General features: G+C 38.8%; 9 protein-coding genes and 1 long non-coding RNA gene across 18 annotated transcripts; 6 read left to right on the top strand and 4 right to left on the bottom strand.

Annotated features, from left to right (window-relative positions):
* The first annotated feature begins 228 nt into the window (after positions 1-228).
* Positions 229-3,050, top strand: LOC112187403 (receptor-like protein kinase FERONIA). Its single transcript, XM_024326170.2, has one exon. The coding sequence runs from the start codon at positions 456-458 to the stop codon at positions 3,030-3,032; it is 2,577 nt and encodes an 858-aa protein (XP_024181938.1). The 5' UTR covers positions 229-455; the 3' UTR covers positions 3,033-3,050.
* Positions 3,051-3,201: 151 nt separating this feature from the next.
* LOC112187404 (receptor-like protein kinase FERONIA) lies at positions 3,202-6,666 on the top strand. Its single transcript, XM_024326171.2, has one exon. It carries the CDS (start codon positions 3,836-3,838, stop codon positions 6,371-6,373), a length of 2,538 nt encoding a protein of 845 aa, XP_024181939.1. The 5' UTR covers positions 3,202-3,835; the 3' UTR covers positions 6,374-6,666.
* A 6,620-nt stretch (positions 6,667-13,286) lies between these two features.
* Positions 13,287-16,917, top strand: LOC112187405 (receptor-like protein kinase FERONIA). The gene has a single exon (XM_040514671.1). It carries the CDS (start codon positions 13,512-13,514, stop codon positions 16,005-16,007), a length of 2,496 nt encoding a protein of 831 aa, XP_040370605.1. The 5' UTR covers positions 13,287-13,511; the 3' UTR covers positions 16,008-16,917.
* Positions 16,918-17,084: 167 nt separating this feature from the next.
* LOC112187406 (eukaryotic translation initiation factor 3 subunit M) lies at positions 17,085-20,561 on the bottom strand. The gene is made up of 10 exons (XM_024326173.2): positions 20,352-20,561; positions 19,800-19,929; positions 19,246-19,384; positions 18,956-19,168; positions 18,715-18,853; positions 18,116-18,266; positions 17,900-18,009; positions 17,722-17,819; positions 17,549-17,618; positions 17,085-17,443 (listed from the first exon to the last, which is right to left on the bottom strand). The coding sequence occupies exons 1-10, from the start codon at positions 20,442-20,444 to the stop codon at positions 17,357-17,359; spliced, it is 1,230 nt and encodes a 409-aa protein (XP_024181941.1). The 5' UTR covers positions 20,445-20,561; the 3' UTR covers positions 17,085-17,356.
* A 997-nt stretch (positions 20,562-21,558) lies between these two features.
* Positions 21,559-23,018, bottom strand: LOC112189660 (protein SPIRAL1-like 2). Its single transcript, XM_024329008.2, has 3 exons — positions 22,845-23,018; positions 22,023-22,393; positions 21,559-21,904 (listed from the first exon to the last, which is right to left on the bottom strand). The coding sequence occupies exons 2-3, from the start codon at positions 22,365-22,367 to the stop codon at positions 21,821-21,823; spliced, it is 429 nt and encodes a 142-aa protein (XP_024184776.1). The 5' UTR covers positions 22,368-22,393; positions 22,845-23,018; the 3' UTR covers positions 21,559-21,820.
* A 311-nt stretch (positions 23,019-23,329) lies between these two features.
* On the bottom strand, positions 23,330-26,861 carry LOC112189659 (putative methylesterase 11, chloroplastic). The gene is made up of 5 exons (XM_024329007.2): positions 26,282-26,861; positions 25,245-25,481; positions 24,531-24,674; positions 24,126-24,257; positions 23,330-23,980 (listed from the first exon to the last, which is right to left on the bottom strand). The coding sequence occupies exons 1-5, from the start codon at positions 26,648-26,650 to the stop codon at positions 23,702-23,704; spliced, it is 1,161 nt and encodes a 386-aa protein (XP_024184775.1). The 5' UTR covers positions 26,651-26,861; the 3' UTR covers positions 23,330-23,701.
* A 6,621-nt stretch (positions 26,862-33,482) lies between these two features.
* Positions 33,483-36,969, top strand: LOC112189359. The gene is made up of 7 exons (XM_024328675.2): positions 33,483-33,647; positions 34,235-34,848; positions 34,942-35,023; positions 35,189-35,255; positions 35,879-36,064; positions 36,159-36,219; positions 36,466-36,969. Exons 2-7 carry the CDS (start codon positions 34,341-34,343, stop codon positions 36,663-36,665), a joined length of 1,104 nt encoding a protein of 367 aa, XP_024184443.1. The 5' UTR covers positions 33,483-33,647; positions 34,235-34,340; the 3' UTR covers positions 36,666-36,969.
* Positions 36,970-43,843: 6,874 nt separating this feature from the next.
* LOC112189872 (protein LONGIFOLIA 2) lies at positions 43,844-48,650 on the top strand. 4 transcript variants are annotated; one of them, XM_040515190.1, is made up of 7 exons: positions 43,844-44,168; positions 44,387-44,581; positions 44,678-44,871; positions 45,159-45,214; positions 45,297-47,264; positions 47,351-47,501; positions 47,584-48,650. In XM_040515190.1, the coding sequence occupies exons 3-7, from the start codon at positions 44,718-44,720 to the stop codon at positions 48,414-48,416; spliced, it is 3,162 nt and encodes a 1,053-aa protein (XP_040371124.1). In that variant the 5' UTR covers positions 43,844-44,168; positions 44,387-44,581; positions 44,678-44,717; the 3' UTR covers positions 48,417-48,650. The 4 variants fall into 4 exon arrangements, with proteins under 4 accessions (XP_040371124.1, XP_024185014.1, XP_024185012.1 ...); XM_024329246.2 differs by having other exon boundaries at positions 43,844-44,581; XM_024329244.2 differs by having other exon boundaries at positions 44,387-44,871.
* A 33-nt stretch (positions 48,651-48,683) lies between these two features.
* Positions 48,684-51,846, bottom strand: LOC112189873 (transcription initiation factor TFIID subunit 8). The gene is made up of 2 exons (XM_024329250.2): positions 51,591-51,846; positions 48,684-51,345 (listed from the first exon to the last, which is right to left on the bottom strand). The coding sequence occupies exon 2, from the start codon at positions 51,219-51,221 to the stop codon at positions 50,082-50,084; it is 1,140 nt and encodes a 379-aa protein (XP_024185018.1). The 5' UTR covers positions 51,222-51,345; positions 51,591-51,846; the 3' UTR covers positions 48,684-50,081.
* A 6,981-nt stretch (positions 51,847-58,827) lies between these two features.
* Positions 58,828-62,583, top strand: LOC112189234. 6 transcript variants are annotated; one of them, XR_002931791.2, is made up of 6 exons: positions 58,828-59,590; positions 60,113-60,231; positions 60,412-61,808; positions 61,894-61,986; positions 62,093-62,170; positions 62,348-62,583. It is a non-coding gene; the product is annotated as an uncharacterized LOC112189234 (long non-coding RNA). The 6 variants fall into 6 exon arrangements; XR_005805563.1 differs by lacking the exon at positions 58,828-59,590 and adding an exon at positions 59,597-59,742; XR_005805562.1 differs by having other exon boundaries at positions 60,113-61,808.
* Positions 62,584-69,642: the final 7,059 nt, after the last annotated feature.

Here is a 69,642-nt window from a genome sequence, read left to right on the forward strand (position 1 = left end):
TTGGCTATCCAATTGTGACTTGCAAGTCTTCCAATCAACAAGTATGCAATAACGTGCCTGTAAACTGTTACCAACAAACCAACTATCACTCCCACTCCTCTTTACCTTTCTTTCCTTCTTCATATTGTCACCCTACTCGTGTCCGGTGATTCGCGGCCTTCCTACCATTTATGTTTGATAATGACTCTGGTCGTTTTCTAAATGAAAGACTTTACAAGTCATCGGCTCCAGTATGTGTAGAGAATTTGCTCAATTTGCAGACCTCACACGAAAAACATCAATTTGCAGAGAATAGTCTAGCAAGCTCGATCAACACGCATAAAGTAAGGGAGGACAGATTCGTCAACCCCATTGCTTTCATAGTCTAGCAAGTCTTTGATGATCATGCCCCACTTTCGACTCAAGAATTACAATCAGTGGAATCAGAGAAACCCAACCATACACAGATTTTTAGCATGAAGAACCTAACCAACAAATACCTTTGTACAGTAAATTCCATGAAACCAGTTCTTGGTCCTCTCTACCTTTCCTTGTTTCTGCACATCGTCGCCCAATTCGTGGCTGGTAATTCTCAACATATCTACACTCCGGTTGAAGATATCACCATTGCCTGTGGCAATTCCGGCACCCAAATCAATAAGTTTGATAACCGAACTTGGAGCGGAGATATCAACTCAGAATTTTGCCCCTTTGAACAAGACCAAGTTGGTAACAATACATCCCAAGTCAGAAAAGCACCATCATCGTCCTTCACAGGCAGAGTGCCGTACACCACCGCGAGGGTTTCTCACTCAACATTCACCTACAGATTTTCGTTAACTACGGGCCAGAAGTTCATACGCTTGTATTTCTACCATGCATCATATGCTGACTTTGACCGCTCCAAAGCCCTGTTTTCCGTTGAAGCAGGTGATTATACCCTTCTCCAAGATTTCAATGCTTCAGCCACTGTGGATGCTGCTGGGGTGGAGACGATATACAGAGAGTTCTGTTTGAACATTTATGATGGAGATCAGATTCTGAGCATTACATTCACTCCAAGCAAAGCCAAGCAGGCATATGCCTTTATCAATGGAATCGAAATTGTGTCCATGCCGACCTATCTTTACTACACTGCAGCTCAGAGCAATGCGGCTCATTATATAGGCGGGGGAGACAGATTTCCTATTCAGGAGAACACTGCTATGGAGATGGTTTACCGAATCAACATCGGTGGCAGCTCAGTCTCATCCAGTCAAGACACTGGAATGTACCGCAATTGGAATGGTGATGATGTGACCTACTTGGATGAATTAAGTAGAAGTCTAACCGTTTCACCGTCCAACCCAAGCATTCAACTCAAGTTTGCCAAAATACCTGAATACAGTGCGCCAAAAGAAGTTTATCAAACAGGCCGGTCAATTGACTCCAACAAGACAAACAACAAGAGCTACAATCTCACCTGGGAATTTCCTGTAGATTCTAACCGTCCCCACCTGGTTAGGCTACATTTCTGTGAGCTTGAGCCCGAAATTACCAAGATAGGAGAGCGGACTTTTCTAATTTACATAGGGAATCAAGCCGCGGATACAGCAGACATAGTCGAATGGAGTGGTGGAAATGGGATACCAGTATACAGAGACTACGTGGTGGTCTTGTCTAACCCAGTAAGGCAGAAGAATGTAAGTCTTTCTATCACACTGCAAGCATTCCAAATGGATTGGATGATTAAATACAAGAATGCAATGTTGAATGGGCTCGAAATCCTGAAATTGATCGACTCAAAAGGCCCTCAAGCCGGAAGCAGCACCAACCCGAAGCTGACACCGCTAAGCCCAAGAACTTCAAAGAGTTCAAGTTCTGCGCTTGCCATCGTTGCTGGTGTAGTTTCTAGCACAGTAGTATTTTCTGCCCTTGGATTCTTGATTTTCAGGCAAAGATGGAAAGTCAAGGACTCCGGCTCCAGCCACAGGACAATGAAGTTAACAATGACCCCCAGCTCATCTTCACCGTCATATTTGTGTCGCTACTTTTCACTGGCAGAGATCAAAGCCGCCACCAAGAACTTCAACCATACTTTCATTATTGGTGTTGGAGGATTCGGCAATGTGTACAAAGGATGCATCGATAGTGGAGCCACTCTCGTTGCAATTAAACGACTGAAACCTGAGTCATCCCAGGGTGCCCATGAGTTCAAGACAGAAATTGAGTTGCTCTCCCAACTTCGTCATCGCCATTTGGTTTCACTTATTGGATACTGTACTGATAAAGGTGAGATGATCTTGGTATATGATTACATGGCCCGTGGATCCCTCCGTGATCATCTCTACCACACCAATAACTCCACTCTTTCTTGGGAACAACGGCTTCAGATTTGTATTGGCACGGCTCAAGGGCTGCAGTACCTTCATGGAGGTGCCAAGGGAACCATCATTCACCGTGACGTGAAGAGCACAAACATCTTATTGGATGAGAAATGGGTGGCCAAGGTTTCAGATTTTGGGTTGTCAAAAATGGGGAACCCCAACATGTCCAAGACCCACATAAGCACGGTAGTGAAGGGCAGTTTCGGATATCTAGACCCAGAATACTACCGACGACAAAGATTAACTGAGAAGTCCGATGTGTACTCATTTGGTGTGGTTTTGTTTGAGGTACTATGTGCAAAGCCAGCTGTGATAAATACAGAGGAGATGAGGCAAATGAACTTATCTGAGTGGGCCAAAAGCTGTCATCACAAGGGGGAACTTGATCGAATCATCGACCCAAGCTTAACGGGTAACATTGCAACCGAGAGCTTGAATAAATTTGTTGATATTGCAATGAGCTGTGTGCATGAAAATGGTGTTGAGAGGCCGTCAATGGATGATGTTCTTAGGGGGCTTGAGCTTGCGTTGCAGATTCATCATAGCCAAGAGAGTGATATCAACTCCATTGAAAGGAAGGTAGAAACTGAAACAAGTAGTGGAGAACCAAGTTGTGCGACCAAAGATTCCATTACATGTATATCTGGGACAATCTTCTCTGAGATCAACCATCCAAGTGGGAGATGATGAGCATCTTTTTGAACAATGAGATGAATCTGAATAGAATTATGATATCAGTGTTGGGAAAATATGTTGCATCTTCAACTCAATCTGTAGTAAAACCCAATTGAATGTAAACTTGATTGCAATGACTTTCAAATCATATTAGAGATATCTTAATCCTTGTAGTACCCGGACCATTTACTTATCACCAATGTAGTAGAACTTTCAGGTGGATTTTTTTACTGCGATACAGCACAAGAATTTCTGAAATACAAGGCATTCATCATTTGAAGAGCCAAGAATCACAAACATCTTTGTTCCTATTGCTGGATGTCTTGTTCGTACACATATTCCGTTTGTTTGTTGATGCTATAGTGAGGTAGAGACAGAGGTGATTCAAATTCGAAATAATGGCGAAAAATGCTTGAACAACCACCCATCAGCAATTTAAATTAAGATAAAGACTTAAAAGTGTGGTCCAAGCTACATACCAGTGCAAAGGAAAATGGGAACTTCCTAACGAGGTTCCCTTACCCCGTCTTCGAGCCATGTTTCGATCAACGGTCAGAGGCGGAGAGACTTTTCTAATTGGCTGTTACCCATTAATCAATTTGTCAATCCCATCCCCTACTCCAAAAGAAAATAAGCACTACAGGTCGAAGTCATTTTGTTGACGGATGGGTGCATCTTTAATTTAGAGGACTTGAGGCCTTGAGCTGCTGAGCAAACTTTGGCCTGCAATTATTTGTTCAACATGCCATACATATCCAGAAGTACCTTTCCTCCGAAATCCTAAACCCTAACCCTCTTTTTTCTTGGTATTTACGATGAAACCAATTCTCACTCTGCTTTACCTTTTCCTGTTTGTGTATGTTGTCACCCTGTTGGTGGCCGGAGATTTGGCATCTACGTACACTCCGGTGGAAAATATCACCATTGCTTGTGGCACTAATGGGACTTTTGACCCTTATAGAGATTGGAGTGGAGATATCAATTCGAAATTCTCGCCCATTGGCAGCACCACCCAAGTCAATACTTCGACCTCCGATTACTCCTATTACTATAGTGATGACGTGCCATACTACACAGCGCGGCTTTCTCACTCGGAGTTTACTTACAGTTTCAATCTCACGGCCGGCCAAAAGTTCATACGGTTGTACTTCTACCCAGCATCCTACACCAACTTCAGCCGCTCCAAAGCTCTCTTCTCCGTCAAAGCCGGTGACTTTACCCTTCTTGACAATTTCAATGCTTCTGCCACTGCTGATGCTTCTGGGGAGAGTAGGTTATACAGAGAATTCTGTTTGAACGTTGACGAAGAACAGAGTCTAAAGACTTTCAACATCACATTCAGTCCAAGCAAAGATGCCTACGCATTTATCAACGGTATTGAAATCGTGTCGATGCCAACCAGTCTTTACTACTCTGCAGCCAAAAGCGAGGGGTTTCGGTACGTCGGAGACAGCCAACTTCATCGCATCGAAAACAGCACTGCTCTGCAGACGCTCTACCGACTAGACATCGCTGGTGGAGGCCCAACCTTATCCTTTCAATACCCCTCATCCTATGAATACATGTACCGTTCCGATGACGTGTACCGCTGGTGGAATATTTCCGATGACGTGTACTTGGATAGTTTAAGCAAAACAATCAGCGAGCTACCATACAACGATACAATCCAGCTCAAATTTGTTAAAATTCCTGAGTACTCGGCACCAGAATATGTTTACCTTACAGGCCGGTCCCTAGGGATGGAGAAATACATCAACAAGAGCTACAATCTCACCTGGAGATTTCCCGTAGATTCTTCATTCCATTACCTTGTGAGGCTGCATTTCTGTGAGCTTGAACCAAGTTTTACCCAGTCCGGGGACAGAAAGTTTCAAATCAATATAAACAGCCAGACAGTTGAAGAAGGAGCAGACATAATCCAATGGAGTGGTGGAAATGGGATTCCAGTTTACAGAGACTACGTAGTGTACATGTCTGGCCCTGAAAATGAAAAGAACGTAGATCTCTCTCTCACTCTTGCAGCAGATGAGAAGAGCTCATATAATGAGGCAATCCTGAATGGGCTTGAAATCTTTAAACTACTTGACTCAAATGTCTCATATGACGCCCGACGCAATCCTGATTCACTGCAATTGAAAAGACCAAAAAAGTCGAGTGAGTCAACTCCTACGGTTGCCATTGTTGCTGGTGTCATTTCCAGCATAATTGTGTTCTCGGTGATCGGATTCTTGGTCTTCAGGCGAGGATGGAAAGCTAAGGACTCAAGATCCAGCCACAGGACGAAGAAGTCAATGAAGGTCTATAAGTCATCTTTACCGACTAATTGTCGTCATTTTTCACTGCCAGAGATCAAAGTCGCCACTGAAAACTTCAATGCTACTTCTATTATTGGAGTTGGAGGATTTGGCAATGTCTACAAAGGACGGATTGATGGCCAGGCAACCCTTGTTGCAATCAAGAGGCTAAAACCGGATTCATCACAGGGTGCCCATGAGTTTAAAACAGAAATTGAATTGCTCACCCAAATCTGTCATCGCCATTTGGTGTCTTTGATTGGATATCGTAATGGTAAAGGTGAGATGATCTTAGTGTATGATTACATGGCACGTGGGACACTCAGGGACCATCTCTACAACACTGAGAACCCACCTCTTCCTTGGAAAGAACGGCTACAGATTTGTATTGGCGCAGCACAAGGGTTGCAGTACCTTCATAGTGGTGCCATGGGCACCATCATCCACCGTGACGTGAAGAGCACTAACATCTTATTGGATGAAAACTGGGTGGCCAAGGTTTCAGATTTTGGGCTGTCGAAAGGCACGAATCACATGTCCAAAACCCACATCAGCACTCTGGTGAAAGGCAGTTTCGGGTATCTGGACCCAGAATATTTCCGAACACAACATCTGACTCCTCAATCAGACGTCTACTCATTCGGTGTAGTGTTGTGTGAAGTATTGTGTGCGAGGCCTGCTGTGATACATACGGAGGAAATTAGGCAAGCAAACCTGGCTGAGTGGGCCAAGAGCTGTCATCAGAATGGGGAACTTGATCAAATCATCGATCCAATTTTGAGAGGTAACATCACAGCCGAGTGCCTGAATAAGTTTACTGAGGTAGCTATCAGTTGTATGCATGATAATGGAACAGAACGGCCGTCCATGACTGATGTTGTTAGGGGGCTTGAGCTTGCCTTGCAGCTTCAGCAGAGTGCAGAAGGGAATATCAACTGCATTGAAAGAAATGTCGAAACTGAAACAAGCAGCAGTGAGAAAAGTTGTGCCACCAACGATTCCATTAAATGCATATCTGCGACAATCTTCTCTGAGATTAACAACCCAATTGGGAGATGATGAGCATCAATTCAAAGCAATGAGAGCAATCTGGACAGAATCATACCGGGTAAGTATTATCACATTAAGTATTTCAACTGGATTTGCTAGGAAAAACAATAGAATGCAAAATTACTTGCAGTCCCAGCACATTACACTTCATTCTATATCCCTATGGTAGTCCTAGCATTACTTTTCATCAATGTACTATATAGTTTACGAAGCTTATTACTGCTGAATGCAACAGAAGAGTTGCTCATGATAAAAGAAAGTCATCATTTGGAAAGCAAAGAATGATAATACATTTGTAATGACAAAGACTCTTTTCATGTCAAAAATTTCCTACAAATTTCATTCAAAAGTCCAAATGGGAAATAATGAGTCATTATTACTGGTACAACCTCCCATCTATAATTCATAATAAAGAGAGTGGTCTAAACTAACACACCTGTGATCGCCGAAAATCGGAAGTTCCCAACCAACGACCAAATCTTCCCAATTCCAATTCCAATTCAAATTATAACAAAAGCAAAGAGGAATAATTTTCTGCTTTTCCAAAATTTGAATTCAAATCGAAATTACATGGATTGACCTGCATATCCCAGAAGTGATGATACCCAGAAAAGCTACAAACTTTGAGTTCCTGAGAGCACAAAAGTACTCCTCCCAGATTACCCATTTGCCAATTTCTGTTAACTCTCGTCTCGGCGAGCAAACGTCGGAGTGGGAAACGGTGCCGTTTCGATGTGATGCTGTGAATTGGGGGTTTTGATTTGGCCAAGGATGAGCATCTTAGGGAGGGTTATTTTGGTAATGTGGCTCTGCGAATACGAGAGAACGACATTTTTACTCTATTTCAATTTTCGCGCCTAACCAGCGAGGAAACAACACCATTAACGCTACTATTTTCGCGCTGGATTTGGGTGCCAAGTAAACCAACCTGAATTTTTGCCCGGATATTCAAAATCAACGATTTTATTCTATTTTGATCCAAATAATCGACCGTGTTTATATAATTTACATTATCATTTATCAAGACTTCATTTTACCAATTAAAATAAAACAATTAAATATTTTAAATTAAGGATCCTTGACCCAAAGTACTAAAATTGACCAAACTTAACACATTTAGCCTAACAACAAATTTTTATTTCCAGTTACCCCCATTTTAAGCAAAATAACAATTTTTCCCTTAATATAATTAATAAACTACATTTTATGCCACTCTTCTAATGTAGGACAAGAATGGACCCAGTTTAGCCGAAAAACTATAAAAGTAAAGAAGCGGTGTAGAATCAAGAAGAGTGATTGGAAAATAGGTAACTCACGCGTAATCAGGTTACTAGCCGCTGGAATATTCAAGAAGATTTGGTTTTGGACTTTTCAGGTTTCTCGTGCGAAAAGTTAGGTTTTGATTTTGAATCAGATTTGACTAACTTTTGGCCAGAATGTCCGTTTGAAACGCATGATACCTTTCCAGAATGGGAACGACGAGATCTTCAAGACTCAATTTAGTGAGCCCTATCAGATTTAAGCCAAAATGTATCGTCTTAATTATCCGATTCGTTATTTAATATTTTTATGTTAGTTTTACATTCTTTTTATTTTAGGTTTTCTAGTTTATTTTGGATTTGTTTTGTTTTAATCCGTGGGCTTTGAAACATTCTTAGTCGCCCTAGGGTTTCTTTTCCCATATATAAGCAACCTTAAACGGCTGCAGAACTATCTTTTATCATATTATCAATCAAAATTGAGAGTTTTCTCTTTTATCTCTGGTGGACTCCATAATCTTTGTTTTAGGTTTATTGCTTGTAAACCTAGGGTTACTTCCGCCTGCATCATTTGGTATCAAAGCGGGTATCGCCCGCTCCTTAGCAGACGACGATTCAAGGGAGAAGTTCACTACCACCAACCTCAACGACGCTGGTCGTAGAGTATCTATCAAAAAAAGTTTCGTTCAAGAGGAATATGCCATGGGATTAGCCCTAGGACAACCTCATCAATCCAAAAAAAAAAAAAAAGAAGAAACATGGAACATTGGATATTCACAACGCCGGATTACGACGACTTCCGAACTACATGTGTCATCAAAGACAAGGTATACTCTGTAATAATTGACAGTGGTCTACGAGAGAACTTTGTAGCAAACAAAGTTGTGGATTATTTTCAATTACCGACAGTGAAGCTGAGTGATCCATACTAGATTCCATTTGGAGAGGATGAATATGCAGAAGTAACAGAGGTTTGTAAAGTTCCTGTCTCTATGGGAAAATTTTATAAAGAAGAGATTACTTGTCATCTGATTGACATGGACGACACTAATGTGCTTTTTGGAAGACCATGGCATGAAAGCGTCAAAGGTGGTTATTGTAAAGACAACACATATTTATTTAGGTGGGAGTCATACAAAATTAAAATCAAGCCTGGAATGAAGAACATCAAGAATTATCCTTCTAAGGTTTTCTAGAAGAAGTTAGAGTCCAAGTTTTCTTTGCCGGTTGAGATTAATAGTTTAATTGAAGAAAAGCCAGAAGAATTTCTAATGGAAGAACCTCCACAAGAATTCATGGATGAAGACCAAGAAGAGGTTAAAGATGAAATTGCTCATGAAGACATGGTTATTTGTACTGATGAAGTCTTGAAGCCTAAAATAAATCATTCAGAGCCAGATGTTATGCAAGAGTACAACCTTGAGAGCTGTGAAGAATCTACTAAGGTTGCCTATAACAGACTCATCTATGGTGTTGGGTTCATGATTGTGTCATCAGAATATACAGAAGATCCAGCCAATAATCCACATGTCCAATTGTCTAATTTTTTCTCAGGTCTTTTGTCTACCTATTCTTGTCCTTTATTCAAGAGGAACTCAAGGGCGAGTTCTTTCATAGTGGAGGAGAATGATGTAGGACAAGAATGGACCCAGTTTAGCCGAAAAAACCATAAAAGTAAAGAAGCGGTGTAGAATCAAGAAGAATGATTGGAAAATAGGTAACTCACGCGTAATCAGGTTACTAGCCGCTGGAATATTCAAGAAGATTTGGTTTTGGACTTTTCGGGTTTCTCGTGCGAAAAGTCAGGTTTTGATTTTGAATCAGATTTGACTAACTTTTGGCCAGAATGTCCGTTTGAAAAGCATGATACCTTTCCAGAATGGGAACGACGAGATCTTCAAGACTCACTTTAGTGAGCCCTATCAGATTTAAGCCAAAATGTATCGTCTTAATTATCCGATTCGTGATTTAATATTTTTATGTTAGTTTTACATTCTTTTTATTTTAGGTTTTCTAGTTTATTTTGGATTTGTTTTGTTTTAATCCGTGGGCTTTAGGGTTTCATTGTTAGTCGCCCTAGGGTTTCTTTTCCCATATATAAGCAACCTTAAACGGTTGCAGAACTATCTTTTATCATATTATCAATCAAAATTGAGAGTTTTCTCTTTTATCTTTGGTGGACTCCAGAATCTTTGTTTTAGGTTTATTGCTTGTAAACCTAGGGTTACTTCCGCCCGCGTCATCTTTTCTCTCCCCCAGCATGTCACACACACACACACTCTCTCTCTCTCTCCTCGTCGGAGTTGATGTCAACCGGCCAGCTTCCTCCCGTCATTCGTTCCCCGCACCAACAAGCCAGACCTCTTGAATCTCCGGCTTATCACCACGATGATCTCATGCTGCTCTTAATCTAATTCCAGCAAGCTCCATTCGTTTCAGCAGGTGAAAGAATTGTAGCCAGATCCGAAGACGTGCTTTATAGAATCAACACTGAAGATTCCAGTGCGACTCAAAGTCCGACTTATTCTCTACCACCGGTGATAGGAGCATTTTAATGTGATATTTTAATAGTTAATTCCTCACATTTTGCTTAGTTAATTCCTTAACTGAATCGATTTTTAATTCAATTTCTATTTTTAGGTACATTGGAGTAGATGAAGGTGAAATGAGCGTTAGGTCCATAATTACCTGGAAATGATGGAGAAAAATGGAAATGTACTAAAAGATCAATTTTACACATATTCCTACTCCGGCTAGGAGAAACCAAGCCAAGCAAAGAAGAAGGAGCGGCCTCCTGACCAAATGAACTTCAAATGAGCTGAAACCTTCCAGATCCATTCTAGACACCCAAAGGAACATTTCTTATGAAGAGTGCCAGAGCAAACTATGAGTGGAAGGCCTTCAAACAATCAGCCCAATTTTCTACAGAAGCAAAACCGGAAAACTGGACCTGTAAGAGGTCCAGCAGCATTTCCGGCCCAACCACATGGCAATACATTCTGAAATTTTACCACAATGATCTACACTCATAGTGGAACATTTCATATGAAGAAGTCAAAGGCTAAAACTGAGTTCTTAGTGGAGATAAAAATTAAAGGAATAAAGGAAGAGAAAGTGATCTCACCTAACAAATCCACTAAGTGTTTAAGTGCTCTCACCTAACAAATCCACCAAGTGTTTAAGTGCTCAAACCTAACCCATTATGATTTGTTTAAAGGCCAAATAGTGTTGCTTGGAAGCCTATAAATAGAGACCAATTCACCATTTCATAGCACCAATTCCTTCATCCATCTCATCTTCTTTGTCTCTCCATTTCCTTTCCATTTTTCTCTCAATTCTCTAGTTTTAAGTTTCTGCATTTTTATGCAAAGAGAAGAAGAGAAGAAGAAGCCATGAAGCCTACTAGCCGTCATCATCCACCTTGTGCCGTGATAGTGAAGTCTTGCTTTAAAGATTCAAGATCAACGTCTCAAGCTCTTCATCATCCACTCCCTTCATGGTGTAATTCTATCTTTTTCCTTGTAATTTCTTTTGGTTTTCTTTGTTTAGATTTGTAGAACTATGAATTCTAGTTAACAAATAATGTTAAGGGCAAAGTTTAAAGCCCGTTTATATGTTTTGAGATAAAGTTGTGATTTCTATATGTTGATTTTTATGTTGCTTATGTGGGTTTGTTTAATTAAATTTGCATGATAGAAAACTTTTGTATTTTAATCTTATGTGGTTGCAAACACTTAGGGTTTTGATATAATTGGTGCTAGGTTTAAGAACATGAAATCGACTTTTCGTTTTGTGTAAACTTGAATCAAAGTAGTAAAGGTTTTGTGCAAAGACCGAATTTAATTAAAGAGGATTGCAATTAGGTGGACTTTTCCATACTAAGTTGTACACTTGAGTTGATAGCCTTTCTCTATGTCTAATGCGTTGAACATGTCATGATTGACTAGCTTTCTAGGGCTTGATTGCATGTTTGATAGGATTAATCTAGGTGCTTTCGCTTAGGTTAATTAGCATTGAAAAGTAAAATATGGGAAATCATTTGCTTTCGAATGTTTCACATGATCAACTCCTCTCTCATGACATTTAAAATCAACTATAGGAATTGTAATTGGATTTCTTGCATATGGATGTGGTTTTGATCTTTGTTCTCTCACTCCATTTGTATTTTTATGTTTTTGCATTTTAATTATTTTGTTAACTTAGTTTTATTTTCGAAAAAAAAAACCAAAAACAAAATCCCCCCTTTTTCGTAAATAATGTTTATACTTGTGAATATTATACTTTGTTTTAATTTTAATTGTTTAATTGTTTGACAATGACAGGTGTACCCTCAATCCCCGGATAGAACGATCCCTACTTACTTATATTACTAACGACATTTCAGGGTTAAATTGTGCGCTTCCCAAAAGCGACATCAACCGGCCTCGTCAAGCTCGACTCTGGAGTGAGATTTCCAGATATGTGCAACGCTGATTTCTGGGTTTCCTGCGATTTGGTGCCAAGAGTTATTTCTGGGTGCCCAAATCAGATTTTTTTTTTTTTTTAAGTAATGTTGCAGACGGGAAAAAAAAATTTGAATGTCTATTGGGGGGCAATAGACGTTTTGAATTGATATAATCTTTTTTTTGTCTTTAATCAAAGTTTTATCTGTCTAAATTTAGGGAGATTAGTTCTCATTCTAGCAACTGAAAGTCCTATTGAAGGGCAATAGACGTCTATTGGAGGGCAATACATGGCTGATAGACATCTACTGGGGGGCAATAGACGTCTATTTGGGGAAATAGACCTTTATTGCCCCTCTATTGGGGCAATAAACCTTTCCGATGAGGTTTTCGTAAAAGTCCGGTGAGCGGCGGCCGGTGACCGGAATCCGGCGAAAGTTGGCCGGATTCCCGCTGCCGGCAACCTGTGACGGGGCTCCGGCGAAGTCTCCTATAGTTTCTCTCTCTTTCATTTGTTTTTCTCTCTCTAAGTAACAAAAGGGTGAGGATAAAATGGTATTAAAAAAAATATAAAAAACAAAAAAAAAATCTTAATGGGGTATTAAGAAAGATCTTCTTAGAGTGTTTTGGGTAAGAGAGAGTTAAAAAAACTTAATGGGGTAAGTGGGAAAAAATCTCTAAAAATTGTGTAAATAGACAAAAACCCTTAAATTAAAGGTAAATGATTATATAGTCTCAAATCAGTACATGTCTTGTGAACGGAATTAATGTGATGCATCCACATAATAGACTTGTTGATTAGTCAATTTTTCTGCTATGTATTCAAAATGAACGATTTTATTCTATTTTGGCCCAAATAATTGACCGTGTTTATATAATTTACATTATTATTTATCAAGACTTTATTTTGTCAAATAAAATAAAACAACTAAATATTTTAAATTAAAGATAAATGATAATATAGTCTCGAATCAGTACATGTCTTGTGAACAAAATAATGTGATGCATTGACATAATAGACTTGTTGATTAGTCTACTTAAAATAATTATTTTTCTACTATGTATTCAAAATGAACGATTTTATTCTATTTTGGCCCAAACAATTGACCATGTTTATATAATTTACATTATCATTTATCAAGACTTCATTTTATCAATTAAAATAAAACAACTAAATATTTTAAATTAAAGATAAACGATTATATTCGAAAGAAATCCTACTCTTAACAGAGAGTCTTCAAATGTGATATAAGACCTTTTCCAATTGCAAAAAAAGTCGAATCGTCAAGTCCACTACCCGTTAGATTCAATGATCATGCCCCCCTTCTCCTCCAGAAATTTCAATCAGAGAACCTTCACCTACCTATGTTTCAGTTGCTGTATATCATGAAAATCGTCCAACTCCCAATTAAGCAACAACAAAAACACAGTTATTAGTTTATTACCATGGAACCGATTCTCATTTCTCTCTACCTCTCCTTGTTTCTCCACATCCTCACTCTCCTAGAGGCCGGTCAGTCGCCACCTATATACACTCCGCCGGATGATATCACCCTCGACTGTGGCAATTTGGGGCAACACTCGAATAGCTATGACCCCAGGATTTGGAGTGGAGACATCAACTCAACATTTTCCCCCAAACAAGATGGTGACAGTAACGCCACATCCCAATTCAGAAAAGCACCTCCGTCGTTATCACAATCCGCCAGCCAAGTCCCTTACACCACTGCCCGCCTTTCTTACTCGGAATTCACTTACAGAATTCCTCTTTCTCCCGGGAAAAAGTTCATCCGCTTGCATTTCAACCCGGCTTCATACCCAGACTTCCACATCTCCAACTCCCTCTTCTCTGTCACAGCTAGCCACTCCATCCGCGGCTACATCCTCCTCAAAGACTTCAGAGCTTACATCACTGCCGACGATGCTTACAGGGAGATGCCGCTCATGAGAGAATTCTGCGTCAACATAGAGACACAACATAGTTTGAACATCACATTCAGTCCCAGCAAAGATGCATACGCTTTCATCAATGGGATTGAAATCGTGTCTATGCCGTCCAAAATTTACACCACTTCAGTTCTTTCCATCGGCAGTGATAGCCCTTATTCATTCGAAAGCAGAATAGCTCTGGACATGGTGTACCGAATCAACATAGGCGGAAAGCCAATCAACACTACTGAAGACACCGGAATGTACCGGAAATGGGACGCTGCCGACGACATGTATTTGGATGGTTTTAGTAAAAAATACAGCGTGCTAGCACAGAACAATACAGTTGAGCTCAATTTTGTCGAAACTCCAGAGTACTCTGCTCCAAAAGAAGTTTACAATACAGGTCGGTCCCTGTGGATGAACAACACTATCAACAAGAGTTACAATCTCACTTGGTCATTTCCTGTAGACTCTAGCTTCTCCTACCTGGTTAGATTGCATTTTTGTGAGTTTGAGTCTGACGTTACCAAGAGCGGAGAGAGGACATTTGTAATTTACTTAGCCAATCAAACTGCTGAACAAGGAGCAGACGTAATTCTATGGAGTGGTGGAAATGGGATACCAACACTCAGAGACTACACCTTGCTCATGTTGGGCCCTGGAAGCCAGAAAAAAGTTAATCTCTCTATTGCATTGCAAGCATCACGAGTAGATGGGTCAACCGAATACAAGGATGCAATGTTGAATGGACTCGAAATCTTCAAGCTAATTTACCCAAAAGGTGATCTCAAAACCAACCCAGACCCAACAATGACACCGCATGGTAAATCGTTTCCTGTGCTTGCCCTCGTTGCTGGTGTAGTTTCCAGCATACTTGTGTTCTCTGTCCTCGGATACTTTGTTTTCAGGAAAAGATGGAAAGTCAAGGACCCTGACTACAGGATAAGGAAGTTCACGACGACCCCTGGGTCATCATATCCGTGTCGCTACTTTTCACTGGCAGAGATCAAAGCCGCCACCAAAAACTTCAGTGATGCTTTTATCATTGGAGGTGGAGGTTTTGGTAATGTATATAAAGGATGCATTGATGGTGGTGCCACTCCAGTTGCAATCAAACGGCTGAAACCAGAATCATCCCAAGGTGTCCATGAGTTTGAGACTGAAATTGAGATGCTCTCCCAACTCCGTCATCGCCATTTGGTTCCACTCATTGGATGTTGTACTGATAAAGGAGAGATGATCTTAGTGTATGATTACATGGCACAAGGGACCCTCCGTGACCATCTCTACCACACTAATACTCCACCTCTTCTTTGGGAACAACGGCTTCAGATTTGTATTGGTGCAGCTAGAGGATTGCAGTACCTCCATAGTGGTGTGAAGGGCACCATCATTCACCGAGATGTGAAGAGCACAAACATCTTATTGGATGACAACTGGGTGGCCAAAGTTTCAGATTTTGGGCTGTCCAAAGGCACAACAAACATGGCCAAAACCCACATCAGCACGATTGTGAAAGGCAGTTTCGGGTATCTGGATCCAGAATACTACCGACGACAACATCTGACTGAGAAGTCAGACGTCTACTCATTTGGTGTAGTTCTGTGCGAAGTATTATGTGCAAGGCCAGCAGTGATACATACAGAAGAGCTGAGGCAAGCCAGCCTGGCTGAGTGGGCCAAGAGCTGTCATCAGAACGGAGAACTTGATCAAATCATTGATCCAAGTTTGAGAGGTAAGATTGCAGCCGGCTGCTTGAATATATTCTCTGATGTAGCCATCAGTTGCATGCATGATGATGGGACCGAACGGCCATCCATGAATGATGTTGTAAGAGGGCTTGAGCTTGCTTTGGACCTTCAACCGAGCGCAGAGGGGAACATCAACTGCACTGAAAGGACTGGTAAAACTGAAACAAACAGTAGTGAGCAAAGTTGTGCAAACAACAATTCCATTATATGCATATCTGGGACAATCTTTTCTGAGATCAACAACCCAAGTGGGAGGTGAGACTGTTACCTACAATTTTCTCCGGAATACAACCAGTTGTAAGGTAAGAAATATGCTACGTCTAATACTTCAATGAATGTAAACCCAGCAATGCAATATCAGTTGAAGTGAGTATTCAAATCAGATAACAGTGCATTCTAAATTATCATCCTTTGCAAAATTCCCACAAGTATCACCAATGTATAGAATTTCAGAAGCGACTATTTCCAGTCAAGTGAAACAGAAATGTCTGATGATATGAGCACTCAAATAATCATATAGAAAGGATAAAATGGTAATGCCTTTGTAATTGCACAAAATTTCAGTATAAATATCAAAATGAACATTATGGGAAGCATAAGAACCAGAACCCGAAGAACATTGCATGATACTAAATTAACATCACTTGCAAAAGATGTAGTAAATCGCCCGAAATCTCAATTCCTATTCTAAAACGAGCAAAAAAAACATTAACTTCTGCTTTTGGAAGTGAAAAAGAATACAAGGAGTATAACCTGCACATCTCTGAAGTGATACAGAACAAAGCTAGAGACTTCGAATTCCTAGAGATCACCCATGTTACCATAAACTGTATCTGGGTAGGACTTGGGGCTTCCATGCGGACCATGCGGTGGCGTTTTGATGGGAATTGGGAATTGGAGTATTAAGTCAATCGAGATTTGGGGTTTTAAACTGAGCAATTTGGGAGCCAACCAGGTTGGCTTCGGGTTCGAGTTCCAAGCAGTTCTTATCAACTCCGAATTTCAGATGGGCCGTCATAATAAGTATTTTCTGAAAAGCTTATTACAAGGAAATTGATGATAAGGGACATTGAACTATATTTTTTTAGTTACACGAGAGAAGATCAACTCGATCTAACATAGTCCCAACTCCCAACTCCCATGAATCATTTTCAGTTTCAGTCTTTATTGTTCAGTCAAATTTTGTAAATGATTGTAAATAAGAAAAATTGCATTGTGTTTTCTGTCAAATAAAAAAAAAATTGCATTGCATATGATCCTCCTGCATCAATCCGCTCCTCATCATAAATGAACAAAATTATGAAGTAAACTGAGACAGAATGACAGCTTAGCTCAGTTGCATGAATAATGAACAAAAGAGTTGATTTCACTTTTCGATACCAGATGTGTTTGCAGACTCATCAATATTCTCTGCAAAGGACATCCTAGTGTTGTCCACGCTTCGGTCTATAAGCCCAGCAGTCATTCACCATTAGAAAAGTGTAGAGTGATAACAGATTTATAGATATAACAAAACACTATCCGTCAAAAATTCCAAGACATTTGGATTGTCACATCATATGGTCCAAACTAACTAATAAAGGGAAAAGAGAAGAAAAAAGGAGCATCCTAACGAACCAAGCCTTGAGCTGCCTGGGCACCATCTTCAGCGGGCCTGTGAGCTTGAACAGTGCTGATCACATGTGCAATATTGCCCTGAAATGAGAATTTTGTCACTGATTGATACACAGTAGAACAAATTTCAACAAAAGACTGCAAAATGACAACTAAAAGATTAAGCACTGAAGGCAGGCTATTTACCCTCCAAGATGCTAGCTTTGTCTTAAGGGTATGCCATTGCTCCTTGCCAAACACACGCTGAGTAGAGCGGCTGCATACCGAGCATTAAAACAGATTACTCAAATGCGAACTCAGATATGCCAAAAACAATGAACCAGTAAAACATACATTTATTACAAGAAACACAAACTTACGTTACAATTACAACTTCATTCATCTGGTCCATCTTACAGTCCAATAACTTGGCTGTTATAGCCTTAACCACCCATGGTTCCACTTCATCATCAGTAATCTGTCAGAAGAGTGCATAAATATTATTAACAAGATGAGAAAGGAAACCCAGCAGGACCAGAAAAGGTAATCCAAACCAACCTGAAGTGTATCTCTGATGAGACTATAAGGAATTTGCCCCGATTCGTCAGAGCCAAGATCCATCAATGAAATCAACCTCATCTTAGTAATACAATCTTCATGGACCAGACCTGCAAAATGTCAACAAACACCCTCTGTAAGCAATTAGAATACATCTACTGTTGAAGAACACAGCCATAGCCCAGATTTATAAATGATGTGGAACTAAAATTTTACCGTAGCTTTGTAGCAGAGAAGAATTTGCTGCCTGAAACTCCAAGTATGCATCCAGCCTCTGGGTCAAAAATACCTTCAAAAGCTGATATGCCAATGCATGTTTAGCATCCTTCTCCAACTGCACTACAGCAGGCATATCTAGCAAATCACACTGCAATGTAACGATGCACACAAAAATTAATTTTCTGAACAACCAAGCCATGTGGAATTTCTTTCCCAAAGAAAGAAAAATAAGAAACTGGACTAAGGTCCAATAAAAACCAGAAAAACTACCGCAAAAGACAATCCTACTAGAAAGATGCTGAACATCTGAACCATGTACCAATTATCTAGAGGTTTGAAAGGGCTACCTTAAGCCAGCACTTACTCTTGCTTATGACCAATGTCTAAAATCTAAACAAAGACTTATATGTAACTGCAGATGACATTATATAACTAATATGAGGTAACCTGAGTCTACCTCATAAAATTGGAATATATTGAAACAAAAAAACAAAAGAAAAAAAATACAAGTAACTCGGATGAACATGCACAAAGTAGAAATAGGACTAAGAAAGTGCCATGCAACATCTTAGCAATTCCACAAGACATTACAATACCTGAAACATGTCTGGTGTCTTCACAAATTCCACAATTGTGCGAACAGCCTCATCCTTGGCTTGGCTCAAAACATGTGCATCTTCGCCAGAAAATGTTGCCAAGTATTTAGTTAGGAACTTGAAAGACTCCTTTGCCAAGCTGAAAATACAATAAAGAAATAATCAAATATTTTATAACTAATTTAGAAAAGGCGTTTACATAAACATAAAACTTCATAGAAAAGGGATATGCATAGGATACCTTTTATGTTCTTTTAAAACATTAGATATGGTAAGAAATAGCTGCCTCTGGTCTGAGACCCCAATATTCCACTCTTTCAAGAAACTATCTATCTGTTTGAATGAAGGGAGGACATGCTCAGTGACCTTTCCATTGATGGCCAAATTTAGAGCGCTCAAGTAAACAGCAAACCGACTATATGGGTCCTCCAGTAGGTTGTAGAGATTGAACAAACTGTAATAAAAATGATAAACATCAGAAGTACATTCAAAATCATATACGCAAATGTCACAATCACAATGGTGTATTACATCTTTAAGCGTGATGCAGGTTTGTCACTTGGTTGCTGTGTAACCTTTCCAGATATAAGTTCTGCCATCTGACGTATTTCATCTAGACTTTCAGAATTTGTAACAACATTGCAGATAACAGTGAAGATGCACTCAAGATCTGCAAACAAAACAACATGAATTCTTGTATGTTAAACCAAAGATAGATGAATATTGACGATAAAAACAAAACGCTTGTCACCGTTCAACTATCATTTCCTTATTGTTAAGGTTGCAGGAGGTGATCAGTAGTGATCATATGGTCCAATCCTATTACAATTCCCACTGTTGTAAAGACATTAGCAATCTTTGTAACCATAAGGGCTAGGTCACTAACCAAAAAACAGTGGCTAAGCTTGAAGCAAGGATTATTACTATATTGATGCAACAAGGGTAGAAATAAAAACTCCAGACCATCAACCGCATGCAGTTCACATCACTAGCTAAATAGTAGATATGTCATTGTCTCATGCAGTCATGCAACACTGAGCCTCCAACTGCTAAAAGGGCATTAGAAAAACAATAGCTTACAGTACCTTTGTCTGAGACCTTTGATAGTATCACATCAGCTGAAGTTAGCATAAGTGACACCAAATCGAACCACCTGGCATTTTTCACACATTGTATGGCTTCGTCACAGAGTCTTTTAACATGCTCGTCCGCAACCTGCAGATAATTACGACATAGATAAATAACCGACTCCAATCGGAATTTACATTCTTCTATCAGGCACATGAGTGACATGCATACTGCTGTAAAAAGTCCAAATTGGTTCATTTGTTTTCTTCTTTTGTTCTAAAAAAAAAAAAAATCTAGCTTAAACCATACTTTCACCACGAAACAAAGGAATGCCTATTACGAATCCCTCGAATTCTTTGCAGCTATTTCACTGTCTCTAAGATTCTTACCACACAATCATATCAATCAATACTCACTACATCTGCTAAGATTGCTCTTTTTAATCGATGCGTATACAATTCTACTTCTTTTCAACGTTTTTTCAGGTCAGGATTTAACGAAGAAGATGAAATCCATGAAATTTGAAAGACAGAGAGGGCTTTTGAAGGAGGAAAGAAAGGAGGAGGTACCTCAGCGCCGGCGTCGGCCCAGGCTTGCTCGGAGGCGTATCGGACGACGGCGAGAGCTGGATCTTCCTCGGAGGTCGGGACTATCGTCGTCATTGTTGAAGCTCTCTGCAGCTGCGATTGGGTTTTTCTCTTTCTTTCGCAGCAGCTTCAAAACCCTAGATAACGCTACCTCAAGAGAGTCGTTTATTGACGGCTGTTATCGTCTATAATTTTACGGGGAATCATATTCTGTGGTTTAGGGCTTTACTTTTCTAATCTTCGGCCCATATTATTTAACTTTCAATTAGGCCCATGATGTGCTCATTGCTAGTTCTAGCCTAGAACGGTGGTCTGGGTTCGTTCGGTTTGAAATTTTTTGGCCGGAACTGGCCACCTTGATTTCAATCTTATCAAGAATCAGAAAATGGTGGTATTGAATGACTCATTGCTACCCAAATTGACGAAAACTGAATCAAATCTATCGGTGCTATTCATGACCATTTCAGTTTTTAGGTGCTGAAAAAGTGAAATGTTCAATCCTTGCTAGTCGTCCTACATTGTTATAAAAACTTGATCGTTAATTCATTACACTTTCCGTTACCTAAATATTCAGGAAATAAAAACTACTTAACATATCATAACCGTGAATCATTATACTGACAATAGCATTACTATTGTAAGTTAAATCTACGCTAACAAACTTTCGGACTTCGATTCACTCAGTGGTCAAATACAATTTTTATTTTACTACAAAATTGTGTTTCCCTGTTGGACATTTCTTTGTTGATCTTGATCAACAAGAAAAGACGATCTCATTTGCTCTGCGATTGTACAATAGTGCAATGCAGTCGTTTTAAAGTACAACTAGTTCATATAATCATATTTAGAGTGCATGCAATTAGCACGGTTAAACCTAACAAAATGTTAAATACATTTTTGAACTTTGCTTCCATTAAATACTCGGAATTTGTAGAATACTTCATATACTACAAGATTTGGTTGTCATTTTATCAACACAGCTCAATTTTTTATGTTTGCTCCTAATCCACCATAGTGACCATACTGGCCGGACTCAACAATAAATATTCACAATTCTAGATATCCAGATGTGTTCATATATAATGCATCACTTGAATCACGATGAAGTTTCAATCAACAAAACCAGTACTGGTAGCAAACTGAATGAGCTATCATCGAGTTGGTGCGTTATGATTCATTAAGACCGAAAGACAAAGAAGAACTACAGAACTAGTGCATTTTGCAGTTGCTTTAAGTAATGAAAATCCAGGGACCAGGGTGAAGCAAATATGTCCAAACACAAGAATCCCATTGTACACGTACACTTACATCATGTATTTGTCATTAAGATTTAGTTCACAGTTTCATTGTATAAAACTATAAACTTCGATTTTTCTGGGATATATAATGTTACACATTATCCGCTCTAAAACTCAGCTGCTGAGTGCTGATGCATTATTCAGAAGCAAGAATCATTTCCCATCACTACCGCCAAACAAGTATCCGAGGGACGATCCACCTCCCGGGGCTGAATGAACCTTCCTAGATGGTCGATCCTGCATTAACATAAAGATCCAATTTTCATTCAAAAGTACTAACATTCATGAAACAAGATGATTAAAAATGTTGATACCAAACCAAACTAAGGAAAAACACTTGACTAAGATTATATACCGTGATGAAGTTGCCACAGTTCTGGCCATCCAAACGCAAGTAATTATTTGTGGGATTGCTCTGAATGCCTGCTGGAACATTCTTGTCAATTGGATTTGTAGCAGGAGCACTAGTCTTTTTCGGAGACGGTATTGTGTTTGTGGGATTGCTTGCAGCTGGGATTTGCTTATCAACTGCATCCCTTTTTGTGGGAATGCCTGCTGGAGGTTGCATTTCAATTGGTATCGAGCTAGCAGAAGAAGTCCTATTCAGAGAACGAGTGTTGTTTCGAACAGGCTCTGCTCCACCTCCAAACAAGTATCCCAATGAACTTTGTCCACCACCACAGCTGACTCCGCGGCCCATTGTTTGGTTATGTTCAGCAAGAAATCCTAAACAAATATGTCATTTCATCAATGAGAACGTAATGAAGATTTCGTATATGATTGAAATTTCATCAAGAACTTGTCGGAGGGATCACAAGAAAGACTCAAAGAGAATTTAAAATTTACAGTAAGTTGAAACCATTAATTGCTGGTCCAATTTTCTTCATAAACAAGGTCTGGCAACAAATCACATGGAAAATAATTGCAGTATTCCATAGGTAATCAATAATTGTTACCAGCAGAACATTGAATGATAAACAGGTATTGAAAAAGGAGTCATAATCAAGAATCCAGAGGAAGACAGATCAAAATATTAGATTACAGAAGTACAAGCATTACATTTATAGGGACTAATAAGATCCCTAATTTTCCTTGAGAAAGAAACAACAGATTTAACATGAAAAATAAGTCGAAATTCGAAACTCAAAAGGATGTGATTTTTGTTCAGATTGCATACTTTGTTCTTGCTTTTTCTGGGACCAAACTTTTGGAGCCAATTGTCAGGAGAAACAGACTCTTCTGAAACTAATGATTCAGAATTTGTATACTCGGTATTTAAATTATGGTTTGTAGACGTGGTCAATTTCTGAGATGGCAAAATCAGTTCGGCTAAGATAAGCGCCAATGCAGTTGGGCTTTGTCCGTCACGTGGGCCCATAGCCCCATGATACTTGTTGTTTGTTTGTTTTTTTTTTTTTTTTTTTTTTGGTACTAATAATTGGCGGTGATGGGAAACTTTTTTACTCACACCACGGAAAAAAAGATTTCAACCGCAGAGCGAGGAGTTAATGAGTTATATATTCTTAACCACTAAAGTTACATTTCTCCAACAGAACGCGGGAACTTTCTTGTTAATGAAGCTAAGCGATAACTTCACATGTAAAAATGGTAAACATCCAAGTTTGCAACGTGGAACTGGGGAACTTTGGCGTAGAGATGATGTGAGAAACCAATTTGGCATTCTGGATGTTAACAACAATACTCTAAATTGATATGTGCATTAGTTTGATATACAATCGCCCTCCATGATACATGCTTCTGTGCACTTCTTGAAATGAAAATTTTCAGCAGCATAAATATGAACACTCCGGTATGTCACGTCATTCCCAGTCCCCAGGGAGAAAAAACACCTCAAAGAACATGTGAAGATATCTCGTGTTATCAAATGAACACTCGCACAACAATTTCACTCCTATGTGCATTTACATGCTTTGCAATCCTCTCTAATGCAATTGCATAAATTACTGATGATTTCAGTGGCTTTTTCTATTGTGTCAGCAGAACTTCATTAGCCATCTACCATAAAAAGCATTTCTACGGTGAAGAAATCTTTGAGATCTCTACCAATAACTTGTGCAGTGCTTGAGGCTTTGAGAAGAAAGGTGAGTGATCAGCGCCTTTTAACCGCAGAACCTGTTCAGGGGGGCTTGCATTTATCATGCTCTCTTGGACTGTGACGGGTATGGCATTGTCTTCTAATGTTTCTATATAAAACCGCCTAACTGATCCATATTTCGAATCAGAAAGTGAAACTTTCTCCAGGACTGGGGCAAATGGAATCGGTCTCATTGAAACAGATGCCAATGCAACATCCTAGATTGGAAGAAGCAAAACATAAGTGAGTGGAACTGATTAGGGAAATGGAGCAACCAGCATACATGCACGCATGCGTAGTCCAAAATGGATTAGAAGGACCTCGAACTTTTATTTGTATGTTGCAAAACAAAATTGTGCATACCTTGGAAGGACTTTGGTTGAATAACAAATCCTTCAACATTGATTTATCTAGATCAATAGCAGTTGGAGGCTGATTATTCCCATTTGCATACAAAAATATCTGAGCCTGTCGCATAAGATCATCTGAAGTTGCCTGCAATAATGCTAAGCATTAGTCATTCAATCAATCTATATAGAAACATTCCGGGATTATTATGATAAGCACCCATAAAATCCCATCCCTTAATTCCCTCAGTCTTGGAAATGCAAGGATTAAGGTACCCTTATCAGCTCTACAAATAATTGAGCTGCACTTTCAATCCCAACAAAGGTTTTTCAACATTGCAACATTGCGCTTTCAATCCCAAAAAAAACAACAACAAAACTAAACAAAACAAATTTGAAGAGAAAAAGGCCGAGAGAAAACCTGTTGGGAGAACGTATCAAGGGTGCTCTGTCCATTTTTCAACATTGCAGCAGCAAGAAAAATGGCTTTCGCAACTTTAGATGGAAACAACTCCATTGCATACGATATGCACGCGCCACCAAAATCATGGCCCACCAAGATCACCTACATAATATAAAAACGAAGTTCAAAACAGAGAGGAAGTTATAAACTCAAGAATTACAGTAGCTTCTGTACCAAATATAGCTCATATGTAAACCCAACATACTTGGACAGATGATTCTGAAATGCTACGTGCAACAATAAGCTAACAGTTATCTGACCATTATCTGTTGACAAAATATACACTCTGATGCAGAGACAGCTCTGGTAAGTAGGTCTACAAAACAGCAGGACCCCTTTCAAATATAGCTTAGATACCCCTGTGCTTCAGTTTCATCATATCAGTTTGTCCCATTATCATTTTTTTTTTCTATTTTCTTTTATGTGTGACTCGAGCAACCCAAAAGAGAGGATCTCAAATTCATAAACTTGACTCATGATAGGCATGCTTTAATTATCAACAATTTGAACACATGGTCAAAGATAGCAATGAATATTAAGCAGTACAACATCTTGATTTCACCAAAACTCTCGAGAGGCCAAGGTAAGAAAACCAAGCTAAAACAGCAGCACATATACATATTGAAATGCGATTAGGGACGAGAAAGTTGATCGGAAGACAATTCAATTTACCTTTTTTCCATCAGGAAGCTTTTCAAGAAAATCAGTAAGAGGCTTCACATATTCTGAAAGACTTGCAATGGTGTTTGTATCAGATGAATGAATTCCAGAACCAGTTAAGTCTATGGCATTAACTTTATAACCACTCTCTTCTAGAAGTGCAATGGTTTTATACCAACACCAAGCACCAAACCCGCCTCCATGTACAAGAACAAAGTGGTTGGTCTCAAGATCATCAATCTTTACATCCTATCAAAACACAAACAAAAAAATATTAGGAGCCAGTTAAACACATTCCTCCAAATGTTAGTGAAACGGACCACAGTTAAACAATCTCAACAGAGGAATTGAACACAACAACAAAAGGTGCACCACCCTGATTGGCAAATCAAATTGATCCTTTTTGGATTTCTAATTCTCTTTAATAAGTCCATGTTCATGTTAAAAGATATACTCTCTAATAATTTTAAGCCAAATTTATGACTGGACCCTGTCATAGTAACAATAAGCTTAAAACCACGAGTTCCTCACATCAAAATAAAAATCAGCACGCCTAACTAAATGATAAGTAATGCAAAAATTTAGTTAAAGCAAAATTCCATTTTCCTTTGCATATACAAATGCATACACACAAATCGAGGACTACACAGAAACAGACATCCATGTGTCTGTACACGTGTATGAAGAGATAGCACAATCTAATCACAAATGAAAATTACCGTCCTGGTTATAGATAACTACTCTGAAAGCAAAGTTTCAACCTTTTAAGCCATCATTTATTTCTTCCCAACAACAAAAGAACCCAAATTTTTCAAAAACCATAATGACCCAACTAGATTACAAACCTCATTACAAAACTCCATAACCACTCAAAATCCCTCAATCACGAAAATGACGTACTACAATACAAACTCATCAATTCCATAATCAAAAGCTACATCCCAAAAAACCCAAAAATAGAGCCCAACAAAACTACATACACAACGACACAAAATCCAAATGTTAAGTTGGTGTTACCCAAAATTAGCTAAAACCCTATAAACCCTCACCTGGTTCACAAGCTGGTGCGGCTGGAGCAGCGGGTCGGTTAAGGACCGAGCCCGAGTGCTGGAGCTACGTGGCAAGACGTTGCTGTTGCCCTTCTTGGAGCTGGAGTTGTTATTATTGGGGTAGCGCAGGGATGTGGAGCGATCAAACGGCAAAGAACCGCCGCCGTTTTGCTGGTGCTGCTGGAAGAGGATCGCGGCGGCGAGAGCCTGTTCTTGGAGGAGAGCGTCATCCGGGTTTTGTTTGCGGGAGGATCGGATCCGGGTCCAGCGGGTGCTGGAGTTGGGTACGGGCGGCGGGTTCGGGAGGCGCTTAATGGGCTTTTTCTTGAGGGGGGGTTTGGGGGCAAGGATGGCGCAGAGGTTGCCCATTTGGGTTTAGTGGTGGTGGTGCATGGAGAGAGAGAGAGGGAGTGAAAGGTTGAGACTTTGGAGAGAGGAGGGGTAAAAAGTGAAGGTGGTGAAGTGTTGAAGAGGAAAAGAGAGAGAGAGGTGGTGGCAAGTTGGAAGAGCAGGGTGGAGAAGGTGGAGAAAGAAAAAGAGGGAGGTGTGAGTGAGTTGGGTGAATGGGGGCGTTGAGACTTGAGACTTTGAAAAGTTGAAACTTTGAAACGTATATATAGAGTTAGAGAAGGGTGGTGTGGAAAATGGTAACTACTTTTTCTTTTGGTCAGAAAATGGAAACTACCATGGGCTTTCTACTTTGGAGTTTGGGTAAACATTCTTTGTTTTTTTATTAACTCAAAAAAAAAATTTATTTCTAAATATTTCAAACTTGATATATATATAAAATGTTCAGCTCATCAGTTATTGACTAAGAAAATAATGTTCAACCACCCTTGGATGTAAATCCAATGACAGAAAGAATTATTATTAAGTTGAGGTGTTTTGTTTTCCACCCTTGGATGTAAATCTAAGAGTTATTGAGCATAAATTCTTGGGTCAGCAACTGACCAGGTGAACACTACTATGATATATATATATATATATATATATCATATATTTATGTCTATCTTAGTCGATTTACTACCCCTATGGTGACTCGAACTCAGGACTTGGATCTTAGGTAGTGGGTGCTCTAACTACTGAGCTAACACCACTTCGTCCAGCTCTAGTCATCGTGAAAAGTTGGAATCTACCGGTTTATAACAAAAGTAAAAGCTATTAAATATAATTTTAACTATATTTCTTTATTCTAATACTAGTCTCTTAACATGTGCTCCGCACATGTCAATTGGCTTTTATTTGTTTTTTTTTTTAATTAAAAAAGTTACTGTATTTCTCTCCTAATTTTAGGGAAGTTTCTCCTTTTTTCATGGGAGGTATTGCAATTTTTTTCAAATGTGATATAGTTGATTGACTATCTTATGCTCATATAAAAATAATTTGTTTATTAATATTTATAGTATGTGAGGGCATTTACGGTAGTTCAAAAATTTAACCATTCTCTTAAGAATTGGCTTAATTATATAAGATGTATGTCTTTTTAAGTTATTTATTCGAAAAATCTAATTTTAAATGCAGAAAAAATGGGTGTGCATTTAGGGATGTGTGGATAAAAAATTTCTTAACTAAACTACAACAACAATAAAAAAGAAATACAAGGGATCGAAGTAAACTTGGAGAGACCGTACAACATTAGTGAAAATAAATGTGGGAAGACTCGTTTGGTCTCAATCAATACGACATGAGCGAAAGTGAAAATTAAAATAATTCATTGGGTATCGATTACAGAAATCAAAAATAAATTGTGAAACTAAATCCATCCAAACTAAAATTGAGAAGTAGTTTTTGGTTCACTCACATAATAAATGGGTGGAACAAAATTGCAAGCAATATTAACTACTCAAGAACATGTATTTATAACCACGTGGTGTGGTGTGTTGGTCGAATGGCCTAGTCTGGAACCCCCAGGTCTAGCGTTCGAATCCCAGCTCCATCCCGTGGCTAGCAGATTTGAGGGACCCTTTGGGTTCGTGCGTCTGCGGTGCAGTGGATTACTCTGGCTTTGCCAGGCTTTCGCCGCAATGTCGGTGCAGGTGTCCTGGCGCTGGGATACCACTGCATGGGTGTGTGAGTTACTAACAACTAACCCGATCAAAAAAAAAATGTATTTATAGTTTTTTTTTTCTTTTCTAATTTGTAGAAATAGATGGTTAATTTCAGAACATTTAGTTTTCATGCAATCCAGATTGATGGGGTTAACTTAATTAACAAATGGTAGAGATTGTAGTTGTCTAACTTGTTTATTGCACCAGAAATCCCCACCCTAAACTCTCCCTAGGAAGTGCCTCACAACGTACCCATCCTCACCATAACGTGGAAGCCAGTAACTCGAAGCATCATTTTTAAGTTAATTTAAAACTTCAGTTATCTCACTTATCTGTAAAACCCTCTAATTAGTTTCTGGAATATTAAAGAAATGATATAGCTATACCTAGCTAGTTAAGGAAACGAATCTAGCTAATAAACTAGGTAATTATTATTGTTTTTCCTAACATAACACCAGTAGTTAACGTTCATGTGGAGAATCAGAAGCCTAGCTATAGACAAGTAAATTCCAATTAATGGACTTTGCTATTGGCCTCTCTATATTTAGGGCTCTCGCTACTTATACAACTCTGAAGAATATTTGGTACTAAAATTTAAGAGATGGTACTATGAATAGATAGATATAGGTAGCAATACTTATCGACTTAAACCTAATTACTTAAACAGCATGCACGCAGGACGGCGATGTCTTAGGAAAACGACCAGTCTTGGCATTTCCGGTGAGCATTTAACTCCACCTGTCAACAAAGATCGGTGCTTAATTAATTTTAGTTAGCTGCGAATCTAGCAAGTTCAGTATGCAATGACCAGCAATTCCTTTTATGACAACAGCGATTAAATTAGGTTTCCTATCTATAATATATATGTTGACTTCTGCCAATTATTTCAACATGGATCAGTTAAGGTTTAGGGTTTAGGGGCTTTGTCGAAACCTTGAAGGCAGGCAGAAGAGAGTCAAGAGACATTACTATCTGCGGGACTAGTCTATGAATAAGACAGTAAGTTCTCCTAGCTACGTACTCTACTTTACCACAGATAGCTTGTCAATTAAACTTAATTAGTCACTTGATGAGCAATTGAAAAAGGTATGGTTTTTATGGAAAATATAGATGAATATTGGTAATTATAACGATCGCATTGACTTCATGATAACAACTTCTGAGTACTGAGAATGAGAAAAATGACAACAGGAAGGGGGAGGAGAGGGATGGATGGGAAGGATGTTATAAATGTACGGTAACTTTCTAGCTAGTCTAGCACAAGAGCATGCAGCAAATTATTACGACGAACTTTGATTTCTATTCCCTAGCTAGCTAGTTTTTTTTTTCTTTCTTTCTTTTGGCCAAATTACCTAATCATTTCTGGTGTGTTTAAACGTTACCTACCACATTTTAGAGTTAGGATGAGGACTTTTCATCAATTACCTATTACCTATTAATGTTGAACGTGAATGAGATCTCACGTTCGAATCTATTCTCTCCAACTTATATATAAACCAATAAAAGAGATGGAGTTTAATTTGCATTTCAAACATATATTTTTTGTGTTAATTAATTATATATATTCAATTTCCAGAAATTTATTAACTCGATCATCTCATTAATCATAAAGAAGGAATTGAAGATATTGTATTCTTTTATTGTTGTCAGTTGTTAGATGAGTAGCATCATTGCTTGGTTTGTTATAAATTAAATGAAAGTTGTTCTTTTTGGTCTGATATATAAATGAAGTGGGTTGGATCCTGAATTCATTTGAATATCGTCCTGCAATATGCAATCTGCAATACTACAGTACTACTTGTGTTTCTTTTCCTCTCTTTTTTAAGCAAGGAAGGCATGAGGTGGTCGAAAGTATTGATTGCAGATCGATTTCATATATAAATGTCCCAACTGTTTGCATATGATCTAGCCCTATTCAATTCATCCATCTCTCAGTAGTCAGTACTCGTCCTTGCCAACCCCAGTTGATTATTTCTTTTATATAGAAATTTAATTACTTTCACTTTGTGAAATATGAAAGCACGGTATGATTGATGGGTAAGCTTGTCCACGATTCATATAAATTCTGGACCACTTCTTCTTCTTTAGTTCTTTTTGATTCCGTTGGGGCTTTTTGCAACTGGAGAGAATGATGCCTTGTGCTTAGCAAAGCATAGTTACTTACTAGCTACCTAGCCAGCTTCACTCCGCAGATCGATGACGAGAATATTTTATATGTATAGGCAGTACTAATCAAGCTAAATCTGGACAATTATATGTTGAAAGGTTAAGCATGAAGGATATGATCATGCTATATATGAATGCATATTATATGCACAGGATCATAGTAATCTTGAGCACGCTTGAACTTTAAGAGTTTGAGCAACCAATGATGTACTCATGAACATATCTAGGTTTAGCAGGTTTCTTGGTATGATCATCCTCCAATTCACTAGTGCCTTTTGCTCTTAACTTATATCTTGAATACTAAGCATCTGTTTGACCTGTGGTCCAAAATTGCTAGCTACGATCGATCCACCGTCATATTAGAAAAAGTTGGACCATGTTTGCATTTGAGGCATCAATAACAATCATCATTCCAAGTTTGCATCTCAAGAAGTGGGCTAGCAGTGGAAATGTACTTTCACAATCATATCATGATCATCCATGATTAAGTTATCTTTCTAGTAGTCTAATTAACTAGGCAAGCTCGATCATTCGGTTAGTTTTCTTGTTTTACTATTTGCTATATATCCCTAGCTTGAACCATATAGGACATAGATTGCATAAGCTTGGATCGATGGAGGCTAGGTATAGGTCAAATTGGCGTATAGACATATTCTCAACCGCCTTTTCAATCGGAAGAAATATTATTGGATAATACTATTTCATCTTTTTGTTGTCCTTCAACTTGATTGACCTTTTTTTGTCATTGAAAGGCTCTCATTGGTCATGTTTGTTCAAAATTAATGTTTTTACTTGATTGACCTTCACATGTTAGACACGTGATTTTTTACTTAAGCTGCCACTTGACATTTCTAAGCTGCCGTTAGAGTCAATAGTAGTTTTTTTTTCTTCGAAATACAAAAAAAATTACAAAATAGAACCCCCAACACAACCTAAACTAAGAATTTAAAAAAGAAAACATGATTAGCAGACAGAGGAAGAGACGTTGCTCCAAACTTAAGAAGCTTAGAATCTCCTTCTACCTCCAGGTTAAGAAATCCATGAATAGCTGCAGCATGCAGACCTGATCGTAAAGCTAGCGCTTCACTAAGAAGAACATCATTACAACCCAAATTGTTTGGAGCTGCTAACACCGGATTACCATTTGTATTTCTAAACAAACCACCACTGCTATTATTATGAAGAACGAAACCATTAAAATTTAATTTGAAAGAACCTCGGTTCGGAGGCTTCCATCTAATAATTTCTTTAGAAGCATGTTTCTGAGGGGGGTTTAGGATTACATCTAGTAATTAAAATCAGTAAACATGGTTAAAGCTGCATAAAATATTTGAATAGGTAAGGACAATTTACCTCTAAAAATAGCATCATTTCTAGCTTTCCACAAACGATAAGCAGTAATAAGAGCAATGAAAAAGGAATCATCTTTGAGAGAAGATAAATGATCCAGCCAGTCAACAAAACAGTAATGCCAATCCTCAAAAGAGAAAGAAGGAAAACTTCTTTGCCAAACCTGTCTAGTAAAAGAGCAATGAAAGAAAAGATGATCTAGTGTTTCAATATCAGAGTGACAAAACTGACCAAATCTATCATAATTAGAAAAAAAATCTTATATCTAGTAAGAGCAAGTCCACCCGTAGTCAAGAAATGTCAAGGTCGAAAAGTTAAGGTGTCGACCAGTCAAGAAACTGTTCACTGCTACTGGACATGGGTTTCCACCCGTTCTGTTTCTTGACCAGTCAGTTTTACTGTTCATTGATTTTTTTTTTTAATATTTATTATTATTATTATTATTATTATTTTATAATTGGAAAATTGAAATAGATTTGATGTAAAAAGATGGTAATAATGGAGATTTATGGATAATTACTATCATAATTCTGATTGTTATAGCTTTTCGAATTGATTTTATTTTTGAAACGAACTTTATTTAGGGGGGTCTCAAAAATTGACTTTTTATACATACATAATTTGAAAAAAACTTCATTCATGAAAGTTATAGAGATAGTCTATACGAGTTCGTGCATGTATGGAACGCAAAAATCGGAGTTAGTATGAATTAGATATGAATTTTTGAAAATTTTCTATAAATTACAAAAATTTCTAGTCCTTTTTCATAAGGACATATTTTTCCTATTTTCTTCACTTTCACCCCTGAAACTCTCTCTTCTCTCTCCTCCGCATCTCCTCAGACCCGCCAGGTCGCGACCGACCCAACCCGAGTTTTCGGGCGCCATCCTGTGTCCTCCGGCCGCGGACCCGGGCCATACGGACTCACCTCGGCTCGCTCGTCCTTCCCACGATGGTGCCTCACCTCACCACGCAACCCAGAAGGAGATCGAAGGCCTACCATAGCGGTGCGACATGACCCGACCGAAATTCCAGTTTTCCGGCATCCTCTCTGGGACTAGGGTAGACGCGGTCTGCTCGCTGGCGCTTCCTCATTCGTCCGTGTCCTCCACACTTCCTCTCCTCCTCGTCTCTCTCTGCGTGTCCGTGGCTGACGTCAGCTCGGCGAGCCTGGTCAGGAAATATGTCAAGGCTTTGCTTTTTTTCTTGGCCTCGGTCAAGGAAAGCCAAACCTTGGCTAGGCAAGATTGGGCCGGTGGAGGGATGATTTTCCCCTTGACCGGTCAACACATCATCAATCCTTACTGGTGCCCGGTCAAAACTACACCGGTGAACTTGGCCTAAGTAACCTTTGCCTGAAGTTGTTTTGATTTTGGGAGGAATAATAACTTTCCACATTTTCAACAATAGCCCAACTTTAGAATGTTGAGAAAGCAAGTGAGAAGCAGAGTGTGTGGATAGTAGCTAGAGTCCAAAGGACATGGGTGGGCAAGCAATTTGACGCAGGGGACGTAGTAAAAGAAAAACTTATGTTAAGTGGACCATTCATTCATCAAAATATCTTTGCTATATGGATCAATACCTTACATGAATATATATAAGTAGCTGGGCCGGGTCTGGTTTGATTTTGATTACTAAAAATGTGGTCGTACTCGTCTTTGAAATCTTCAAAGCCTACCGATAAATCCGCCCCCACATCCTGTTCTGTCTCTCCCTCTCTTTCTCGCTAACTCAAAGAAAGGTCACAAACGTCTGTTTCTTCTTCTGCTTCCTTCATTCTCAGCGAAGCTGGAACTCCAAAGGTCAATACTTTCTATCTCTCTGTCTCCAAAATCTGACAAGGTTTAATCCAATACAACTATTCTGGTTCTTCATGCACTACCTTAGATTTTCTTTGTTTCAAATCATTGTTATATTGGTGGGTTCTTGTTTGCTGGGAAAACAAAGCTTGAATTTTTTTACTGTTTTATTGAGAGCCCATCTGGTTAATTTGGTTTGGCGTGATGGGATTCATTTGGAAACTCTATTACTCTGTGGGAAAAAATTTGGCCTGAAAAGATGGGATTTTGAGTTGCTTAGAGCTGGTAGTTTGAGAAAAGTAGAGAACTTGGACTAGAATGTTAGCTAATTGGACCTAAGTTGAGTTTTTGTAGCTTAAATGTTGACCGGGTAAAGAGTTCAGTTGGAGTAATTGCATGATTTCACCCATGTGTGGGTGTTCGAATTCGACACTAATGTAGTGGTTGTTTCGTTTCTTTTATTTATTTGAGTACTTTTGCATGGTGCATATCATGACTGGTAAAGTAGTGTTTTGAACCAGAAATGAGTTTTTCTTGTCATTTTGGGTAATAGCTCATGTTTGGTCCCTACTGTCGAAAACTTGTTGCAGGCGATTAAGAAGAGGGAATGATAGAGGATGCTCTAAACGATTTGGAAACTGACGTAGTTAGGCAGATAGTAGAAAACGATCTGTCCAAGAAGCTTATAGATTACATATGATTAGGCATACTAGTTCCTTCTCCATGACCAAGGGTGAAGTGCAAGTTAACCTCTTGGCAAATTCAGCACCCCGTCCGTCCTTTGTTAAAATTCCGGAGACAGGTATGGACACTGCCAAAAATATTTCAGAATCAAGTCAAGTGTTGAAAAAGAGAACAAGAAGGAGACATAGGAGGAAACCGAATCTAATGCAAAATACTGGCGTAGTTCATAATTTGCCTCAGGAACATGGGCAGGTTGACACTAAATATATAAAAAGATTGTCAACTTTAAGTTTATCAGATGAAAGAGGTAGCGATGTATTAGTTATTTCATCTGGAGCGGTTAAAACTAATTGTGAAGAGGACATCAGATCAGGAATTTCACATGGCTCAATTGTGAGAAAACCGTTTAGGTATACAGGGAAAAAACTTCTTATTCTTGACATTAATGGACTTATTGCGGATATAGTCTCTCCTCCTCCAAAGGGATTTGCATCTGACATAAGGATTGCAGGACGAGCAAGTAAGGATCAATTTTGTGATATTGTTTCATTTATAAAGTCTAATGCTTTATGTGTTCTTTGCCTGTAATTGTACTTTTTTTTGGTTTGTTCAGTTTTCAAGAGGCCATACTATCTTGATTTTCTTAAGTTCTGCTTTGAGCGTTTCGAAGTGGGTGTGTGGTCTTCAAGATCCAAGTAACCTATAGACTGCTCTTTATTTCTTATATGTTGATTTACCATTTGAAGTTTGAAAGAATTGTTTATGTTTTCTCATCCACCTCCTTTATTTTAATTATATTCTGATTGTGTCAATTGGTTTAAGAATAATTATTGACAGTAATGCCTAATAACTCTTTCAAGGAAAATTGTGGAAAGAGTGGTTGATTATCTAATGGGCGATCTAAAGCACAAGTTGCTGTTTTGTTGGGTAAGCACTTCTATCTGTTCCTTTGTTTTCTGTTTCGTAGATTTATCTGCCTTCAACAAGGCTGGAGTATGCGTGCATCATCTAGCTCCTTGTGGTGTATAAATTGTTACAACATTTTGGAGTCAACCATCTTGCTTGGTCATACTGTTAGTTACAGTCTAAAATGAGATCTTCCAATGGACTTAAATTAGAGAATCTTCTAAATAAGGGAAGGCGTGTAAGATTTTGCGACCCTTTGTTTTTCATCCTCTGGGTTTATGGATTTTGATTATACTAATAAGCAAACATGTCCTAATCAGTTTACTATGTCTATGGATTAAATCCTGACAAAAAAATTGCCTTCAATTAATGGTCAAATGACCTAGGGAGTGCAGTGGTATGAATATCGCCGAACAACAATTAAAACAAAACAAATATAACTATTAACCAAATTATGTAGTGACTCATAGTAGGAAACACTAAAGATCATGTGCCTTTACTTGTAGGCAATCAGCTTTCTTATACTTTTCTCGTGACTGGTGTGGTCTGCCATCGTCTTAGGTTCACTGAAAACAGCTCACATATTGAATTCCTTGCAACAAATCTGGAACTCTTGATGGATGATTTTTTTAATGGTTTTGCAGGATCTATCCCACTGCACTACAACAGGGTTCAGAACTCTAGAAAATAAGCACAAGACCTTGGTGTTTAAGGATCTGAGGAGAATTTGGGAAGAAGATGACTCTGGTCTTCCATGGGAGAAGGGCGTATATGATGAATCTAATACGTTATTGTTGGATGATTCTCCGTACAAAGCCCTGCTTAATCCTGTAAGATTTCATTTTATCTTCTTGGTTGATTGGGCCTAATATAATCATTAAGTAAATCTTGTTTTTGGATTTATGTTGAACTTTCATGTAATAGGCACATACTGGGGTCTTTCCTTATCCATACACGTTTCATGGAGGGTGCGACAATGCATTAGGTAATAAGAGATTAATCTTTTCATATATATTTTAGAAAATGAACATGTACTGTATAACTGTATAAGTCTACAGATATGTAGACTTATTAGAATGATTGTTTTGCTTGAAACACATTCTGAAACCCTGATACGAGATCATATTTAGAATGACTTGGTTCTTGAATTCTGAGAATGACTATTGCTTGACCTTAATTATTTGTAGTTTTTGGTTAAAGTTTGCAAAGAAAACTGACTGCAATATAACAGGTCCTGGAGGTCGTCTTCGGACGTATTTGGAAAAGTTGGCCGCAGCTGAAAATCTACAAGAGTTTGTAGACCAACATCCATTTGGTCAAAGACCTATTACTGAAAGAAGTGCATCTTGGGACTTTTACCTGAGGGTACTCGATACGGTGTATTCCGTAAAAACCAACCAGATAACCTGGAATTCTACTTGTAAGCATTAGGAATGCATTTTGCATCTGTTGTATTTTTGTAGTACTATCCTTCTTGTCTTGGGTGGATCTTTCTCCAATCCAATGAAAGGAGCATTCTTCAAAGCTTTTACCAATACAAGTGGAGCTGGTGATTGACCAAAAGCAGCCACGGGTCATTGAAAAAATTGACTGCATCAAACACTCCAGTCGAAGTGTTGATTGTAACAAAACATTAAAATTTACTCTACTTTCTGGTTGTTCCATCTCAGAGAATCCTTTTGTGAACAGTTGATTTCATTTTGTGATGTCAGATGTGTTTGCAGACTCGTATGTTGTTGCTGAAGCTGTTGTTTTTCTTCATCTTGGCCTCATGGGCTCAATCTGTGTGGGTAGGTATACTTATTCTTGGGCTCAGTCTGTGTGGTTAGATATATTCTTGGGCTCAAGCTATATGGTTCGTGAGAACCGACAAGATTTGCACTTTCAGTTTCACTATAGTTTCGGTGAGCCCTGCATCTACGAAAAATTCTGGTATTTGCTGATATGGATACGCAAAAATTGGTTTGGAAAATATTTTGGACATTGCTGATATATCAGAAAAGTTAGATTACGGAAATGTTGTAGTTTTCGAAGAACTTTAACCCTTTGGTGCTGAGAAATAAGTGATTCCCAACTACCACGAGCAATTTCCAAGAAGGTGATGGAGATATAACATGGAATGATGGATCTCAGTCCTTGAGGGCCATTGATGGATTATTCGCATGCAATGTGTAAACAGCAGCCGGCTGTACACTGGAGTGTCACTGTCTGCTCCAATTGTTCATTGAAACTGGCATATTACTATGCCAGTGTGTTTTCTTCACCCCTACCTAAACTTTTTGACAAAAGCTCTCTGCCCGGTGGTGCTGACCACAACTTGTGCCCAACACTCATGACTTTGTGATGCCATGCCTGTTCCTCTTCCTCACAATATTACTGGGATTTGGTGTTGACACTTGACCCTTCGACCATTATATGGTCCAGTGCCCATTCCTCTTCCACGTAATTCATAAATCCCATGATTCCCAGACTTCTTCTCCAGACTTATCTAAAGGATAAACTGCAAATAGGATTTCAAGGAAATGCTTCAAATATTGCTCTAAATTCTAAAATAATCAATTTTAGACTCTCGTTACATATTTTGAGATGGTGTTTGATTAAAAAAATATCAGCCGTTGAATCTGATTCAGTTTGATTGTACGTAGAAGTCTATACTTAAGAGATTCTCGTTTAACACTAATGTTTTGAGATAAAGTTTTAAATAAAAAATGTATGACCGTTGAATATAATTTAATTTGATTGTATGTGTCATTTCCGTAAGCTATATGATTTTCGAAGAAATCTAAACATATCGATATACTGTGAATTGTAGAGCAATTATTGTACAAAAGATCATAGATAACGTACTGTGAAATTGGAACCCAATTTCAAAGGTACTGACATGATGGTTCACAAAATCGTTATGGAACCCTCTGAGAGATCATATGATGACAAACAGGGACAGAAAACAACATATGGGTCCATGCAAACCCACCCAAAACACAAAGAAACAAGACGAGGTTGGGGCTGCAATGGCAAATTGCAGAGATTAGAAGGTGGTCCATGAAAACCTAATAAGCATCTTCGTCAGAAGCTTGTGTACAAATTTTTCATTGCCACTAATTGTTTAAAGAGTTTGAACCAGTTAGAAATCGTCAAATGTTGAAATGGAGCTGGAACTGGAAGAGGGTTATAATCAAACTTGTATCAGAAGTGGCATGTGATACAGTCGACTTCTAGATCCCAATTACCTGGCAAACTCGTTGGATGTTTTTGTTCTTGACTTTTTGCCGTGGCCAAGTGCCAATTCTATAAACAACCAAGTAATCTCAGTACACGTGATAGTGTGATACCTGTTTAGGCTTAATTATAATGTTGCTTCAAATGCTTAAGCCAGCCGAAACAGTTCGGATTATTAGAACCGATGTTGGTAGCACTCGATCGAAATAGTTGAAAGTACTTTGCGAGGCGATTTCTACAGTATGTTGTTTCAGTGTGTGCGCTCTCTTAATCTTCACGGTTAATCAATTATCATAATATAGAAGGTTTACAGTTTACTTGTGGCGCTCAAAGGGTGCAAAACATAATATACTAGCTGGGAACACTATAAATAATCTCTTACGTGGTGTATTAGAGCAGTTCTTACTGCAGTAAGTACTTGTACATGAAACATATCATTTATATGCAAGTGCTTTCAAATAAAACCGGTTCAAGTTAAAACATCATAATATAACGCTATACATAAAAATATCGTCGATATGTCAATAGATCCACTTCCTAAGAAGAGTTCAACTTTTGTCATCCCTTAAACTAATTAGGATGTGAATATTACTCGCGTAGTTAATCTACTTCATATGGACATGGAAAGTTAGTTAACAGAGTTTTCAGATTGAGGCTCTTTGGTTTAGTTTTCTTACACCCCAAGTTTAGATCTGCATGTGAGATGTCAAGGCTCTCATTTCCACACTGTATTAGGGATAAGGTGCATATGGTACATTGACTTGGATTAGCCATAATATTGAAATAAACCCTCTAACGTGAAACTATCTTGTATATATATACTGTTACACACCTTGTTTAATGGTCACACAATTTTGGGTCCTCTATGAAATTCCTCAGAATGTGAAGAGGAACCTACTCTACAAGGCTACAACCTGTTTAAATATCCTATCTCTATGTGATTCTGTGCATGTATAGTAGTTTATTTGTACATTTGTATAAAATTATTGGGATATTATTATCTCCCTTTTGTTGACTTTGCAAAACTCGCAATCCACTTGTACGTATGATTCATCAATGAAAAACTATTACTTGTGCATGCGGTGATTGGCAGAACAAAATTTTGTTTATATATATTGTATTCTCTTACTTAAATATCGTTAAATATTTATATAATAACAAAAAATTAACTTTAAATTGATTATAAGAAAGTTGAATTTTTTTATCAAATAAATTTATATAAAACAACTAGTCTATCATGATTCAAACTCACCACATCCAACTTATAAATAAGAGATTTATGTCATTAGATCAAATAGTGCTGAAAGTTGAATTTTAATTTTTATCACTATATATATATATATTTATATATGTCTTCTTCTCTTTTTAAATCCCGACAGCACGAGAAAAATTTATTGAAAAGAAAATGATATAAACCTTATCACCACATATTTTATTTCAATAAATTACACTTGATATTTTGAAGAAAATAATATAAGGACTGTAATACCAGATATAAAAAGGTGCGATAAGTTTTGGAAGTAGGGTTATGAATATGGTGGAGAATTTTGTGGGTTTGTAAATGGAGATATCATGTGGCAATCATGGTGGTGGTGCTAGCTTCTTCTTGGAACCTAGTTTAGGATTGTGATGGAGATGCTTAGGTGGTCCCCAGCAATTGAAGCTTAGCTTCAAAAGCTAATGACAATCCTCATGTGGTGCTCACTTTTTTGCATGTGCCCTGCACCCCACTCACCTTGTTCAATTCCAATTATCAATCCATTCTTTAGCAGACTATCACAATCACACCCTCTTTTCATATGATCGGATTGCATCATCCAGACGAAATATACGTTTAAATTAATAGATAGAGAGAGATCCATATATAATTAATTTTAAACACAAATTTAAAAATGCTAGCTCACATTCCCAAGCAAAACTAGCTACGAACCTCATTTCCCGAAGTACCAAACTTGAACGATTACTGCTTCACATTTTATTCTCTATGAGTAGTTTCCATTTGAACCTGATCGATGAATCTCTGAGTAAATGCATGATATGGTTTAGGATCTTCAGATTCCTCACCTACTCTTCCTTTGGAGCTAGTTAATGTACTTAAAAATGGATACAAATACAATTCATCTTCCATTTATAATCACTCGGATTCATATGTGTGCAATGTGGTTGTGTATTATTTTTCTTAGATTACAAGAATAGTAATATTCTCTGGGCAAATTGGAATTAAAAGGTCTATGCTTATACATGAAGGTGTCTGAAAAAGGATGAATTGCTTCCACAAGGCTCTTTCCATAAACATTATAGAATGCAGATAATAATATAGCGGGATCATTTCTCACTTTGCCCCCTACTTTGCACCTAACAATATCATGTTGAATAGGAATGACTGAATTCTGAGATACGTCTTAAAATGGATAAAGTAGTTCTTTTTTGTCTGAGACTCCAATGGATGAGAAGCATAAAAGGGGATTAGAGAGACGTGCATTTTATACCCCAAAAGGTTTTTTTTTTTTTTTGGTCTGATACCCCAAAAGGTTAGCTAGGTCTCTGCATATTAGATCCTATCTGTGAGTATCATGCATTAGGATTTAGGAAGGAACAAAAGGAGGATGCCTTGTTTTTTTTTTTGAAAGAAAAAGAAAGGTGTGGCTGCTGGGATGCGAGCCCAGGTCTCCACGGCCACAACGTGGAATTCTCAGTTTCTCACCACTAAACTACAGCAAGAGGATGCCTTATTTAATGGTGACCAATTATAAATTAAATTAAACGAGCAGAATTTTGATCATGTTCCTATCCTATTGCATGTATTTGATGTTTTCATCGAAGCAAACGGTTGAAAAATCTGAAACGTTTCAAATTATGATAATCTTGAAGATGAGAATGTATATACATATATTTTTTGTGTTTTGATTTCGACAAAACTCTAAACTCAATTGTTGATCTTTTGCCAGTATTTAGTGGGTCAATAATAGATTTAGATCTATTATAATTGAAGCAAATCACGTGCACCAAATGGAGACTATATATCATGATGATTGCGACTTAAATTAAAATGATTAATCACCAGGTTTAGGTTTGAGAATGAGTTTTGTCTTAAACAAATATCTAAATCTCGTAACTTCACAATCTGAGGCATTAAATGACAGAGCAACCACAATGTCGATCATATCGTGATGGCATTTATAAGGATAGTGTCATTCAGCACTCATTGTCTTCTTGAATATGCCTGGAAATCGACCAAAACAAAACCTATAAACTATACTTGAATAGCTATATATAGCATTATCAGGACCACCCAGTTATAATTATTTGATTTGTACTACATATATGGAGAGAGCAGATTTTCAGTCTCTTGTCAATTCTTAGTACGCATTCTTCCTTCACTAAGGGTTTAACTTTTTTGGGTGTTAGATAATTACTTATCGAAGAAATATTAACCCTAGATGCTCAAACACTAGCTAGGTCTTGGACTCTGGAGTACTACATATATATCAATCTTTCCTAGTATATGGAGCTAGTTACTATATATGAACGTTGAGGAAAGGTACTGCTCATGAGTGATGCAGTTCGAATATTGATTATGAATGTGTGCAAATTTATATAACAGATCCGATGGCTTTATAATGATTGTATTCGCTTCAGAATGGCAAAGAGACAGAACCGTAGCTAGCTGTCTTTTCTGATCAAGGTACTGTACTGGAGGCAATAATAATCGATTAGGCAAACATTAATTTCATGCATCGATGAACAATATTTATTGCAGAGCACATTTGTTAAGATAAGGTTGTATTCATATATGCAGTAGTATAGTAGACTACATATAGATGAAGGCCATCCAGGAGCACATGCATTAGCAATTAGTGATCGATATGCAACCCTAATATATTAAGTTTTCTCTTTTGGAATTTTTCATCTTCATTGACGAATGAGTTGCGCAAAAAAACATACCTATTAATCAAAGCAAAGCCACATTTATGGATCCAATACGTAGTCTATGTATATAAGACAATCTAACCGACGAAGTTTTGTAACAGACCATCTGCAGAAAGCTTCAAAGGGGACGATCTCATTGTTTAAAAAGGGTTCTGTAAGCCTGTGGCTTTATGTACTGCGATTTGGGAAACGTATTGTCATGGTCCATATAGGATTTGCATGATCTTAACAGAAAAATGAAAATCTCTATATGATCGATCACCTGCTTACACGTACAAAAGTGATTAAGGGCCATATAGGCCTATAGGGTTCTGACTTGCAGCACTGGCAAAGTGATATATTGCCAGCAAGTTAAAAAGATTCGACTTTGACCAACACAGAGATTCAGAGATATAGGTCAGGAAAGAGAGTTAACCACCGGCGTGTACTGAAGATGCTCCGGTATTATCTCCTAAAAAAAAAAAACTCACTTCAACCGTATATAGTACATGACTTCAGACCAAAAAAAGTATATGGTACATGACAAGAATATGACCAATTCCCATCTTTTAAAAGTCATACCATATGAATTTCAAAGATATGATTCCTGTGAATGACTGTTAAACTCTTTATTTATCAAGAGAGGTCATATTCTTTTTACGAAAATTTCCCACTGTCCTCATCCATTTCTTCAATTATATGATTAAAATGGTGACTATGATTATTGTTTCAGCTTGTATTTGTTCATCATATATTCTACAAATTTTAGATGACTGAATGATTTCCAACTTTCCACATAAAAAGTATTAAAGGATGTAAAAGAGCTCGGTGTAAAACATGTAAATTGTTACCAACCCAAAAGATTCCCAGTTTGAAATAGTGTTGATTTCTCCTATTAATTCCAAAACCTATATGTTGACTTTCAAAGGCATCAGAGCATCAAAAAAGACTTTCCCAGCCAGAAGAAGAGGATCTAGGGGAGGGTAGATAGGTAACTTTGGCTGTAGGGAATGGTTGGAAAATGGCTTTAGACTTATGCAGGCTTTCCAGTCCATATATCCACTTAGTCATTTCTTCTTCCTTGCTTATACCCTGTTGTGTCCTGACATAGCCACATGCCCATGTAGAGGCTCCAGACCCACTGACCCACCCATAATTTTGTCCACATGGAATGGAATGGAATGGAAGTGGAGATAATGAACAAACCACATTTTCCACCCACCCATTCACATCATCTCCTTCAATTCTCATCCTAAATTAGCCTTGATTCTTCTCTTCCTGGTTCTTTTCTATCAGTAAATGACTCGTTGTTTTTTACAAGCACCACACAGAAATGACACACTTTCCTTTTCAATAGAGAAAGTCTTGAACTGTAAGGAAATTAAGAAAAGGGGTTGAGATCTCAATTCTGATACTATATTTGAGGCAAATCCCATCTTTCTTCAACTCTTTACTGTTTTTTTTTAGTTTATATTTTGAAAAGTGTGTCATCTCTCTTAATTTAATCCTGAAACTCTCTCTCTCTTAGGTCACACATTATAAATAAAAAAAGACTATTACAAATTCTCTGATTTTCCATAAACTGATATTCAGAAGCACTGGCATTATATATAAATGCAGCACAGACCCTCTTATGTGCTATCTAGGCTGTAGCTTGAGAGAGCCAAAAGACAAAGCATTCTTGACAGAGCATTCTTATTCTTTTGTGCAGAAGAAGTGAGAAAACCCAAAAAGAAAATCCCCAAAAAAAAAAAAAACATATCTTCTTGGGGTTTGCAGAACAACCCTCTGTGCCAGAATTAGAAGGTGGGGTTTGAGTTGGATATTGGGTCCCTTGATTCCAATGTCCCTCTTTTGTTCCTTTTGGTTTTGCAGCAAGATTTTGTCTGCCTTGTTCTGTGAAACCCAAAAAGAATTTGTTTTTATTTCTCATAGGTAGGATAGAGCAAGCTAGCTACACATTCTGGGTTTGGTTTGTTTTCTCATATTTCTTCCTTTCTCTCCTCTTTTGTTTTCATTTTCAGAAACTCCCAAGACAAAAAGAAGCAATCTTGTATTACAGTATTCCTCAAGATTCTGGAAAAAGATATCTGTTTTTCAATTTTCTGGCTGGAAGGTCATACATAGAAGCATTAATGCATGGCTCTTTATGACTTTATGTAACTAGCTGCAAAAATAGTGTCCTGATGACTTGAGCAAAAGCTGAAAGCTTGAACCCAGTAAGCATTTCACACTATCAAAAGTTCATGGTTTTTGAGTCTTCTACAATTTTTGAAGCTAGTAAATTAAGCCCTTCCCTATTTGGAAACTTGAAGGCTGTAACTTGTAAAGCAGAAGAGAACAGTGGAGGTGAAGATGTCTGCAAAGGTGTTTCATTCATTCAGAGATGAGAATCGTGATCTCCAAAAGCAACTTGGGTGCATGAGCGGGATTTTTCAGCTGTTTGATCGCCGGCATTTCCTCTCCGGCCGGAGCATCAATGGCCACAGTCACAAGAGACTTCCTCCAGGTATTTCTCTCTCATAAGAACGCTAGTAAAAGTTTCAAAAATGGACCTAGAGAATTTGCTGAACAATTCTGTACGATCATTGATGGTTTACCATAAGCTATTTCTATTTCACATTCCTAGTTACAGAGAACAGAACATACGATTTAGCATAACAAATACTTGGGGAAAAAAAAAATCTGCATTTGTGGTTTCATATGCGTAAAATTTGCTTCTGCATTTTTTTGAAACTGTTGATTGTAATTTGTTGTGTTTGCGCTCTTTTTGCATATATAAATGATTTTTTACAGGTGAGAATGGCAAACAAGAAATAGATCCCAAAAGCAGAGCACTGCCCAAAGCTACAGTAAGAATTCAGAACATGATCACTTAGTAATCTAGTTTTGTTTTTATCAGAGGCATTGAGTACATTCAACTCGCAATTTCAGGATAAAAATCGAAAAAAGGCTGTCAAAGAGAGACGAAACTCCACAGAATCATCCACAACCACTGTTTCGTCATCTTCTTGTTCATCTAGCTTCTCATCATCTCTTGAATACAACAAAGCAGCTCAGCAAGAACAATCCTTGTCTGGCCAAACAATTTACAATGACAGACACACTCGGGACCTGTCCATGAACAAACCGAATATTTCAAAGCCCTTAAGCCAGCAATCATTTGACTCAACCTACAGAGAAGCCCGTGGTATTTCAGTCAGACCTGGAGGAAAAGATGGAGTAGGTCATAGATTGAAATACATAGACTCCCCTAGGCCTTCACAACCACTAAAACCCATCAAGCCAAGGGTTTCTGGTGGCGAGTCATTTCAAGTTCATGCCAAGCTTCGGGAAGCACATCGAAATTCCAACGAGGAGAAGGATGGTTGCATGCGATTTGCGCCAAAAGAAGCAAGGAGGCTGTCTTATGATGAAAGGGCATCACGAGATACAGTGAAATCCACAACAAAACTCAAAGAACTCCCAAGGCTTTCTTTGGACAGCAAAGAACGTTCCATTAGGAGGGCTTGTAGCCCTGAAACAAGATCAAGCCATTTCTTCAAGGATCTGCAGAGGGAGAATGGGAACTGTGACAAAATGCTTGACCTGCAGCCAGAACCCGGAAGTTCTAAAAGACCGAATGTTGTTGCAAAGTTGATGGGCTTGGATCTCTCAGATTCAGTGTCAACCAGTGTTACTCCATTGAGGCTGATTAGTACCTGTCCATCTGATAGATTTGATCCCTTGTCCAAATCATTGAGAAAAACAGATGAATCCAAGCAAGATGTTTTGTCTGGGTTCCCAAGAAATACGCAGAAGAGCTTCAGCTCACCCCAGAGGAGAAGTGCCAATTCAGTCATGCAGCCCACCGCAAATTCCAAGTTTCCAATAGAAACAGCTCCTTGGAGGCAGCCACATGGAAGCAAAGGTCTTCCTCAATCAACTTTCAACTGTCAAGAAGAACCTACAAAAGCACCAAAGTCATCACCTTCAGTATATGGTGAAATGGAGAAAAGACTAGCAGAACTAGAGTTCAAGAAATCAGGAAAGGACCTCCGAGCTCTTAAACAGATACTTGAAGCAATGCAGAAGAGCAAGCAAAACTCAGAGGACAAAAAAGAAGCCTCAAATTTTGCCTCTCAAGTAAGCAACAAAAGTGGTTTGTGTGAGAGCACAATATCAGCAAGCAAGAGAAATACAAAACGTAGCCCATCACTTCCAGCCACAGCCATGGGTTCCAAATCCCCAAAGAGTTGCAAATCACCAATCATCATCATGAAACCCGGTAAACTCATGGAGAAAACACACAACTCTGCTTCCACGGTGATCTCCATGGACAACAGATCATGTCCGCGGAGGCTTCAGACTAGCAACCCTGGTGACAACAGAAAGGAATTGCTTGACAGGAAAGCCAAAGATTTGACTCCAAGAAACATTCATACTAGTGATTCTTTCAATGGACGTCTTCGCTCCACTGATAAGAATTCTAATGTGAGAACTTCTAAAGCTGCACAAAAACCAAAGATGCCCCACAGTGAAGAAAATTCCCCGGGCCCAAGTAGGAGCATCACGAGCCCAAGACTGCAAAACAGAAGATTTGGATTGGAGAAGCAATCTGCTCCAACCACTCTATCATCAGATTCAAGCATGACCAGAAGGCAACACAGTAGGCAATCATTAGAAGCAAGCACCCCGGGTAGAAAACTCGGGCCAAAATCTCCCAGATTTCATCAAAGCAATTGCCAACTGAGCGAGACTAGCACCAGTACAAGAGCTATGAGTCACCAAGATGATACCACTTCTCAGCAATCTGAAAGCAACACCAGCTTGGCCTCACATGCAGACACAGAAGCCACAAGCATTCATCAGTCAGATGAGATTAGAGATACTTACATGAAGCAGCACAGCCAAAAGCAAAACGTAAGCGTGTTCTGGCTCTCATTCGTTCCAACAAGTAATCTGCTATTCTGCTTAATAAACGGGTTATTTTATTTTCTTTCATGCAGAGGCCAGCAGTAGGGTTGAGTGATGATAGGTTAACAGCAGAAACTGGGAAAGCTTCCTTAGAACAACCAAGTCCTATCTCCGTTCTTGATTCTACATTCTATAGGGACGACTCGCCTTCTCCTGTGAAGAAGATATCAAATGCCTTTAAAGGTGAAGTTCTTGTGCATTTGACACCTGATTATATAGAATACAAAGATCTATATATTGAATTTCCTCAAATTTCTTGCTGTAGATGATGGTGGGCAAAATCTGGATGAAGCAGAGTATGGACCAATGGACCTAGGTCTGATATCCAATAGTACAACGCCCAGTCTTGGTGCAGAGATTGACCATAAAAGGTTAGAGAACCTGAAGCACCTGATTCATAATCATCGACATATGAGCAGCACACATGAAGAACCCATCTTCGGGCACATTACTTTCCTCTGTGACCGCTCAAATCCAGATCACATGTACATTTCAGATATATTGCTAGCATCAGGAATTCTTAGGTATCTCGAATCTGCGTGGACAACCATTGAGCTCCAGACATTAGAACACCTGATCAACCCTAATTTGTTCCTTGCACTGGAAGAAATTAGGGCAGATATAGAACCTTGGGATGATGGAAAGAGATGTGAAAAGATTCTCCAGTCCCAATCAGATGAAAAAATTCAAAGAAAGCTAGTGTTCGATGTCGTTAAAGAATTCCTAGTTCAAAAATTAGTTGTGGAGAACTCTTTCAAGCAGTGGTTCTCACCAAACAATCTGGCAGAAGGGAAACCAAGAGGGCAGCAGCTTTTGACAGAATTGTGCTCCCAGGTTGATCAGCTACAAAGACGCAACTTGAATGGCAACCTAGATGATGAAGATGAAAGTTTGACAAGCATCTTGTTGGAAAATTTCATGGATCAATCACAGAATTGGACAGTGTGTGATGGTGAAATTCCGAGTGTAGTGTTGGATGTTGAGCGATTGATCTTTAAAGACTTGATAACTGAAATTGTGAGCAGTGATGCAGTTGACCATGTGGGTTGGTCTGGTGGGCATTGTAGGCAACTGTTTTCCAAGAAGGGGCTCTGGTAACATTGTTTTTCAAAAACCTGAATGGTATAAGAAATATAGTTTGAGAAGCATCTGGTCAGTAGCTTTCATACATCGACCAAGGGAGTGGGACTGATTGCAACAGTGAAACTCAGCCTGTGGTTTTTGTATGTTGAGCAGTTGATACTTATAGATCAAACCGTGAGGGGTGATTGTAGGCAATTATTCTCTGCATACGGACTTTGGTAATAATATAGAATATATTCTCATGCAGAATTTGTTGTGAGAGAGAAGGGGAGGGGGGAGGGACCATTTTAATTTGACTTCCATTACTATCTTTTGGTTTATCTTCTCTAATCACAATTACTGGGTTACCGTTTAGCTCCTCTCTAACATGTAAATCTTTGATAGAGGCTAATGATACATCTGTAACTTGAACTACATTTGATATTATGTTAAAAGGTTTATGGGGCATTTTCACAGGAAAGGGCATTTTGTTTTACATTCATTCCTGTTTTTTGGTTCTATTGTCTCTAATATCACAACTATTGGGTTAAAGTTTAGTAAAGTTGACACACATATAAGTTAAACAATAAACAGGGTATTATGGTAATAGTACACAAAGTCATATCATCTGCTAAGATCAGAATACATAGATGGCACATATATCAAACCTCACTTGTTCGAAGATGAAATTTGCATATAAATGGTTTAATAGAATAATGCTCAGCTGCAATAGAGAGGTACACAGTGGGCAAAAGTACCAAGTTTCTGGGACCAGACCAACATTACAAGATCCTCATGGAAATAGACACTCCCACTCACTCTTCCTCTAAGCATATACTTATCAACCACTTAACAAAGTTCTTAAAATCTTATGTAGTAATACCATCATTGAGGGATTATAATCAACCAGGAAGCAAAAACCAAATACTACAAAAATATTTCAGCCCTCCATGGAAAACTCACCAAAATTGAGGTCGATGCCGAAATAGAAAAAAAAAAAAAATCAGATAACAAACTTTCTATTTCAAGTGATCTCTACAATAATATAAACATAATCTACCATGAAGAAGATGAAGCAAAGGTTCGCTTGCATAGTTTTTGCTAAAGAGAAATTCTAACTATTTTTTTCTTATTTCCTGCAGAAATATCTTCTTTTTTTTTCTTTTTTTTTAACTATGAATCTCATGTTATGCACACAATTATGTCAACCGTTGAAGCCATGAGGTTCATCAATATAGTCTCTTTCAGTAAATACTACATCAAACTAACAAAGCAATTCAATGCAAGTTGGATGTAAGATTCATCCGTAACCTTTAATATCATTTTAGAACAACAGGATCTTGAGTTACACTACTGTTCAATGAGAGAGTTAGCACACTGTACACATTTGATTTTGTTTAGTAAACAAATATATGTATATAAAGCAACAAAGCAACAAGCAGGATAGCTACAATACTTGTGCACTCATTGGGAGAAATATCAAGGAAAGAATAGAATTTCAATTAGAAAGAATCATTAATTGGGTTGATCACAGAAACTGACATTGACATACCTCAAAAACTTGTTAAAGTGGGAAATTTCCCTCCAGAACTTTGTAATATCCATTCTATAGTGTCTAGTATGCAGACAACAATATGTGAGCCAGCTTCCACTACCAGTCTCCTAAACAAGTGTACAAATTTTAGTAACGAACAACCTAGTTTACAACTGAGCAAGCTCCTGTGAGTTTTCCATGGAGTTCTTCAGAATTTTTTCGGCCCTCCTTTTCTTTTCATCCTTTCCATTTTCTCTCCCGAACCAGGGATACACTTCCTCAAAACCCTTCTTATGCGGCCCTGAATGTAACATGGTACCTAAGGACTTCTTTGACATCCCAATCTTAAATTGCACAGTAGGTTTCCTGCTCGAAAGAATCTTTTGATCTTCCTCCAATTCAAATGATTTGTTCTTGATTGCTTCAATGGCTGGGGCAAAGGTCTCCAGCACTGAAGAACATTTATCCTTGGCATGGTTCTCAGCCACAAGAATTTCCTCTGTTGCTTCGATTGACAGTTTAGCTGGAAGAGTAACCTGAGATACTTCTGTCTCCCCAAATTGCAGAGGTGTAGCAAGAAAAGGGTTATTCTCTCTTGCTTGTTTCGCCTTTTCAACATCCCCAGGGTCAACAGAGGGTCCTTCCATCCCATTACAGACTAGCCTACGCTGAAAATTCAACGTGGCCCGCTCCACATTTCTCTGTTGTTTTTCCTGCTCAACTATAGCACTGTCAGGTTCTGTGGCTCTCTCATTGCATGTAGTTGATTGGGAATACGTATGTGGTTCAGGAAATGCAGGCAACCAAGTAGGTATATGCTCTCCAGGAGTCTCTTCCCCGCTTTGCCAAAAACTCAGAGTCAGCTTCCGGTCCTTAATAACTGGGAATTGCGGAGTAGAGTAGGCAAATGGAACATGCTCAGTTTCAGTAACATACTGAGAAATTTCCTTAACCGTCCCTGAACTTGCGAGACAATGATTAATATCTGAAGCGCCTGCAAACCCCTGAGCCATGCTCAGATCTTCCAACCCTTGAATGATATCAAAAACATTACAATCCGTTCTGCCAGATAAATTTGCATATAAATGTGCCGTCTTTCCAACGTTACGAATGTACTGAACCGCAACATCCGAAAGTGTTTCAAGAGCAGACAACTGGAAAGTCTGAAACCCCACTATCTCACATACTTGCGCTACTGCAATCTTTGAAATAGCTCGTGCAAATTCATCACCACCACCGCTTGATTTTCTTAGTGCTCTATTGGATTGCTCATGCTCTCTTCCACTCTCCCCACCCCCATCGCTCATATTCAACCCCTCATATCACGAAAGCGGTACCTTCAATACAACATTGCTTGCGAAAACTATCAAACAACCACACCATTTACCCACAACACGCCATCACTATATCTCTTATCCCTCTGCTTCTAACCTAAGAAAATGCAAGAAAAAAAAAAAAACACAATCTTTATTAAACAGAAACAAAGAAAAACCAAATTAATTGAATTATAATAAGCTGAATCTCATCCAACAATTTGATCTAGTTTCTTAAAGGGAGCTTCCAAATTTCTATAGCGACCAAACCCTAAGATTCCAACTTTTCAAAATACAAAAAATTGGGCCAAGCAAAGTGAGGAATAGAAGCTAAACAACAAAGGAAAAGAGCGGGAAGCTTACCGGAGAGTCTGGGGTTTGGGATCTAAGCAGAAGCAATTGGAGAGTAGAAAGTTGAGCTCGGAGAGTCCGCAAAACACCGAATCGGTTCCGAATTGAGAATGAGGGAAGCAGAAAGGAAAGTGAAAAGGGGGAAAGATTTGAGCTTGGGTGGTTGGGGGGCTTAAACCCTAGAAAAACCACTGGATCGAGAGAGAGAGAGAGTGGGTTTGAGTTGTAGATGGGAGACTGATTTTGATTTTGATTTTGATTTTGATTGTTTGTTACGAACCAGAAAGAAGGAACCGGGGGATTATTTAAAGAAGAGAGATCAGCACACCTGTCCCCTCTAGAGCCTCCCTACTCTTACGACATGTCGGTTTTTTAAAACTTTGCTAGTTAACATACTGCAAATTAGGCCTGGGCATTTTAGCCCGAAAGCTCGAAAACCCGGACCGAATCGATTCAGACCTTCAGGTTCGGGCCTGGCTTTGAGGGAAAAAATACACACAAAAAAAGCCCGGACCATTTGTGTTTAAACGGGCCGGTCCCGGGCCCTGTTATTCATAAGGCTGAAAGCCCGAAGTCTTGTAACCCTACATTTGTAGGTATGTTGTCTTGACTTTGAGACACTTCAAAGTTCAAACGCAGCCTTTGTTTGGAAATTGACCCCGACCCTTTCCCAAACGGCCAAACACAATCCCGACTCTTTTTGGCAATCTGCAACCTTCTTCACTTCTTCGATTCCTTTCGCAACAAGAACCCTCGAAGCCCTCGAATTCGAATTCGAAAACCCCAATTTCCAGAAACCCAGCAATCCCTTCTAGCCTTCTTCGATTCCTTTTGCAACAAGAACCCTTCACAGCTCAATTCCCTTCGATTCCAGTTTCCCTTAGCAGCTTGAAGTCTCAAACCCACTCAAAGCCCTCGAATTCAAATTCGAAAACCTCAACTTCCTTAGCTTTCCCAATTTCGAATTGGAAAACCAATTTCCAGAAACCCAGCAATGCCTAACCCTCAATCCCTTCTGGCATTCTTCGATTACTAACTCGAAACCCCAAGCCTTCTTCGAAACTCCAAACCCGAAGCCAATCATCACTTTAGGTCTTTGGCAATAGAACCTAAAGCAGCTGCAGTTTATGGAACTGTATGATTTCAGGAACTGTATGATTTCAGGTTCGACTATAGTGCTGCATCACATTCATTTACCACTTTGATTTTGCCTTGCTCTTTTACTTTTAGATGTTGGTTTGTGGAGTTTCACCTAGCAGTACTACACCTATCCTAGTGTAATCAATGCTTTATAGTGTTCTGAATGAAAATTTGAGTAGATCAAGCAGTACATGATTTAATTCTAGCTTTCTAGGACACACCTATGATTAGACATCTATTAATTATATTCGTCATTTACAATGTAAAACATTCTCCTTCCAGAAATGTAATCGGGAGAGGAGTGTGTTTGATGTGACTGCACTCAAATTGCTTGACGGTAGGGATGGCAAAAATCTCCAGCGGGGCGGAGCTCCATTGGATACCCGCCTCAAATGGGGGGAGAATTCAGGGACAAATGAGGAATGGGGATGGGGAACCCCAATCCCCGCTATCTAAGATCAGGGATGGTATTATGATCTCCATCTCCAAACCCGCCCCAATGATATATACATATAATTAATATATATATATATATTTTATAATATAAATCACAAATATATACATTTACTACTTTACTTTAATGGTGTTTGACTTTTGCACTCACCAAATTATGATTTATGAATTTAATCATGTTTTAATTTTACTTGTCGTAGATTTGATTTTAAAAAAAATGCAATATGAGAAAAAAAAAATTCTATTTCTTAAATTATTATTGGGGATTTGAGGCGGGTTTGGAGACTTCGTCCCCAGTGGGGATGGGGACGGGAAATCCCCAATATATTTTTATTGGGGATTGGGGCGGTGATGGGGGTGAAGAATTACCCCGAGGATGGGGATGATATTGTGATCCCCATCCCTAACCCGCTCCATTGCCATCCCTACTTGACGGGTTGCTTGGCACGAGTAAAAGTACTCTGTGATCTGCATAATGTGAAATGGTTGTAGGATGAAGCTTGTTTGCTCACTTGCTGGACACCATTTGATGGCAGCAGCTGGAGGCTTGGAAGCAAATTAATGTGGTTTGAAACTTTATTAGTTTACTTGGTCTGTAACATTATTTGCCTATTTGGTTTGGAATTTAATTTGGTCTGTAACTTTGATATGTTTGAAACTTCAATTATTCGATTGGTTGTATTTAAAGTTTGGGAAAAATTCACCAACGGTGTCTGGACACTTTTGTGACTTTCATAATGATACCTAAACTCTGAATGTTATCAATGTGATACCTAGACTTTACTTTTCGTATTATCGTCGTACCTCTGGCGAACTTCCGTCACGTCTCCGCTAACTGTGAGCACGTGAGCCCAAAAATGAGGGCAAAAAAGACATTCTGCCCTCAGTTTGTTTTAGGAAAAAAATTCACTAACGGTATCTGGACACTTAGGGGACTTTCAGAATGATATCTGAACTTACAAAGTTATCAATGTGATACCTGGACTCATTTTTCGTATCAACGTCGTACCTACGACCAATTTCCGTCACGGAGCCGTTAAATTTTGCATGTGAGTAACTTGATGAAGATAAAAAGACCGATTTACACTCAAAAGTTTTTTTTTTTTTTTTTTTTTCTTTCTTTCTTTCTTTCTTTATTCTTCTTCTCTCTTTCTTTCTTCTTCTTCTTCTTCTTCTTTTTTGTTTTCTTCTTCTCCTGATTTGAATCATGAAGATTCAAATCATCTTGCTCGGCCGATTCCCACCGCCGATCGCCGATCAAACACCGTTGTTGCGTCTCAATCCACCTTCATGCACCGCAGATGCTTTTGGTTCATCCCACTTCAAATCTTACAGCAAATTGAAATTGTGCATTGAGGCTTCGCCGCTCACTCCGAGTTCATCCCCACCGCCGACGACTTAGCCACCACCACTCTTGTTCTCTCCTCCGACCCATTTTTATACACCATTGATCAGAAACACAGACCCCGCCAGCCCTCCACTCTCAAATCACAGCTCCAATCCCACCCCGCCATCCTCTCCGTTGTTCCCGACATGCAACACCACCTCCACACCATCCTCACCTGCAACTTCACCTGTCTAGCTAATAACTTTGGCCTCTAGCCCAACTTCGATCAGAGACAATTGTAGGCAGACAAAGATTAACATTAACTTCGGCCTCCACACCATCCTCACCTGCAGAAAATTCGAGCTGTTCTGATTCACCAGCTCCGCTACTCTGCTGCTGCCCACCATTGCGCCTCGCCGATTAGCAAACAAAGAACTCGGAGCCTCCATCATCGAGAAATGGAGGCTCACATTCTGCATGTTCTGCGCGGCGGATATCGACACCGTCAGAGAAGATGTTGTCTGAACATAAATTGAGTTCAGGTTTCACTGCGGCAGCTCGTCTATTGTGGCCTTGGCTTTCTTGATGAGTCAATCGACAGCCATGCTGGGCCGGTCGTATCTGAGCTGGTCTTGCACGTCGTAGAATTGATTGGCGGTGTGGGCGGCAAGCCTAACAGGGTGGTCCTTGGGGCCTTTGGTGGTGCAAACCTTGTTGTGGCGGTCCTTCCGGCCGGTGGCCCTTAGAATGTGGCCTCGAGCCTCCATGCTTTCGCTAGCGGTGGAGGAAGAAGCAATCCTTATCCCCAAACCCAATCAAGAAGCAGAGGAGGACGACGTCATTGGGCGATGGTTGAGGTTGTTGTGGCTCTCCCCCATTTTTCTTCCTGCATATTCGATGGTGTTGGCAAGGAGAGAATAAAGAATCAAAAAAAGAAGAAGAAGAAAAATAAAGAAAGAAAGAAAGAAAGAAAGAAAGAAAGAAAAGAAAAGAAAAGGAAAAAAAAACTTTTGAGGGTAAATCGGTATTTTTGTCTTCATTAAGTGACTCACGTGCATCGCAAGTGCAAAATTTAATGGCTCCGTGACAGAAATTGGTCGTAGGTACGATGTTGATATGAAAAAATGAGTCTAGGTATCACATTGATAACTTTGTAAGTTCAAGTATCATTCTGAAAGTCCCCTAAGTGTCCAGACACCATTGGTGAATTTTTTCAAAAATTTTTGAGGGTAAATCGGTCCTTTTATCTTCATTAAGTGACTTACGTGCATCGCACGTGCAAAATTTAACGGCTCCGTGATGGAAACTGTTCGTAGGTACGACGTTGATATGAAAAAATAAGTCCAGGTATCACATTGATAACTTTGTAAGTTCAGGTATCATTCTGAAAGTCCCCTAAACCCTAAACTTTGAACTTTTAAAGTTGGAAACTTCACTTCTTAGACTACATTCAGATGTTATTCTCTTCATTTTGTGACCTGTATGATGTTATATTCTTCTCTAAACCCAGAAAATCAGAAACGTGATGAAACTATGGAGAAAATAAAGGTAAGTAAAATTGGACTTTTGGGCCCGAAAACCCGGCAAGACCGGCCCGGGACTATATGGTCCGGGTCTTCACGGTCCCCATAACTGAAAAACATTATTTGAGCCCGGCCTGAAAAAAAAAAACGAGCTTGGTCCCGGGCCTAGCAAATTGACATGAGGTCCCAGCCCGCACCCAGGCCTACTGCAAATAATGAAATAAGGGTTGAGTTTTTGTCCATTTACCCTATTTTTAGAAATTTTTTCCCACTTACCCCATTAAGTTTGTTTAATTTCCTCTTACCCAAAACACTCTAAGGAGGTCTTCTCTAATACCCCATTAAGAGTTTTTTTTTATAATTTTTTTTAATACCATTTTACCCTCACCCATTTGTTACGTAGAGAGAGAGAAAGAGAAAATTGAAGAGAGAGAAACCATAGTAGGAGACTTCGCCAGAGTCCTGCCAACTTTTCCAGGATTCCGGTCACCGGTCGCCGGATTCTAGGCTAACTTTCGCTGGAATCCAGTCACCGGCCAACTTACCCCAATAGACATCTACTGCCCCCAATAAACGTCTATTGCCCCAATAGTTTATTGTCCTCTAATAGACATCTACTACCCCCCAATAGACGTCTACCAGCCATGTATGGCCCCCCAATAGATGTCTATTGCCCCTATTAGACTTCTATTGTCTCCCAATAGAACTTTCAGTTGTTAGAATATGAACCAATTTCTTAAAATTTAGACAAATAAAATTTTGATTAAAGAAAAAAAAAATTACATCAATTCAATAGACGTCTATTGGGGGGCAATAGACGACTATTGCCCCAATAGAACTTTGATTAAAGAAAAACAAAGCGTCTATTGCCCGCAATAGACATTTAAAACTTTTTTTTCCCTTTCTTTCTGTCCCATTACTTAAAAAAAAAATTGATTTGGGCACCCATGTTAAGAGTTGGATAGCCTCCGACCTCATCTTCTCCTCTGCCACAACCTCCGCCCTCATCTTCTCCTCCACCGCGTAAGACGCTAGCTGCAAAGAAAGCTCTTATCTCAAGCTGTGGATATCTTTGTTGGATTAAGGAAGAGACTTCGACTACATGATCGGCTATCCGCTCGCCGCAGCGGTGACTGCTGAATAGGAGCTCCGTCTTTGGCTCGGATCGAGATCGCAATCTGGAGAGATTCCGGTCAGAGTCCCCAGAAAGTAATCGAAAATGGTTTCGATTTCGAGTTCAAGCGGTGGCTTCTGGTCTTCACGACGATCGCTGGCTGCACGAACTCTCTGTCGACGTCATTGGTCATCGACTCGCCGCTGGCCATCTAGACCAGAGACGCTAAAGGCTGTACGCTAGCCGAGAGAGAGAGAGAGAGAGAGAGAGAGAAGATCGCATCTACAGATGGAGGGAAGAGAGAGATGAGTGGCAGTGGTTGTGCTTTCTTAATTATGCTAAGGCAAAGCTGTCATTTCATTTATAATTGGGTTATTGGGAATAAAAAATTGTTGTTGGGGTAAGTGGGATAATTTTTGCCAATTTTGGTGCTTTGATTCAAGGACCCATAAGGGTCTTTATCATAAGTGGGGTCTGAATTTTCTTAGATCGGACAAAATGGTACATAGATTTTCAAAGTGATCACATAGGTACATGGACTTTTAAAACCACATCATTAATGTGATTCCGTGTATATTTCGTTATTCCTCCGTTAAGTAAAGGGGTAAATAAGACATTTTACTCAAATTAGCCACTGAAATGACTGTCATAACCTATCTGATATGCATGGACAAACACATTTCCTTTCTTTCTATCTTACTCTCCCTCCAAATTCTTTCCCCCAACACTATTCATGTGAAACTTACCATAAATTTTACCTCTAATTATTGTCTCTCAATAAATAATAACAATATCTAACATTCCTACATCATGTTTTCTTGAATAATTTTTATTTTTTTTCGAAAATTAACCCAGAATTGCAATTATTTTTTACAAAGTAAAATTAAGAAACACAAAAAAAAAAAGTGATTATACAACAAAGTATTCTGGAAAAACAAAGCATAACGATAAAAATTAATTGCAATTCTAATTTCAGTGGTCAATTTGAGTGAAATATTTGATTTTCCCTTGCACTTAACGGGGGAATAAAAGAATATAGACGTAAGCACCTTAGTGATGTGATTTCAGATATCCAGGTACCTATTTGATCATTTTAAAAGTCCAAGTACCATTCTGTCCGATTCGATAAAGTTCAAACCCTACCTATGATAAAAATCCCTGAAATAACAACCAAAGTCTTAATCAAGAGCATCTTTCTCTTTTTGAATCAAATTGACAAGAATCGCAAATTCTTGTTCAACTTCAAGATGGATGGTATGCATTGCTTGAAAACATGAAACCAAGCTTCTACCTCTTTGTCTCTCTTATTACTCAATTTCAAGAAGATAATCCAAAGTTGATTATTATTATTTTTTTCTTTTTTGTTAAAAAAAGTTTTGAAAAGAGGAAGACTATCTTATACCTCCTTGCTAGCACTACACCAATTTCGGAATCAGACAACACATATCAGACGACAGCAAACATTTTAACTGTCGTCTGAATTAATCAGACGACAGCAAGAAATATTCTGTCGTCTAAGTTTTCGAATCCAACAACAGTTTTTTTTTTGCTCTTGTGCAATAACATTTCAGACAATGGTTGATTTTTTTGATGTTGTCTGAATGAATTAATTCAGACAACAGTAATTATGTGATGTTGTCCAAGGTTGATTAACACAGTGGTGGATAAAAGATGTTGTCTGATTGTTTTTAATCACACAACAGTTATTACTTCTCTGTTGTGCAATTACTCTTAATACAATGGTTGAAAAATATGTCGTCTGTTGTTTTGATTCACACAACAGTTTTTCAGTTGTCTATTGTGTGACTTTATTTCAGACAATGTATTGAAATTGATGTTGTCTGAGTTTTAGGGTTCAATAGTTTGCTCAGCCCGCCTAATTTTTTGTTCGAAAGTTAAATTTCCCACTTTTTCTTCCCACACATATTCGCACTGCAATTTTGCTCGCCCGCCTCTATTTTTCAGTTGACCTCTCTCTCTCGTTGTGCATCTCTTCCCTCTTTTTGAAGTTTGCTATGAAAACCCACGAGATTGAGCTGAGAAAAGAAAACAAAGAAACAAAAAAAACTCTCCCAAAACCTGTCTCTCTCGTCCTCCTTCTCAATCCATCATAGCAAACATCGAAATTCCCCTACCCGTGTAATCGTCGGATCTTCCACCTTCGAATTTCCGATGGCGTTTCCCTACACAAACCTCACGCTCTCTCTCTCTCTACCCTCTCCCTCGCCCTCTTCGACTTCTCTCCTGTCGACAACGTCTTCGACTACGGCTCCAACGTGGACTCCACCTTCGACGATGGCGGCCACTTCATTCTGGACTCGTCCATTTCAGATCGCTCAATTTCACTCTGAAACCAAAACCCCAATCCCGATTCCCCCCAAATTTACCAAACCGCTAGGGTTTTCCAGCGGTCATCCAGTATGAGTTCCAGATCCGCGAGCCAGGGACCCACATGGTACGACTCCATTTCCAGGGCTTCAATTCTTGTAATTTTGATTGAAATAATGCTCAGTTTCATGTATATATCAATGGGTTTGTGGTTTTGTAAGTCAGTAACTTTGGATTTGGGGGTGTTATTGGGTCTGGATCGAGGATCGAATAATTCAGGTACCCAATGTATCACTGTTTCAAGCTTTTGTTTTGTGTTTGTTGTTTGATTTTTCTGTTGTTTGGAGTTTTGTTGTGGGATGTAGTGTGATTCTTTGGCTTGATCTGTTGTTGTTTTGATTGATCTGGTAGTTTGATTTGATTTTATACGCTTGGATTTATAATTTGGGGCTTGATTCAATAATAAGTCCTGCTTTCAAATTTGGTTGATTGGTTTTGAATTTCGATGCATGCGATAGTGGGTGCTCCATATGAAATATGGGTGTTGGGTTTTTCTATCTGGGTTTGTTTTTCTTATCATGTTCTCATTTTCAGTTTTCTGCATTTATCTGATGGTTGTCTCTTCCTGATCAATGTCTTTTTGTTTCAGCTGGAGGCTACATCACCGCCTTGAGCTTGCTGGATTTCAATACCTTGGTAGACCAGTGAGTCCAGTGAGTTGACTCCCCTTCTCCCTCCTCCTCCAGTCCTCCCTTCCCAACCAAAAAGGTCCTAGTTTCAATACTAAATAAATAGTTCGTTCTTATTATGTGTTCTGGATTTTAAGTAAGTGTTGTGACAGGCATCTTCTATAAATGAATCCTTTAACCTACCTATAAATGAATATCCTTAAACCCAGGCATCTTCTTAATTTCTGACAGTTTTATGTGACGTCTATGGTGATGGTAGGTTGGAGCTAAATCACGTAATATTTCTTATATAAAAGGAAAACTACCCTCTTGGGTTGGAATTCCTACATCAGTTGCCCTACCATTTGGAGTATTTGAAAATTTTCTTTCTGAACATTTAAATAAGGTTGTCACCTCTAAACTTCGATAATCATATTCTGCACATATATTACTCATGCAGCTGTCATTTCTACTAGTACCTTAACCAGAACAGTCTGAAGTTATATTAATTTGTTTGGCTTTGTGTTTTTGGAAGTTAACCTGTCGTTTTCTATACTAATATCTTAACCTGTCATTTTAACTAGGAGATGCATAGAAATTTAACTTCAGTAGTAATTTAATTGCTCCTTAACGTCACAGAGCCTGGTGCCAAGTGAGAAAAACTAAAAATGCCTTACTCAAGTGCTTATCTTTGTTGTACATTTTCATGCCCTTTCAATACTTTTGTTAAGTATCTCGCATCTAAGTATTTACATCGATGAGTGGGACCTCTTGAGGTTCATGATCGAGGAAGAAGTGGAGCTTGTGTGGCCACTAATTGACATAAAAAAGACTGGACAAGTCGAAAGGAAAACTCTAACAAAGTGGGTGGTAAGACATTTATCTTATTATGTCTCTTGACTTCCAGAAGTTGTAGTTCTTATTTTTCTTATGGAGGACTTTTGTTTTGTTTCTGTAGCATGTAATTTATACATTGATCACATCTTTCAATCTAAAAGCAAATATAGCAGGGCAGTTATTCATGAAGGAATTCCTTGTTATGTATGCACATGGAGAAATACTTAAATTTGTACTTGATGGAATTTTGTTTGATAAACCTATCACAATAACTGCAAGAATAAAAAGTGAAGAAAGAAATGAAAGAAGGATTCCAAAACATCCTGGTTATTATCACCACTATAGTGTGGCTTCTGTTGGTGGAAATTGCAACTACAAAAGTACTTGTCTTCCTCTCATCACAGCTCGTAGTGGCAGCTAGTAGCTAGTTATCATGGTTCTATGACTTCTATATATTATCTTGTGCTTTTTCCAAAGAAAGACAAGTCTATTGTTTTGTTCTTATGAACAATGAAATACTTTCTCTACAGTATAAGCAGCTTGTCTATTTTATTCTCTTCTTTAGTTTAGTAAGTATAGAAGATATTGGCACACTGGAAAGATATCAATTTTACGAAACTGCATGCCCTCCTTAATTAATTAGAACATGATGCATAAAGTTCCTTATTTTAGAAAAGAGATTGCATGATGCATACGAGAAACTCTAAAAGACAGGTATCCCACTAGCATCAAAGCAAGTGAATTATAGTCTCATATACAAGGCACCAGAGGAGAATGGAGATAAGGCTACATGTGACGAACTTGGGATCACTTCGATTGCCTATTCACCTATTGCTCAAGGTACAGTGTGAATTTTTGATGTTTTGCATTCCTTTTAGTAATGCCTTTTCTGACATGTTGCTGCAAGAATATAAAGAGAACCCAGATTATGCACGTTGTGTTGCTATTGTAGCATCTGCATCTTTGAGGGAGATGATAAAACCTGGTGCCTTGGCTATTATTTCACCTATAGCAGTTGGTCAATTATGTTTTTATAAATTTGGGCATGGAGTGGAGATAAGTTTGTTGTTGCTTCCATATTAATTAGATCATGAAGGAATAATTATTGCTTGAATCCCTTGCAGGTATTGCGTTCTGAATATTTGGATACTATCCGGAGGCAAAGGAAGTGATTGTCATAAGGGTGCAATTACAGGAGACATGTAAGTCCTGCTGTCCTCCTTTTTCTGTTAATTTGGAGATGTCTAGTGGTACTGTGGCATGGCAGCAGATTTGACCAAGTTCTTATTGTTTTCGTCATTATGATTTATCTAATATTCTGTTAATCATTTACCAGTCTCTGAATTCTCAAAAATGATATCCTCTTGTTTGTTTTGCAGAGTGGGAGACCCATTCAAAGACACAGCTGGACCTTCACTTCATGTCCTTATTAAAATGCTTGCTACAAAAATGGTGCTCATGGCTCCTGTCTTTCTCTGAGTAGTTTATAACAATTCCGGGATGGAATGACTTTGTTGAATATATGGATGAATGTATCAGATCTTTACATAAATGAATCTCTTTTGAATGTGTTCTCATTTGGATTCCATATATGCAAAATGTAGGCCATTTGAATGCATGTCTCTCAAACCATTATATTCCATCTAAAAACTATTGTCCAATAATTGATCATCATAAAATGCCTAGCAAAAACTATTGTATGAGCTATCTAACTATAATACTTTTAAGGACAAAAAGAATGAAAAAGCCATCGTCTGGCAAAACAACAAACAACAGTTTTTTGGAGAAACCTATAATATCAATAATGGATAGACAATGGGATTTTCAGCTACATGTTGTCTGACCCAGCCTTCAGACAACAGCAAACATATAAGCACTTGTTGTCTGACACAGCCTTCAGACAACAGTAAGAATATAAGCCCCTGTTGTTCTTTCTGGTGTTCAGACAACAGTCATGTAAGCCGCTGATGTTGTGCAAAATTTTCTCAGACGACAGTTACGTGCTGTTGTCTGATTATCCATCAGACGGCATTGAGATAGACAACAGCAGAGGGCCTTATCAGACGACAGTGAAAAACTGTCGTCTGATTCATTTATTGGTGTAGTGTAGGGCAGATCTACAATCTCAACCCTGAAGGACTGACGTGGGAAACGTCCTATCATGACAGCCCTTAAATATGGATTTCGCAGGAGATTTACAGTTTGCGTGACCCAACGCAGAATTGCTGGCAAAGGGGATCAAACTTAGATTGGGGCTGAACCACAAGCACGCTCATGCCAATTGAATCAACCTTCGTTGGTGAAGCTTATTATTTTGTTGCGCTTATCCATGGATGCATGAATTTGAAAAAAAAAAAAATCAATCATTGGTTGACGTGATTTCTACTATATAGTTGTTGGAGTTTCTTTGAAAATTTGCTTGGTTTCTTGTAACTTTTGCATATAACAAGTAGCCAGTATAACGCAATCGTTTCTTCCTGATTGATTAAATATAGGAAAAATGGCTCATACAGACATTTCAGCCATTCTAAATTTTCATACCTCAAGTTTGAAAAACTTCAGAACGATACCTGATGTACTGACCCCGACCGAACTTTGGTACCTAGAGCCGTTAACTCCATTACGAAGTCTGCCAGGTGGCAATTTTTGAAGAGTATTTTCGTCTCTTCATGTCTCAATCAATTTATTTTCCTTGGGGGATCCAAATTTGGTCTAGGCACCCACAACTGTATTAGGAGCACCCATCTCCCCCTTCTCTGAAGAATTGTAACCAACCCACCCCATTTTCTATGAAGCACTGCAACCAAATCCCATATCCAGAGGCCGAGATTGTGATCAACGAGCTTGATTCCGATAAGAATTAGATATTAATTCCGGTACGGCGGAGGGTGAACAAGGATGATGGGTGGGGCTGCGTGTCTCTGGACTGGGAGCCGTCATTGGTTTTGTGTGCAGATCAAAGTCATGAACTTTGGTGGCAGATCGGAGGTGGCAGCCGTTTAGCCCTTCCTTAGAAAAATAAATAAATCTGGGAGTTGGTGACACCTCAGCAATCCAGCGTCGTTTTCGTCCAAATTGATCTTCTCTATCACAGCGAATTAGATATTGTGGTTGTTTTAGTTCTCGGTGATTTAGGCTCGAGGTTCTTCGGCAAGGGGTAATTCGAGCCTGACGATGAGAATTGATTTATGGGTATTTACATTGAAATCAATCAAACTGAATGATTTGAATGCGAATCATATAGAGGTGAATGTGGGTAGCTTTGTATCCGTGACTGGTTAATGTTTCTTCATTGAATTTGGTGCTTAATAGTGGAGAAAAGATGAAATCTTGGATTGATTATGATGCTACTTCGAAATGATTAGAGATAAGATTGAGTATGTTGGGGGTGAACTCTACTTCCATGATTACATATCTCTACTTCAATGATTTCTAGGAAGTTTTCATTGATGGCTTTACTAACTCATTCTCCATTCTGGGCTATCTCTACCAATTCGTGTGGTTTGTTCTTCATATCCTTGATGGCTTTACCAACCCATTATGGGCTATCTCTACGGGACATCATAGCTTCAAATTTTTGTAACCTTAATTCCAGATGTATGGTGGTAGGGTTGATCGGAAATGTTCATATGATCCTCTCTTTCAACAGATGATAGAGATTATTGAAAATTTGCCATCAAGGATATGAAGAACAAAATACATTGAAGAACAGAAATCATAGTTGAGATCAGTGAAGTAGAGATTATTGAAAATTGGGGTTATAGAAAGGGAAAGATTACATATTTATGCCATATAATCGAGAGCTTAGAGCATAGTTGAGACTAAATCAATTGGTCAGTGCTGGGGAGATTCAGAAGAGAGAGAGGAGTAGACTGAGCAGTGAAGGAAGAAGGAAGAGAAGAACAGGAGGGAGAAAAACAAATAGTAAAAGATGCTTTGATAAAAAAGAAGAGGAGTTAAATCTACACCCCCCCCCCAATTACAATCTGCACCCCTTTTCTAATTTTTTAATATTTTCTGATGCCCTCTTACATGTGCTTCCCATATTACCCATGTTCTCCAACCATTTTTCTTCAGTCTCTCTCTCTCTCTCTCTATATATATATATATATATATATATATATATATATATATCTCTATCTCAAAACTCTCACTCCTCACCTTTCAAAAAAAAAAAAACTCTCACTCCCTCTCTCTATCTCTTACTCTAGTCGGCGGCGATGGACACCAAACCGAGTCGCTAAAGCTGGCCTGCGACAGAGAAATTCCTGCTCAGCTGTAGAAGACGGACGCTACCGCTGCGGATCTTTCACCCGAGTGCCCCTACCGGTGCCCGATTCCATCTTCGCCATCCGGCCGACACGACAGTGGACCTCCATCAATCGAAGCGTCTCTTCATCGTCAACCTGTTGGTGGTCTCGGATCATCCATGCACTAGCTGTAGAGAGAGAGAGTCGAAGGCTCGAAGTTCATGATCCTCTGACGGTTTCTAGGCAAGTTCGGGCAACTCCGGCGTCCGGCCCCTCCACGACGGCACACCAGCACCGTTCTCTTCTTCTCAACGTCGCCGTCACACTTCTGGTGGGAGTTCGTTCAATTTTCGACTATGGAGAAAGAATCGACGACGAGAGGTTTTTGGAGCTCCAGCGATCATCATCGAATTCGGGCCACCGATGACTTGCATGTGGTATGAAAATTGATCCCCTCGTCATACTCTCACGTTAGTCTACTTAGCTTTTCAATTCGATCGATTTTGACTGATTTTGGTTTTGGGGTTGCTTTGGCCCAATCGCTGTCTTCGACGCCAGCAAGTTTTTCGGCGATCTTCTAGGCTATTCGAGGTATGAACCTTCTTTTACTCGTTGTGCTCTACACGCAAAGAAGTTGAAGATCGGTGTGTATTTTGCTATGTGGTGGGCTCTAAATGTGGTGTTCAATATTTACAATAAGAAGGTGTTGAATGTGTACTTGTTCCCTTGGTTGAACTCCACTCTGTCTTTGGCATATGGGTCTTTGATCATGTTGGTGTCTTGTGCTACCAAGATTGTTAAGGCGCCCAAGACTGATATGAATTTTTGGAAGGCTCTTTTTCCTGTAAGTTTGATTTGAGTTTTGTTTGGCTGGTTCCTTTTGAATTGTTTTTGGTTTTGTGTGAATGATGGATGGAGTTTGCTGAGAAAGTGAGGGTTTTAACTTGTTCTGCTTTATGGTCTTTAGATTTTATTTTGTTTTTGAAAGTGAGTCAGGATTTTTGAAGGTCTTTGGTTGTGAAGATAACTATTTTGTTTGGATGCTGAGAAATCGAAGGAAAAGAAATTAAATGAAAGTTCTGATATCAAATCAAGTTGAGAAAATTATTGGTATAATTGGTTTTCAGTTTTGATGGAGTTTTGATTATTTCTGCCGTTGTCTTTGTTCACTGTGGTTGGTGATCGGTCTGTGTCACTGTGCTTCTAATGCTTTGGCCCCCTCTCTGATTGCTGCAGAAGCTTTGGCTCTACAACTGGTCTGTTCTCTCTTTGCAAAGCGGGTTTGAGAGGATGAGATGCAACTTTGAGTTGGTTGGAGAATAAGGCTAATATGGGAAACAAATGTAAGAGGACATCAGAAAATATTAAAAAATTAGAAAGGGCAGATTGTAATATGGGGGGTGCAAATTTCACTCCCCAAAAAGATATGGATTAAGACTGAAAAGATCAAAATACCCTTAAAAAATTGCCAACTGATAGTCTCCGTAATTGAGTTAAAGGTTCTAGGTATCAAAGTTCAGTCGGGGTCAGTACGTCAGGCACCATTCTGAAGTTTTTCAAACTTAAGGTACGAAAATTTAGAATGACCGAAATGTCAGGTACTGGACAGACCATTTTCCCTTAAATATATGCTTGGCTTTTAGCTCCATTTTGTAGATTGTGGTTTGAGTTTTTTTTTTTTTAAAATTATTATTATTATTATTTAATTAACAGAAAACAAGCTACAACATAAAGCCTCTACAAACACCATTTCCCAGCTGATCCAGATGAAACGCTGGAAACACAAAAAGGGGAAGGCAATGATGCGAAACAGCAGAATCCCTATCTCTAAGATCAAAAGAAGCTAGTTTGTCAGCTACAAAATTAGCCTCATGAAATATATGACGAAATCTCATAAACTGGAAGAAAGTTACAAGCTTTCTGATGTCTTCCACTAGAGTCTTGGTATGCCAAGTGTTTGGCTCCAAAACCAGTTGGCGTGCAAACTGTCTTTTTTGAGCTTGTGCGCAGGCGTGCCAGCACCGCGGGGTGCAGTCATCGGGGGAGTCCCTTGACCTGACTTCTTCTTCAAGCGTTGTGGACGAGGAGAGCACCAACCTCGCCACAAGGTTCTTCTCTAGCCTTCCGAGAAAGGACTTTCTGCCTTACGGATAAGAACTTTGGATGTGATCTCTTCGCGTCACCGGATCGATACTCAACGTTGCAGGCTGAGCAAAGCAATCACTGGGAAATTCGGAAAAAGCACAGGTTTTGCTAAAGCGTAACTTTAGCTTCGCTGGGTTGCGAGGGCGTTACCCTTACTTCGCTGGTAGTATCGGTAGCAGTAGCACTGGCAGTCGGATCTTGGAGAGACTAGGACTGGAAGTACGGTCACCAGGTTTCAACAAGGTTGAAGGTTTGCTCCGGGGAGGCTTTGTAATCGCTGGGATTGATTGATTCGAGAGAGGTCTTTGCTGTGTCGTCTTTAGCCTCTATATATAGGTTGCTCGTAGATTCACTTTTCCAAATATGAATGAAATACTATATTTTAGGCTACAGTTATTGACTTTGAATCAAATCAAAACTCTTAATAGTTTTGATATTATCGTAGGCGATAATTAATAATTATCCTCTGTCGCCGCTAGAATATAGGCAAAGATTAATTGCCTCTTAGAGTCCTTGATGTAATCTTCTTCTTAGCAACGTAATTGCCTCAAGGACTGATTCTTGGATATTGCCTTCGTGAGCACTACATAGCTCGCGACATGCAATCATGTATCCCTTGTTTGTTGCAATCAAGGATAATTGCATCATTCCATATACTGACTATTTGCATGGGAAAGTATTGATTAGCTGGTGGCCCACCTTAATTGCATATATATGTATATATCTCTTCGCGACCTCGCGAGGTATTTTTGCGAGGACTCCCTTCAACAGCCTTTAATTATGCATATATATGTGGGGCTACACATAATGAACCATGCATGGCTTTTGATCTCTTGTACGTCCACCATGCCTCTCTTAATTGAACCATGCATTGATAAACAAGATTGCATATATCATATAATAATCCTTGATGATTGCAAGCAAGGTGATTGCATGCTTCCTTCCTCTCCCACGTCCAACTACCATCAATTGCATGGGAAAGCTTAGCTGGGCCCACCTTGATACTTAATTGATCAACCAATGACCTTAATTGCATGGGAAGTATATATGGCCAACTCGATCTTTGCAAGCACTACGTAGCTCGCCCGCGCTCGCGTCCTTAATTATCTTCGCGGGCAATCTTTAATTGTAATATATATCTTCAGCTGCAAGTCCACGCCATTTATTCCTTAAGCAATAAGAACCCATGCTTGCACATCCACATCCTTCCCTCCTGCTCAATCTTGGTAATCAAGCAAATCATCATATTTAATTATCAAATATTTGATAATTAATTGTAAATCGATGAATATCCAGATTCGCTTCAAAATTGCTTGGCCTCCAAGTAGGCTTTATTTGGCCTCTAAACAATGTATTCCGAATTTGTCGCAAATAAATAGTTTGGGCCACCAATATTGGCTCGGTCCTCTTCGAGTCCCCCTTATCGGGAAAAAAATGTTATTTTTGGGTTCAAACACCAAGGAGTATAAGTTATTCCAAAAATGCAATCAATAAGGAGTTTAGAATATCCCTCCACCCACACCTTAGAGAAATTGTAAAAATATGCAGCATTCAAACCATCCCTAAGTGCAATAGCTTCAGCACAAAGAACATTAGTCTCACCAATTTTCTTTGAAACAACAAATAAAGGATAGCCATCAGTGTTTCTCAAGACAAAGCCAATAGAGGCCTTACAAGCTTTCACCGAGCCATCAAAATTAAGTTTAATTTGATCATGATCAGGAGGCTGTCATTTGGTGTGATAGTACTTAGAAATCTTGGTATTACACTTTTTAGGATTTGGTTTCTAATATTGGATCCCAATATTGCAGCCCGAAAAAAGGTTTGAGTAGGGGAATGATCCAACTCTTGGAAAATGAGCTTGTTTCTAGAATGCCAAATAGACCGAGCTAAAATGAGAAGGTGAGAAATGACTTCTGGAGAAATAGCCGAATTCTTAAATAAAGATTCTAACCAATTAATAAAAGAAGCATTCCAATGCACAGGAGTAGGAGAATTACCAGAAAGATTCCAAACAGCTTTTGCAACTCATAAACAGATGATCTATACACTCAACTAGTCAACTGTGAAGCGATTATTGTTCTCGTTGAATCGGTTTGATTTCACAATTACTGCCTCAATCTTTAGGACAATTGCAAAACATGGGCTTTATGGACTATCGACTTCTTTTTCTTTTTTGCACTAGATATGGACTTTAAATGGGCTTTGCAATTGGAGCTTGTGCCAATAATACTCTGGGCTCACACTTATGGGTTCGAGCGATTAGGCTCGTGCTTCCT

Source organism: Rosa chinensis, chromosome 2 (assembly GCF_002994745.2).
Source record: "Rosa chinensis cultivar Old Blush chromosome 2, RchiOBHm-V2, whole genome shotgun sequence".
Lineage (NCBI taxonomy): Eukaryota > Viridiplantae > Streptophyta > Magnoliopsida > Rosales > Rosaceae > Rosa > Rosa chinensis.

What these genes read in the sequence shown, in the direction of transcription:
- LOC112189873 (XM_024329250.2), bottom strand. Translation starts at nt 51,221, where the DNA reads ATGAGCGATGGGGGTGGGGAGAGTGGAAGAGAGCATGAGCAATCCAAT.
- LOC112189659 (XM_024329007.2), bottom strand. Translation starts at nt 26,650, where the DNA reads ATGGGCAACCTCTGCGCCATCCTTGCCCCCAAACCCCCCCTCAAGAAA. An exon ending in CGCACCAGCTTGTGAACCAG is followed by an intron (nt 25,482 to 26,281) that starts GTGAGGGTTTAT and finishes GTGTTTTGATAG; the next exon opens with GATGTAAAGATTGATGATCT. An exon ending in AGCTTCCTGATGGAAAAAAG is followed by an intron (nt 24,675 to 25,244) that starts GTAAATTGAATT and finishes TATATTATGTAG; the next exon opens with GTGATCTTGGTGGGCCATGA.
- LOC112187404 (XM_024326171.2), top strand. Translation starts at nt 3,836, where the DNA reads ATGAAACCAATTCTCACTCTGCTTTACCTTTTCCTGTTTGTGTATGTT.
- LOC112189359 (XM_024328675.2), top strand. Translation starts at nt 34,341, where the DNA reads ATGATTAGGCATACTAGTTCCTTCTCCATGACCAAGGGTGAAGTGCAA. An exon ending in AAGGATTGCAGGACGAGCAA is followed by an intron (nt 34,849 to 34,941) that starts GTAAGGATCAAT and finishes TGGTTTGTTCAG; the next exon opens with TTTTCAAGAGGCCATACTAT. An exon ending in ACAAAGCCCTGCTTAATCCT is followed by an intron (nt 36,065 to 36,158) that starts GTAAGATTTCAT and finishes TTCATGTAATAG; the next exon opens with GCACATACTGGGGTCTTTCC.
- LOC112187403 (XM_024326170.2), top strand. Translation starts at nt 456, where the DNA reads ATGAAGAACCTAACCAACAAATACCTTTGTACAGTAAATTCCATGAAA.
- LOC112187406 (XM_024326173.2), bottom strand. Translation starts at nt 20,444, where the DNA reads ATGACGACGATAGTCCCGACCTCCGAGGAAGATCCAGCTCTCGCCGTC. An exon ending in CCTGCATCACGCTTAAAGAT is followed by an intron (nt 19,169 to 19,245) that starts GTAATACACCAT and finishes TTTTTATTACAG; the next exon opens with TTTGTTCAATCTCTACAACC. An exon ending in TCATCAGAGATACACTTCAG is followed by an intron (nt 17,820 to 17,899) that starts GTTGGTTTGGAT and finishes CTCTTCTGACAG; the next exon opens with ATTACTGATGATGAAGTGGA.
- LOC112189872 (XM_024329246.2), top strand. Translation starts at nt 44,718, where the DNA reads ATGTCTGCAAAGGTGTTTCATTCATTCAGAGATGAGAATCGTGATCTC. An exon ending in AGCACAGCCAAAAGCAAAAC is followed by an intron (nt 47,265 to 47,350) that starts GTAAGCGTGTTC and finishes TCTTTCATGCAG; the next exon opens with AGGCCAGCAGTAGGGTTGAG. An exon ending in GATATCAAATGCCTTTAAAG is followed by an intron (nt 47,502 to 47,583) that starts GTGAAGTTCTTG and finishes TTCTTGCTGTAG; the next exon opens with ATGATGGTGGGCAAAATCTG.
- LOC112187405 (XM_040514671.1), top strand. Translation starts at nt 13,512, where the DNA reads ATGGAACCGATTCTCATTTCTCTCTACCTCTCCTTGTTTCTCCACATC.
- LOC112189660 (XM_024329008.2), bottom strand. Translation starts at nt 22,367, where the DNA reads ATGGGCCGCGGAGTCAGCTGTGGTGGTGGACAAAGTTCATTGGGATAC. An exon ending in ACTGTGGCAACTTCATCACG is followed by an intron (nt 21,905 to 22,022) that starts GTATATAATCTT and finishes ATGTTAATGCAG; the next exon opens with GATCGACCATCTAGGAAGGT.